At 55.3% G+C, this 71,147-nt stretch overlaps 1 protein-coding gene and 1 pseudogene across 4 annotated transcripts; one reads left to right on the top strand and one right to left on the bottom strand.

Moving 5' to 3' along the window:
- Window positions 1-33,618: 33,618 nt before the first annotated feature.
- Tmem114 (transmembrane protein 114) lies at window positions 33,619-48,096 on the bottom strand. 4 transcript variants are annotated; one of them, XR_007106113.1, is made up of 5 exons: window positions 47,667-48,096; window positions 47,261-47,341; window positions 36,924-37,012; window positions 36,026-36,163; window positions 33,946-34,080 (listed from the first exon to the last, which is right to left on the bottom strand). XR_007106113.1 is itself a non-coding variant. In XM_047533719.1 (4 exons), the coding sequence occupies exons 1-4, from the start codon at window positions 47,884-47,886 to the stop codon at window positions 33,848-33,850; spliced, it is 672 nt and encodes a 223-aa protein (XP_047389675.1). In that variant the 5' UTR covers window positions 47,887-48,096; the 3' UTR covers window positions 33,619-33,847. The 4 variants fall into 4 exon arrangements, 3 of the variants coding, with proteins under 3 accessions (XP_047389675.1, XP_047389676.1, XP_047389677.1); XM_047533719.1 differs by lacking the exon at window positions 36,924-37,012 and having other exon boundaries at window positions 33,619-34,080; XM_047533720.1 differs by lacking the exons at window positions 36,026-36,163; window positions 36,924-37,012 and having other exon boundaries at window positions 33,619-34,080.
- Window positions 48,097-68,997: 20,901 nt separating this feature from the next.
- LOC124969954 (peroxisomal targeting signal 1 receptor-like) lies at window positions 68,998-70,859 on the top strand (annotated as a pseudogene).
- The last annotated feature ends 288 nt before the right edge of the window (window positions 70,860-71,147 follow it).

Raw genomic sequence — 71,147 nt, 5'->3', positions numbered from 1 at the left:
AAGGAAGCGACCCCGTGGAGTGAAGAGCCCCAGAAAAGCCCAACCCTCCTCCTGTTCTTTGTGTGACCTTGAGATCACACAGGCGAAACAAAGACCACCCAAAGCCAAAAGAACAAAAGCTATTCTTTCAAGAGCCTGGGCTCACGATGGAGTCAACCGCCATGCCGACTTGATTCCACAGAGACCCAGAGGTAAGCAGACGGGAGACCTCAGAGCAGAAGCAGGACAGGATCCAGGGGCCCTGATGGCGACGGCGGGCGTGGGCTGCGAGGGGCGCCAGTGGAGCATGCTCTGTGACTGGCCAGGCGTACCTGTTGGCCAGTTCTCTAGCTGGTCCTAACTCGGGGAAGTTGCCTGGTTGTTGGTCGAGGCCTGACTCCCACAGTGGTGGCTACGGAGTGGTGGGTCAGCCTAGGGTGGCGCTATGTGACCTGGCCATGTGTTTGGAGTCTCAGTTTCCTCCCCAACAAAATGGGGAGGCAAACAGTCCCCAGCTCATGGATTATAGGGAAGATAATAACACACGATATAAAAATCCCTCAAGCCACCATCTGGCATCCATTCTTACGTTAACAGGTGATTTTCAATCATCTGTTCTTAGCGACAGGGGCGCCATGACGGGCAGACAAGAAAGAGCCCAGTCTCACAGACTCCTGTCTTCGTGGGAGCCATCCCAACAGCAGCAGGCAAACAAGGTGATTCCACGGCAGAGTAAGTGCTAGGTCAACGATGGAGGAATCATGGGGCACGGTTTACTGGGAGTGGGGCAGGTTGTTACTTCAGAAAGTTCAGGAAAGATCTCTATAAAGATGATATCCAGGCATGCAGGAGCCAGCCTCAGCCACACAGCTGGGGGAAGAGCTGTCCAGACAGAGGGACCCAGAATGTGTGGGCCCAAGGCAGGGCATTTTCAAGGAACAGGTCAAAGGCCGGGGTGGCTGGAACAGGGTGAGCGGTGGGGAGAGGTGAGGCCGGGACCTCGGTGGGGCCGTGACCTGGAGAGACGGGCACTCCCAGGCAGCCTGTGGGAACAGAGTGGCTTTCCTGGAACAGGAAACAGAAGTCATTGGGGGTCGAGGTGGGGCAGTGACAGGGGCCTGATTTGCATTTCTAATGGATCCTCCAGAATTAAGAAGCTGTCCCCATGGTCTGCACAGGGGTGGCCTGGAGGCAGGCAGCAGCCAAGAGGGAGGAAACCATCCAATCCAGACAGAGCGCGAGCTGGAGGCAGGGCCAACAGGACTTGCCAGGGGCTGGGACTTGGGGTGAAGGAGAGGGAGTGGGTGGGGAAGGCACCCACTTACTATCTCAAGGACTAGGTTCACTGGTTTGGGGAGGAGATGGAGAGGAGGGGCAGAACTGAAGGAGGGAGGAAGGAAGACATTCCGACCTTGTGGCTCAGAGTTCTGCCCACACGCGGACCCGGAGGCTGGCTCCTGCTGCTGTGCTCTGACCCCCGGCTGTTCAGGGCAAGCAGCTGCCTGGCAGGCGCACCCCGGCCCTCACAGAGGAGGAGGGGGGCTCCTTCCCGGCCAAGCTTTCCTAATTACCTTCACAGCGGCTCTCGGGTCCCTGGCTGACGCTCCTGGAAAAGAGAAATCGCCTCCAGAGGTGGGGCCCAAGCAGGGAGCCGGCCTGCGATTGGCTGGAGATAATTGGGCCTTTGCCGGGGTCTCCGGGAATGGGCTGTTCAGGAACATTAGCGGAGCCGCCCGTGTCTTGCTGGGCTGGGCATGCAGAGAGGTGGAATGAGCGGGGCGGGAGTGTGGCGGTCATCAGAAACTCCGCTGGGGCCCTGGCTCCCTCCCGTCCCTGAGGGGGCAGAGAGGATGGATACCTGCCCTTCTAGGAGCTGTTCGGGTGTTCTTTCTGGTTCCTTCTCCCAGGATCCCCTTTTGGAATGAAGTAGACAGAACACCACCTTCTAAGGCACACTGAGAAAGGTAGGTTCAACGTCCCGCTCTGATGCGTGAGCCAATTCATGTTCATCAGTCTCCATTTTTTCCCCTGCAAAATGATGCTCCCTTGGTTCTGCTCAGGGATTAAGAGAAGTCTTCATTTAGAAAGTCCTGAAGACTCCCAAAATGTCACATCTGCCCCATAAATAGGGTGCCTCCCATCCTTCACTTTCATTGGTGTCTTTCCTAAAACACCTCCCTTCCTTAGCACCGAGGACAGCCACATGAGCCCCAAACTCTTTCTGGATTCCCACGGCAGGGAATGATCTCCCTTTTCCTGTGTGCCAGCCCTGCCCTTCATCTCTGCCTTCTGATGGCTTCCTGGGTCCTACAAAGCACCCTGGTAGATTATTAACAAGGTCCCTGCTTCAACAACATGGTGGACGGTGACCACACACAAGGTGCCATGCTGAACATTTTCTGTGACTCTATCATACCATCCGCACAATGCAAGCATTGATGGCCACATTTTAAATGCAAGGAAACAGGCTCAGGAAGGCCCGAACACGTCCCCAAGGTTATCTGGCGAGTGGACAGCAAAGCTGGGCTGCAAATGGCTGGCCTGAGTGACGCCAGCACTTCCACCCTCACCTGTACCTGCATGTGACAGCGTCCGTCTGCCTGAGCTCCGCCGTCCTCCTGGTGCTCGCTCTCTTGCTCCATCTCCTCTCGTCTCTCCGCCGTCCCCTGGTGCTCACTCTCTTGCTCCATGCCTTTCACACTTGAAAAAGATCAAGGCCAAACAAGACCAGGGAACTTACCAATACCAACAGCTGCAAAATGGCAGGCCAAACTCAGCTTGGCTCAACTGGCGGATGCTGGCCGTGCGTCCTGGAGTGGGGGACAGGACCCAGTGTGAGGTAGCCCTTGCCATCACCCTGGCCTCTTCCTTCGAGGACTAGAATCCAGTCTTCCTGGGACCTCATTGCTGAATGAAGTGGGAGCTGCTGGTTAAAGCCTGGGCTGGAATCCTTCGCCCTTCCTTTTGGGATGGAAGAGTTATCCACTTACCGTCCAGATTCTTGTCACATTGTTTCTGAAGGTTGAAAGTGAAGACACCTCCTCTAGATTAGCAGTGAAAACCAAGGAGGGAGAGCTTTCTGGGCTGTCAGTCAAACGCCCTCCCCAGCCCTCCTGTGAATCGTTTCCTAGCCAGGTCCTGCGATGGCTGGTCCCCAGCGCAGGGGAAGAGCCCGAGGCGAGGTGACGTGACTTCTCAGAGCACAGCTGGCTGCCAGTCAGAGCTGGGCTGGAGCTGGGGCTGGAACCTGGGCGTGACCGCAGACAAGTGCCTTTACCCATCTGGGGATGAGCATTCTTGCTTGGAGAAACGGCGCCAAGAATAACGCTTCCCTGGCTGCTCCGCTCTGAGCATTTGAGGAAATGCTGGGTCGAAGCCTCCAGCCAGGCACCAAGGCTTAGCGAGAGCCTGAGAAATGGTGGCTTACACAGCCGGCCGCCCCGTAGAGAGGGCGTGCACGGACTCGGGCCCTCTGTGTGCTGAGTTGGCGGGGGCAGAAAGGCGTGTGGGATCTGAACGTCCTGGCTGACTCCTGACCACAGCAGATTAGGCCAGGAGCCCACCCACAGCTGTCCTTACTGTCACTGTCTTGAAAGGCCCCGTGGCATAGGGAAAGGCCCCGTGGCACAGGGAAAGGCCCCACGGCACAGGGAAAGGCCCAGCCGAGAGCCAGCTGTTCCATAAGCCGGGGCACCTCTCTCCCCACCCGCTGCATGGTGGCCTGGGGCTCCTCAGCGGGCACAGGAGAGATGCCTCCACGCCACAGCTGGAGCAGGCCTTCCTGGTGGTCTCTCTCCCTACGGTGCCCCTCCCTCAGCCCCAGGCCCGGCCTCCCTCCACCTCCCACACTCCTGCCCCCCTGGAGGCTCAATGCTCCATCCTCCCAATGGCTCCTTTCCTCCTTTTAATTTCCGCCCTGCCACCCTCTCCCGGGGGCCGTCTCAGAGGCCCCTCCGAGGCAAAGATTAGACAGTTTTCAGCGTGGCCTAACTTACTCCAGGGCTCTTTGCCCAGGCCGGGCCCTCCCGTGCTCCTCACTGAGGAACAGGAGCCCCTGGATGCTTCTGCAGCCCCGTTCCCTGAGCCTGGAGAGACTTCTCCATCAGTCATCAGCTCCTCCCCGTCCCTCCCCACTCAGAGCTCCCCTCCCCTCCTGCCAGTTCTGAGTGGGAGCGAACGTGGGCCACCTCACCTCGCAGCTCACCAGGCGACTGAAGCCACCACACCATCCGGAGCAGACACCTCCTGCTCCAGCACGGCAGCTGACAGGAACGTTGGTGGAAATCGACCCAATTTCCAGCGTGAAGTTAGTTTCCTCAGGGGGACCAGAAAGAGGTGAGCAAGGTGATTACCTGGAAGTGGTCCCAGACCAAAGCGTGGCCACAAAGAAATGCCATCTGAGCCGGAACCTCCGCAACGAATTGGAAAATGGAGTTCAGGATGAGTTAGGCGATTGGTTCATAGAGAAGTTTAGGGGGTGACTTTGCAACAGCATCAAAGCCGGCCACACAGCTGTGGGCTTGACTCAGGAAGTCAGCCACGGTGGGAGTTTTGACACCACGGTCATGGAAAGACACCACACCGCAGAGTTGCGTTCAGTGTGTTGCCAGCTTGAAAGCTGGTTGGTAAACCTTTGCCAGGAAGCCACTGACAGAATGGCAGAGAGGTCGAGTGGTTACAGGCACAGGCTTCATACCAGGCAGACCAGGGAACCTGGGCAGTTCATTTAACTTGACTGAGCCTCGATCCTTTGACCTGTAAAATGGGTTGAGTGACCTTCAAGGGAGTCATTCAGATTAAACACTCTCATGGTGCAAAATGCTTGGCCCAGGTTCGGACACAGAGAGAAACCCCTCTGATAGAATAGCATGCTTCTATAGCACGGCAAAGGTTCCCTGCCCCGCAAGCCTTTTCCCGCTTAGGCTTGATCAGCTTACAGGAGACAGGGCAGGACCTCAGAAGCAAAGCCAAGTCGAATAATTTTTTCTGGAAGTGCCAAAGTCAAGGAGATAATCCCTACAACTTTTCATCTTTGCCAACTTCCTTTTGGGGTGTTTGTTTAAAAAGTAGAATTCCCAAAAGCCAAGTTACTCTCGGAGGATTTTTCCATGTTCGGAGATGATTTCTGCCACCTCTGAAATACAGACAGAAAGAAAGTCGGGTGCTCAGGTGCCGAGCCCAGCCCACCTCACGATCAGGGAGGCTGTAACAGGAAGGTGGCTGTCTCTGAACAAAGCTCATCTGTCATCTCTGTGTCCAGCCTTTACAAATCGTGCCCGTGTGGCAGAGTCTGAATCACTCTCTCAACGGCCTTTGAAAACAAATGCAAAGCCTTTCAAGTTCATTCAAAGTCATTACAACACTTCCCAGTGCTGAATCAATTACCGTAACCTCTGTGGATGTGTAAAATATGAAATTACCAGCACCCTCGCGGAGCCACGGAATTGGTAAATTAGCAGAAATTGATTATGGGAGCTTTGGGAGCAGCCCCTGGTGTATTAGGTGTCTTGATGACAAACAGCAATATATTATTTGTGAGATTCCGTTGGATAAAAGTGTCTGTCCGCTCTTGGTGCTTTGCCTTGGGTACTGCTGATTTTGCCATCTAACGAATTGACGCGGGGGTCGAGCTGGCCAGGTTACCGCTGACAGAAGCAAGGCAATCCGACTGTTCGGATAGATCCAGTGTCCATTTAGTATCACAATCAAGATGAGAGTTTGGTCTTTCCAAATGAGCTCCCCGCGGCTTCTGCTCCGGACACCACGGGTCATCCGTTCAGAACACACTACAATTCAGACTCTTTGGGTGGGGGGCGATCTCTCCGCCTCACCACCTCTTCTCCCTATTCCTTGCTCCCTGCCTTCCTCTCATCCTAAGGACCCTCCTTCCAGGCCAAGTTCACTAGGGGCAGGTTCACAGTGCAGGGAAAGGTCTGCTTTCCCAGCGGGGCCCTCTCCAGCCCCTTTCTTAGAGCCTGCCTTCTCGGTTTTCACGTGATCATTTTTCTCAGAGCAAGAAGATATGTTCAAGGTTGTCCTTGATGGAAATGGAGACGGAAAACCCAAGGAGTGGGGACAAACACCTCCCAGCATCAGCGCACGGAGACCTCTTGGGAGGTCCGCAGGCCCCACCCAGGCCCCGCCGTGGGACCGCCCCCTCCACCCATGCCCCGCCCACCCGGCCACAGCTGGGGATGCTGCCCGCACACCTGGCTGCAGCTGGGAATAGCGGATGCCCTCCTAGGCGTCCAACATTGGAGGATGAGATTTAGCAGCTGTCTGTCACTGTCACTGCTGAGTCACCACGCTCTACTGACGAGCATCGTGGAATCCTGAGTTCAGGTCCCCACGGCAGAGCTGGTTCTTGCTGTTTTTGATTCCTGATTATCCAATACCCTCTGGGGCTCCTTATGCTACCCCAGTCTCTTTCCAATAAAGTCTCACTTTTTTTAACCTATTTTTTTTTAACCCACCACCCATTTCTGGTGATTGCAAACCAATGCACTAAAATCAGAGAAGGTAAATGCTACCCTATAGGTCTGAGAACTGCGATCTACCCCTCCGCCTTGCTTCTGCTTTGCACGTGTGAAAGAGTCGGTGCTCGACTGCGAGTTGGCTGTATAGTTTGGCATTAGCTACCTCGCGTCTCCGTGCCTCGATTTCCTCACCTATAAAATGGGGATAAACTGGCGAAATCCTCGGGGACGTTTCAAGAAGTACACGAGGTAGCAAACACAAAGCAGGGCTCCGGTGTATGGTAGGTGCTCAAGTGTCCCCTCCAATGGGAAGTGCTTCTGGAATCCGGCTGAAGCCAGGGACGGCCCTGGTGGCTGTAGGAAGAGGTTGGTGCGGGCTGGACCCACCTAACTTAGTCCAGAGGGAAAACTGTGGGAAAACAGGACCGAGGAGGAGCTGACACTCAGCCACCCACATGTCCCCTGTCAAAGGAGCTTGGGTGCCTTGAGCCAGAACCAAACCCAGAAGCCTCGGGTCCTGCTTCAGGGCATGCACTCCCCCCACCTGAGGGCCTGAAACCTCCGTCCCTCCAGCCTCCACACCCGCTCCAGTCCTGCCACCCTAAACACTGTTAGGCTGGGGCGGATCTGAGTTGGGGTCTCCTACCACCAAGACTTCGGACTTCAGACCCAGAAGCACGCTAAGTAAGGAAGGCAGATTCCAAAGGTAGCGTGCTGTGTGATTCTAATTTCCGGCTACGCAAAGCTGCGGACACGGAGGAGCTTGCGGGCCGCCAGGAGCTGGGCTTTGGGAGGAACCGAGTCGTGTCTGCTGAAGGGTGCTGAATTTATCTTAGGGCCATGAAAATATGCTAAAATTAGCTCCTAGTGATAGCTACACGACTTTGTGAGCCCACTAAAAACCACCGAGCTGTGTGCCTCGAAACTGCAGGTGTTATGACGGGAATCATATGTCAATCAAAAAGAAAAAGGAAGGAAGGAAAGCAGCTTGAAGTGGGCAATCAGAAGAGAAAACAGGGCAGGCAGAGTCGGAGGGAGACTCTTAAGCGTTAAAGTGAACCCCTAGAAAGAGCCAGAGATGGCAGGGTGGACTCTGAATCAGACTGCCTGGGCGCACGTCCCAGCACCAGAAAAGCCCAGATGACAAGGAAGAGTATTCCGGAGGGGAGACCAGCAAAGGCAAAGGCCCGGGGCAGAAATAGCTCCGTTTGCAGGACACGACTATCCAAAGGTTAAACAGACCAGCCTACCCGGGTGAAAAGCTGCTTCGCAAATTGCCAGGCCCAGCCCCTCACCCATCAGCTGGGAATCAAGGCCTGGGGTCACTTGCCTTCTGAGAAATCGCACTCAGACCCAGGGTGTGGTCCATCTGCTGAACCAGGTTGCCAGTTGCAGCTGGGGAAGGGTCCAGCCTCGGCCAGCCCAGCGTAACTCCCCGCGTGGGCCCCCAGGCAGGGGCCTGGCTGGCCATCTTAGCACACACCCGCTCCCTGCTCATTCCAAGCCGCAAAGCAGGGAGCCCAACATCTTCTCTCTGTCCTGGACCCCACAGCATAGAGTCAAGGCCACTAAGTGTCCACTAGGTCACGTAGCAAGAAAGCCTGGTCATTGGCCGCCCAGTGCTCGCCTACGGAGGTGGCATGAGAACGCAGAACCACCCACCTTTGTATCAGAGACACCCAAGTTCAAATCCCGGCTCTGCCCGTTGGTGCCTGTGGATTTGAGGTTCATTACTTACTGGAGCCTCAGTCCCCTCCGCTGTGCTAGGGGCATGAAACGGACACTTCCCCGAGGTCCTTAAACAACATACGGAAGCTCAAACAGAATGTCTGGTTTCAGTAGGATTTTTTAAGCATGGAATTTGGGGTGTCTTCAGCCGCCCTGCACTGAAATCTCCACTCTGCACCTGCATTCGGCCCCTCTCTGGCGCGTGTCTTTTCATTCTCACTCGAGTCGAAGGGGAGATACCATTTTGCCTCCACTTTACCAGAGAGGTTAAGCAAACTGCCCAAAGTCACACAGCTGAAAATAGCCCATAAACAGGATCAGACTCCAAATCTACATTATCCTGTGTCCTCCCAATAAGGGGTGGGAGTACTTGGAGAATTGTCTGTCCTTGAAGAAAGCACCATGGCTGCATCTATTTTCCAAAAATCATTTCCCTCTCCCCATCACCTAGGCCGGGACTATAGTTCCCTGAGAGTTTCTGACATGAATTTGTGTGCCCAAAATGCACGCTTGTGCGCATGCATGAAAACACACACACGCCCCCACACACACACGCACACACTTCCTCTTTTGAAGGAATTCATAAATTCCGGTGAAGGAAGACGACGCACCTCCCTTCATCCTGCCGGTCCCTGCACAGAGCTCGAACCCCGGGCTGTTCATTACTAGGCATCAGCTCCGGCCCCCTTCTGACCAGCTCCCCACACACAGCGAGCCCTCCCTGACCCGGCACCTCCCGCACCCCGGGGAGCGGCTCCTGGGAGCAGGCCTGGGTAGGGGCGCCTTCACCAGGAGGCACACAGGGGGCCTCTGACGGATCAGAGCCAGGACTTAAGCCGCTGAGATGGCGAGGGGGCAACCTGGCACTTAAATCACGGCTGACCGCAGAGGTAAATCTGCATTGTCAGCGTGATTTACAAAGTAATTTAAAAATGCATGAACCCTCTTCTTTGCAAAGCACGGGGGTGCTAAGTCGACGCCTAAATACTTCAGCACCCCAGGTGAGCGCTCAGCCTACACCACCTCGCGCTGAGCTCGCTCACTCTGCACAGGGAGACCCTTCCGCCAGCCTGGACGCCCTGAGGAGGGGAGGCGTGGCTTCTTGCACCTCTGGTCCTTTACCCTCGTGGTGGAGAGCAGCCGCCGCAGCATCCAAGCCCTTGCCAGGTCTCCCCTGGCTCCTTAGAGCTGAGCAGGAGCCCACTGACGTTGCTACCTGGCAGCAATGGCCGCTGGCCAGGGTGAGAAGCCCGGCTGACCAGATATCCTCCATCGATCTGGGCGGAGAAGAAATGCTGGACTTGGAAGAAGGCTGTTCTCTCTCCCCTTTCTGCTCCCCTGCTGCTCAAGGCTGGCATCTCATGGGCATCCCTGAGTGCTGCTGTAGCAAAGTGACTCTGATCACGACCCCCACGTGTCACCCAGGGCTGTCGGCCTTGAGCCAGAGTACGGCCACTTGAAGCTAGCTCATCAGTGGGACTGGCTTCTATCACTGGAAGGGGGTGCGTTTGCTGAAGAGAATCAGATAGCACACTGAGCTGGACCAGAGAGAGTTTTTAAACTGTGCACCTCGGACAGCGGCATCTGCCTGGGTGGTTTGAATGCTGGTTCCAAGTCCTCTCCAAAGGACCTGAATCGGAACACGTAGGGCAAGGGACCCAGGACCTGCGTCGAGGGTTAACTTCCTCGGTCCTCATGCACGCTAACCTTCAGGCAATATTGGTAGTTCTGATTGGAATTTCTTTTATCTCTTTTGGTCCTGGGGATGGAACCCAGGGGTGGGGCGCTTAACCACTGAGCCACATCCCCAGCCCTTTTTAATATTTTATTTAGAGACAGGGTCTCCCTAAGTTGCTTAGAGCCTTGCTAAGTTGCTGAGGCTGGTGTGGAACTTGCAGTCCTCCTACCTCAGCCTCCGGAGCCACTGGGATGACAGGCATGAGCCACCTCAACGGGGGAATTCTTAAAGAGGAACTCTAAGAGGTATTGGTGTCCCGGGTCCTACCCCCAGGAATTTTGACTTCCTTGGGGGACCAGAAGAACTGTAACCTCTCCCGCAGGTGATTCTTAAATGCGGCCACTGTTGACCACCACCGAGGTACAGGAACCACAGGCTGTTGGTTTTCATTTTTGTTGTTGTTGTTGTTGTTGTTCTTGGTACCTGGGATTGAATTCAGGGTCACTCGCCTACTGAGCCACGTCCCCAGCCCTGTTTTGTATTTTATTCAGAGACAGGGTCTCAATGAGTTGCTTAGTGCCTCACTTTTGCTGAGGCTGGCTTTGAACTCGCGATCCTCCCGCCTCAGCCTCCCGAGCCGCTGGGATGGCAGGCGTGCGGCAGGCTGGTCTTCTAGGAATTGGCGTCTGCACCCAGCTTGCACCTCTCCAAGCCACAAGAGCTCGCGCTCCTCCAGCAGCTCATTCCAACTGCAAAACCTGCGCGGAAGCCACCCGCACAGAAACGTCACTCCTTGCCAGTTCAACCCACTGGTTCCCGCTGCCCTGAGATCAGTCAAGGCACCGGATCAACGAGCTGTACCTCTGCTTGACCCTGCTCCATCCTTCTCTGTCCCTCGGTTTCTCACCTCTCTCCCACCTGGAGCCAGGGCCCTAATCTCTCTCCCTCCGTCTGCATTAGTGGGGTCCAACTCGACTGATCCTCAGGACTCTTGCTGAGAAGCAGCAAGGACTGGGAAAGATAGAATAATAACTAATGTAATCCTCCAGTGGAAGGGGACCGGGGAGAGAGGGAGGGGATGGAGGACAAGAGGGAGGGTAGGAGGGAGGGAGGGAGGGAGGGAAAGAAAGAAAAGAGGAAGGAGGGAGGGAAAAGGAAGGGGAGGGGAGGAAGGGCCGCCCATCAGAATTTTTTGAAAACTTTCTAATGCAGTAAGCAAAATATTTTGGAAATGTAGACAACAACACTACTCTTTCTATAGTTACTTATTACCCGGTGCTGGTGTGCTGTGTGAATCACAAATTGCATGCTAATGGCCTAATTCATAAACCATTGACATTCTTTATGAGTCCTTAGCATTCAGAAATGAAGAATTTGTGTTCAAAATATAATTTGCATTGCAAAATTCAATAATTTAGTTTCTCATATTCATTAATGCCTAAAACCACAACACATAACTTACCCCATTCCAACTCCCTCCTTAGGACACTGGAAAAAGAAGAGTTTCAGCTGGGAAATCAAGGACTGCTTTTTATGGCCGTATTCGGAACCACACGGAGAGCCATCACACGGGAGGCCGTGCCGTGTTTTCCTCAAGGAGCGGGTATTCAAAGATCCTGCCACAACGAGATAACAGAGCTAGGAAGGCCTCTCAACCCATATGAAAGTTTATTTAACCTTCTCAATCTCAGGAACTCCATCTGAGAAGAAAGAAGAAAGAAGAAGAAGAAAGGAGAAGAAAAGAAGAAGAAGAAGAAGAAGAAGGAGAAATTCCTGCTGAAAAGATGTGCAATTTGCAGAGAAATAGTGGGAAACTCGGTGAAACCACCAAAGGAATGTTCAGCGTAGCAACTGAATATGGAACACACAGTTGATTAGTCCATGGAGCACTCAGTGAAATCTCCGGAATACCAATGCAGTAGTCCATGGGATGCTCAACTGAGGACTCTGTAGAAGACTCGGGAATATTATGGAGCAGGTATGTTATGGACAGGGCTCTGAAAGACTCTGAACTAGAAATGGGGGCATTTTCTTGGCAGACACCTCTGCGATGAGATTGGAAACCTGCCTACACGTGACATCTAAGGGACCAAGTTGGGTTCTAGCAACTCTGTCTGCTTTTGTTTCCTAGGCCCCAGAGTGTGTTGAAAGAAGGAACAGAGAGGTGGACTGCTTATGGACGGTGCAGTGCGGATGGCCACGGACCTGGCCCTTAAGAGCAGGCCCCCGGCACTGCCCGCGGCTGGGCTCCAACACCCGCGCTTGGCGGGGTAGCTTGCTCAGCATGTGCTAGGACAGAACTTTTCTTCTTCTGGAACAGGATGCTGGCCACTGGTCAGTCCACAGCCCAGTTCTGAGATCTGGACACTGAAATTGAACAGACGGGGCTCCTGGAGTCAAAGTCCTGGTTTTAACTCCCGCCCGTCTTCTGGTCCCAGGTGTGGAACTGACCGAGTCCCGTCCTCTCTCCCGGGAGGTCAGGGTGTCATGATCTCTAAGATCACTGAAGCCTCCGGAATTCAGGACATGACCCCACCGTCACCACCAGAATGGGCACTGGCCACTCCGGTCTGGGTGACTCAGCCTCCAGGGCTGGTCGGTCTCCAGGTCCGAGGACCTGGTCACAGGGCAGACACCTTCCTAGGATGTGCCTCGGCCAGGGCCGTGTCCCCAGCCCCGTGCCTGCTCACCTTCAGCCCTCGAGCAGCCATCGCTGAGTGTCACCCACGTGTGGAGCCACATCCCAGGCAGCAGGGACGCAGCAAAGAAAGCACAGGTGCCCAGACCAGAGAGAGGTGGCAAACAAGAAAGCACACACGGACAACTCAAACAAATAGGTTCAAACACTGTTTAGAATTCATAAAATAAGGGGTGGAGAGAGCTTGGGGTAAGGCACACCATAGGTGTTCAGAATATCATCTCTGACATCTGATGAAACGTTTCTATGGAGACCTAAATGGCCAAGACAAGCCAGGCACGGATAGACCCCCACAGGAAGAGGAAGTGCAAAGGTCCTGGGGCAGAACGTGTTATGTGCTTATGGAAGATGAGCAAAGGCCCACACAGATGGCTTAATGGGAGTGACAGGCAGCAGGTGGGTCAGGGGGTCAGAAGAAGAGTGGGGTGGATCACCAGGGGCCTCATAAGCACATGGGCAGGAGTTAGGGTTTTAGTCTAAGAGTGATAGGAACCAATGGGCTGCTTTGAGCAGATCAGTGGCATGATCTAGTCCAGGGTTCTAAAGGCCCCGCTGGGTGCTTTGAGGGAAATCGGATTGTTGGATAAAGTGCAAATTACCTACTATGCACACCTTGGAAGGGAGTTAACCTAGAAGGCAACACCCATCACCAGAAAGCACGCAGTCAGGCATTTCAGAAAGCAACCCCTTGTGGGGCGACTGGAAAAGCCCCCCACCTGCCTGGCACCCGGCGCCTCTTTGTGAAGTTGGAGAGCGACTTGGTTTTGAGATTCACTCAACTTCCTCCTCCGTCTGCCCCTGCACACTCGGCAGCCCCGTCCCAAGAGCGAGTCATTCATCAGCAAATCTAAAGTAGTTATTGTGCATATTTTAAAGGCCAAAGTGCCACATCATCCACCTCTGCCCGGACGGGGACAGAGCTGCGCAGGGCCGATGACCGAGATGAGGACACGCCACACAAAATCGCAGACAGTTCATCTGTGCAATGGGAACTCTCCACAGGGGCCCGGAGGACTCGCTGGAGCACCAGAGACAAAGCGGCCCGTAATGAGCACCGTTAAAATGCAACACGATTTGCTCACTTTAAAAAGATGGGCTCTTCCTGCCACTCGCTCCCCTCCCCTGGGGAACAGGGAGCGGCGGAAGGGTGGAGGGTATGGAGGGCGAACTGTTGGCCAACGTTCCCAAAGAGGGTCTTTCCACCCGCCATGTCCTCAGACGTGCCTCGTCTGCTTCCCTCTGGCCCCCGGTGGTCCCACAATGGAACAGGGCTGTCGGTGGCAGGGGCGTGGTGGGCCAGGTGCAGCCATCCTGACGTGGAGCAGTCCTGTGGTCCTCAGGATCCCGTCTCCAAAATCTGCCAGCGAGCTTGGCCCGCCGTCCCCCCTGGACCCACCTAAGGGCCGTCGCCACCTTGCCACTGGCGCTGGTGTCCGACGGTGCCCCTGGGGACTGGTCGTGGGACTTGGGCAAACCTAAAGGTTTCCAAAAGTAGAATCATGGTTGTGTCGTCCCCCTCGGGCTCTTGGAGACGGCAGGCAAGGTGACAGGTACCCCGCAGGGGTCAGCTCAACTGCAGTAGACGGCTACACCTGCCCTTGGCAGCATCTCCACCGTCCCCGCGACTGACTTTATCCACAGGTCAGGGTGCGCCTAGGAGCTGGGGCCGGAGGGGTGTGTGGGCAGCGGGAGTCTCCCCGCCTAATCCCCAGGCCCTCTGTGCCTCTGTCCCATCAAGAAAACGGGGAGTGTGGCAAAGCGGCACACGTCATTAACACTGGTCTATGACAGCGCGTCATCCTAGGCACTGGGGCAAAAAGCACCGTATCAATATAATGTGTGGTGATTATTGTTTATTGAGCAGAGAGGAAAATTTCTACTATTACTTTGATTCCTCCAGTACTGAGATAGCAGATAAATCAGAAAAACGTCCCGTCCGAGTGAAACATGGATCTCCAGGAACCAGCCTACAGAGCCTCATGGAGATTTTTTCTCTCTTTTTGCAATCTCTGCCCAAAGACATTTGAAGCTAAGTTAATAATTGAAACGTAATGAATAATTGCAGTTTGGGGTCTGTCGCGCAATCATAATTGCCAGTTTATTACTTTTTTAATATATTTGCCAAGTATTCATAATATTGAAATAATACAAGAAGATCCTGGGAATGGAACGAAGTACGTGGTTTGTCAAGGAGCGGGGATTTGCAGGGGGCCGGCGCTGGTCTGACGGGTTCCGTGAGGGAGGCAGCTCTGCACCAGATCCTTCACCCCGGACGTCACCTGCCTGCGTCTCAGCCAGTCAGACCAAGGAGAAGGGGTGGAAGGCACTCTGCCCAGAGAGCCCTGCCAGCGTTCACGCACCCGCTTCCGGTAGGAGACATGTGGGAGGAAGTTCCAGAGCTGGGGATGCCCTCACCCTTCAGGAGAGCCCCTTCTCCTCTTGGTTCTGACTACAACACAGGAGGAGGGACAGAGGCGGGTCCTAACCCTCCCGTCATCTCTAAGAGCCCTGCCGAGACGCCACTCCACCAGGCACCGAGTGCTTTGGAAGCTCATCATGCCACAGTGCATAGGTGGCTAGCTAACCACCCCCAGCCCCGTCGTCTGCTCCCGGGCCTTGGAGGGACTGACCATCATGGTCCATCAGAAGAGAAGGTCCTCCTGGTCAAGCCCTTGGAACCAGGCCAGCGGTGGGAGCCACAGCTCTGGGCCCATCGAGACCAGCAAAAGTGTCGGGTCTGCAGCGAGCTCTGGCGGGCACTGGGGTGGATTCCTGGGGCCCCCAGCGCCCGTCCTGCTCCTGTGTGTTCAGACACTTTCTCTCACCGCCTACCATGTGCGCCAGCCCCTGGGCTAAGGAAATGGGGCCGGGCCAGGAGCAGACCCGGAGCTGGTCTTATAGGTGGCCCTCCTTCCTGGCCTGGCTGACCACCTTCAGCCAGGAGTCCAAGGCCCAGCAGGGGCCAGGAGCTCGGGTGTTTGTTTCAAAACAAAAGCAACATTTCCTTTATCCTCATGATGAGAATTGTCCGTTTTTGTTTTTTGTTTTTTTGTTTTTTTGTTTTTAACTAAAAATTTAAGATCCACAGCATGATAACCCTGATGTAACGGACGCCGATGTTTCAGGAACAATTTCCCCAATTCATACAGGGCCCGAGAGGCGGTTCCACTGCCCAGGACCGTGGGAGCGTCCTCCAGCGCACAGCTGCCCTCGGGTCTTCTTCCTCCTCTTGTTCCACAGCGGGAAGCGCTTCCCAGGATGGGGATGAGGAAGCGTCTGGCAGAAGTTCCGTCGTGTCGATAGAGTGTTAATAATCCACCATGGACCTCAGACGCGATCAGAGTCCAGCTGGAGAAAACGAGAGAAAGCTTTTCCTGTGCTGACTCAGAGCCGCCCCCAAGAGAGGCTGTGGGGTGTGCAGAGCAAAGGTGGGGTGGGTTCACTCGGTTCCCGTTGGTGAGGGGAGGCAGAGAGGGCAGGAGGCCAAAAGAGAGACTGGGCAGAGAGCTTCGTTCAAGAGGGGACCCCGGGAGTCCATGGTGCCAGGTGCCTCTGGGGGGAAAGCCAGTGGGCGGGGATCAGGGGCAGGGGGAGCTGCTGTGCACCCCGCCACACCTAGGGACGCTTGGGCCACACCACCCAGAACCCCGAGCCTGTGCGTGCGCGCTGACCGTTCGCAGACTTCATTGTGTGCAGGCGCGCAGCTTGAATACCATAGGTCAGTCCGGGCTCAGTGTGAATCACATCATCTGTAAGAGCACGTGCATCTCTCTAGAAATAGCCCCTCGCTGCCTGCCAGGTCCCAGCCGGGAATCTAAGGAGGAGACCAACGAGTCCCCCGCGCAGAGCTGGACGTCACTACACCATCGCGCTTGGGAGTCCTGTTCTTCCGCAGTTGCTCGCCTGCTTCTCCATCGGGGTTTCCTGTCGCCATCGAGGTATCCCAGGGGAGCGAGTCACACACACCAAGGAGGCTGCCCCTGTCGGGTGGCAGATGTTTGAGGACGCCTGTGCCCGTTGCATTCAAAATCCACCCCGCTGATGGAATTCAGAACTCCAGGATCCGGAAGACAGGAGACCCAGGAGCCATGTCCCTCAGAGAGGGAACGGGCCGGGGAGCGTGGGGAGAGGGAGGAAGCTCCCAGGCGTGGCCACTGCACCCAGTTCATGCTGGTCACCTGCGATATGCTGGGCCATTTTGTCATCTCATCAAAAGGCAGGCAAGGTCATGACCTTGGCGCTGGTGCTACACCAATTTTACAAAATGGCTTCAAAAAGGGGACGGTGTTCATCCTGACTGGAACCAGTTATGTCTAACTGGAAAGTCCTTAGAGCCCTGCTCAGAACACCATAGGACTTACAGCATCAGCAGCAACAGCGTAGCCAGGCGTGGTGGCGGCACACCTGCAGTCCCAGGGTCTCAGGAGGCTGAGGCAGGAGGATCGCAAGTTCGAGGCCAGCCTCAGCAATTTAGTGAGGTCCTGTGGCAAAATGAAAAAATTTTAAAAGGCTAAGGATGTGACTCGGTGGTAAAGCACCCCTGGCTTCAATCTGTGGTGCTAAAAAAAGAAAAGAAAGAACCCCACAACAGCAGTGAAGAGGACATTATCATAAGACCACAGACTTAAGACAGGACCCCCAGCGATACCCAGTAATATCTCAAGATGAAGCAAAGGAAAAAGCCCCGATAAACAGCGACGTCCACCAGGAAGCCAGAGACAGCCAGGAAATGCGTCTCCTGAGCCAGTTCCTCTGCTACAACAGGAGGCCACATTCTGCCAGTCCCACAGTTCACATGGATTGGACATTTCAGAAAATAATTAATTGTGTCGGTTTTATTAATGTTTTAAAATATAAATTAAAAACGTGACAAATGAATGAGAAACAGCAGTCTGTTTTAATGAAAATTTCATTCCCGCCATCAATAAATTAATAGACCCAGGAGAACCTGGTGTGGGCCACGGTAATCCTGGCCATCTGGGGGTTACCTGGCAGAGCAGTTCTTCTTGGGAGTGGGGAAGATTCCGGAATTCTGCCAGACCCCAGAGCCCAGGCTGGGGAGGCCAAGGGAGCAGCCAAGATGGAGACGGCTGGATGAGACCCAGGTGGCCCAGCATGGACTCGGCCCCGAGGGACCCACCCCAGAGTGGGCAGCCCCAGCAGGGCAGCGTGGCGGTCAGGAAGAAGCAAGTGGACGGCGTGGTCACCTGCAGAGTGCTGCACGGGGCAGGCAGGAGGCCGTCGGGTGCTGGGGCCCACCCAGGCTGGCGGCCGTTGGCCAGGGAGGAGGTGAAGCGCCCTCTTCCTCCACCCAGGGCTCCAGCTGCAGATTCTGTCCCCTCTTCGGGGGCTGCCCCCACACTGTGTCCAGCCCTCTCCTGGGACTTGGTTTCCTTTTTTGGCCATCTTGCCTTATCCTTCCCCTGCATAGAAATAAACAGTCCAGATTTATTTCATATTTGTAAAGAAATCCAAGATGGAGATACTGTGGTCTCCTCTGGTCATTCAAGGTCGTTGTTTAAATTTACTTTTTAACGCACTCATGATAATCACACCTATTTCCGGGGTATAGTGTGAGAATCCAGCATAGGTACCATCTGATCATTGTCTAATTGGATCGTTGTATGAGGATCAAATCAGGGTGATGCAAGTTTTCCTCTCCTTACCCATCCATCCCTTCTCCATGCTGGGAAGCTTCAAACTCCTCCTGAAGCTCTTTACAAAACATACAATAGGGGGCGAACAATGGTCACCCAACTGTGCTGTTGGTGTTGGATCACCTCTCCCTCCAACACCATCTTAGAAAGTGTTCATATTTGATTTGGGGCTTGCAAAGTATCCAGCGGGTTCACTACTCGTTAGAGCAAATGGCCAGACCGTTAAATACATAAGAATGTGTCAGCAACTTCCTTAGCTGGAGTCTGTAAAACCGATTCCATGTGTTGGGGATCCAGGAGGCAAAGAAGAGCGGTAGGCTGTGCTTTGCACCCCAGACGCACCTTCAAACCCAGTAGATGGAGGAGCCTTGGAGAGATCGTGGGGTTGCTGGGCTCTTTGGGGGCCTGGGATATCCCCAACCAGAATCACCTCTGTCTCAGCTCCTCAGTCCTCCCAGCTATTCCCTGAACCCTCCCTCTGCACCAGAGTGTAGCAAACCCAGCCTTCCGAGGCCAGATTGAAATGCCAGAATGTACGGAGATTAATCACAGAGTAATACCAACTGCCGCTTATCATCTCTCATATATTTGACATAATTACCCTAAGAGCAACATGAAAATGTTATACTGTAATAACTCCCGGCCAGGGTAAAAGGCAGCGCTGTGATAACATGAAAACAGAGAAGAATACAGAACAGAGCCCTTCGAAAACTTTTAATTAATTTTTCCCCCTTTCAGCATAATTGATGTCAGTTCAGGCTTCAGTGTTTCCAAAGTGCTCGGCCTTGTCGCAGAGAAATTTAGGGCCGGTGCGGATTCCCTGCAGAGCAGAGCTGGCCTGGTGGAGCGCAAACAAGATGACGGAGGCAGCATTCCTGCGTTTTGAGACAGATAACCAGGATGACGTCACTTACCCATTTGGAAGTCTTCCCTATCTCCCCACTGCCTGTCCCACGGAACCCAAGGACCAAGCCCTCCTGTTTGCTGATGGTGGCGACTTCACCTGCTCCACACCCTCACCCCCACCTGTCTTACTGAATTACCTGCAACTTCTCCAGGCACATGCTTCTGCTTCTCCAAACCCGCTCACTCAGCGGGCCAACTGCCAGTCACCCCTCCCACCTCCCAGCCCGGAAACTCCATCCCGCCAGCCAAACGCAGTCTGTAAAACTCAGCTCAGGTGTCACCACCTCCCAAAAAGCCTTCCCTCCTCCAACACAGCAAGGTTCCTGCCTGGGGTTCCAAAGTCTTCCATCTTGCCTCTAACCCAGAATGCGTCAGGCTGCACTGTCTGAGTCTCTGTGTCTCTCCCCCTTGAGAATGTGAACATATCTCCATTTCTGCAGCCAGAACCTCCATCTTGTCTAGGATAAAGCACATGCTCAGAGAATATGAAATGAAAGTTCTCTATAAATACTAGAGTAATCTGACATTTGTCGACACCCATTAGTGTCGGAATTTCTTATGAACTGCATTACCTTTATTGATGAACAACTGTGAGTCAAACAGACATACTGAAGTAGTGTTTCCCTTTTTACCTAGATGGCCAGGAAGCTCAAGGTTCAATGCCATACTGAATCATAACAATGATATTAGCCTAGGTGTTTTGTGGATAAACTTTCTCCCCCCCATATTAATTTTGTGGTTGTTGTTGTCTATTTCCAATTTCCTGGCCCTATTCTCTCATTTTATTCCTCATCCCTGTTGCAAACAACTTCAAAGATGAATAGGAAAAGATAAGGAGAATAAATACCCTCTAATGCTGGCTTTGCATCAGATAAGCACAACTTTTGTCTTGGCAAATGTTCAGTGAGCTATGACCGTGAACCAGGCATTAAGGAGAGGTCCTGTATGTAACAAAAACAAAAAACAAAAAAATGGGTCCCCTCCCTCCGGGAACACCTTATCCACCAGGAAGCAGATGAGCTGACACGGCCAGCGTGGGTAGCCATCCTGACAAAGGTGTGTCCGAGTGCCTCCAAAGTAGAAGAAACAACCCTTAGGCTTCCCGAGGGAGCTGGGGCGAGTTTCCCAAGGAGGGTGGAATCGGCGCAGGGTCTTTTTTTTTTTTTTTTTTTTTGCGGTGCTGGGGATTGAACTCAGGGCCTTGTGCCTGCAAGGCAAGCACTCTACCAACTGAGCTAAATCCCCAGCCCTCGGTGCAGGGTCTCAACGGATGGGCAGGAGTTCCCCAGCAGAGGAGCCCGTGCTGAACTTCATCAGATGATTTGACATCGCCAGAGGATCCGTGTGAAGAGCGGGTCTGTGGGTGAAGAAACCCGTGGAGACAGGAAGAGCAGATCCTGCAGCACAGGGGCAGGGCGTCCCCTCCAGGCCCTGGGCTAGACCCCTGGGCCCTGGGGGACCTCTTTCCAGTGCTCAGAAATGTCGTCCAGTCACTCCGGGGGACTCACAGAGACCCCGTCACACGGCCGCGCTGGTGCTAATGTGCACTCTGTTCAACTCAGTTGTTCAGTGGACAGCAGCTGCCTCAGCAGAACATCCACTGTTCTCGGAAATATAAATAAAATAGGAGCGTGTCTATTCCACGCAGCTGTTCTCCCCGACATCTCTCTTTCCTCCCCGACGTCCTATCTGGGGTGCTGGGTGCTGGAACGTGGTTCTGCATCGCTGGCTGCCACGGTCCTAGCAGAGCCTTCTTGTCCCTTAACGAGGGCTGGCCCACTTTCCTCTCCTCCCCCTACCTCTTCTCCTCCTCCGTCCTCTACCGGTAACCCCCTCTCGGCAACTTACATTCGGGCATGTCTGTCTCGTTTGAGGTTCCTGACACTCCACGTGTGTCAGAGAGTTTGGTAAAGGTCAGACTGGCAGACGTCACGCCCAGCGCTCTGACCTAGTGGCCCTTCCTAATTCGCAGCCTGAGAATCTGCATTTCCCGCAAATAAGAAGGGATGTGAGGCGTGGTCTCAGGAAACCACGGTCTACCTTATCTCCCTTCTCCTGTCTTACTAGTGCTTTGTTGGTGGTTTTCGTGAGTTTCTCAGGCTACTTGGAATTTTCAAGTAAGGTAGAATTTTAGAACTTTACGAAATTTTGATTTACTAAAGAAAGTCTCAATACTGGCAAAATAGCCCAGGTGTGGTGGCTCACACCTGTGATCTCAGCAACTTGGGAGGCTGAGGCAGGAGGATCAAGAGTTCAAAGCTAGCCTCAACGACGGTAAGGCACTAAGCAACTCAGTGAGACCCTGTCTCTAAATGAAGTACAAAATAGGGCTGGGGACGCAGGTCGAGTGCCCCCGAGTTCAATCCCTGGTACAAAAGAAGAAATTGGTAAAATAGCTGCGTTAAGAGCACGCAGGCCCGGAAGCGCACACGATCCCCTTAAGCACCTGTGCGAGCTGCGTGGTGTTCGAGATGGTGGCTATAGGTTGGTGTCCTCATTTCACACCGCTGAGTAAAGAAGTGCATATAAATCACAGTACCTCCGATCGTCACCTGTCAGTCCAGATAAGCGTTCGCAAATGAAGAGTCAAAACCTCAGGGTGGTCACTCCATGTGACCTGCTTACACGAGAAACCCAATGTACGGACACCGGTCAGAGTTCCTCCTAAAGACAGAGCTCTGGTCCACAATCACCCAGCCCCGAAACCAACCTTAACTACCACGAGCAGCCCGGGGAGCCAGCCTGCCGTGTGGAAGGCCCTGCCCAGGACTCCATTAGTGACTGAGGCTGCCCTGATTTTTGTCCCTGCTAAGAACCTGGCACCGGCCTTCTGGAGAAAGCCAAGTTTGCCCCCGTAGCCCGTCACATGGATAGCTTATTCTCTTATCCCACCGACCGCTGCCCACGCTAGCGACCTCCATCAGGGACACAGATGCCTTCCCCTTCGTCCGCCACCAAGCTTCCCCAGCCTCTGCCGCTGGCTGACGCTTGCTGCAGCAGGCTCTGAGTGGCCCCGGCGTGTTGGTGTTAAGTCTAGAGCCGGCTGGAAGGCAGGGGAAAGCCACCACCTCTGAACCCTGGGGAAAGGTGTCTCCACTTCCCGTGTAAGTGGCACCCACAAGGCCCGGGAGGACATCTGCCAGCCTCCGGTGGTGACTGCTGCGTGTCTGTGTCCGCCTTCTCAGGCTCCTTCCTGGAACTCCGTCCATGGACGCAGGTTCAGGGCCAGGAGAGCTGTGGGCCGGGGGAGCCATCGGGGATTGTGGAGCTGAGCCGCGTCCTGATCTGTGACCTGGAGACATCATCCTGGCAGCCGCGGGGAGGAGAGGATGGAATTCCTGAACCAGGATTCCTTTAGGGAGGGAAACGCCAACCACACCCAGAGCCGCCCGCTGGAGGCCGTCCTTGCCAGAAGCCCCGGAGAGCCCGGCTTCCCTTCCTGAGTGCAAAGGAACCTGTGGTCTGTCTGCAGGGAGCAGTCCTGGAGAAAAGCCTGACCTCAGGCACAGACGCCCTGAGTCTGAGGCTAAGCCGGCACTTAGCCACGGGGCCCGACTGAGCCAGGGCCTGAGTCCCCCACCCCGGCTGCTGGGGACCATGGATTCAAAGGGCTTGGCAGCGTGCCCAACCCACCGCCAACCTGCCAGAGACAACACCTGTGTGTGGAGCAGATCTTCTACGATGTCCTAAGTCAAGGTCAGATTCCTAGATGCCAGCCCCGTGGCCCGGGCGGATCTACAAGCGGGTCACGGCCTCTCCTTCTTCATCACTGCTCCTAATCCACGCCTCACCTGTGAACTTTTAATAGCACAGGTGCTGTGTGCCTGTTTATGTGCTGTGACCCTTTGGGGGCCACAAACACCAAGATGCCAAACTCTTCTCCACCCCTTTCTGAGCAGAGATGAAATCTTACACGTGTCTTTCTTTTCGCTGGCCATAAAAACAACACAAAAATTCATTCGCTGACTGTAGGTAGGTGTGTGATGTGTGTGTTACATACACGTAACTACATACTTCATGCATGTGTATATATATGAAGCATATACAAGCATGTATGAATGTGGTTAGTTTAATTGATGGTTACGATGGTGTAAAATATATCAATTTACATAGTCAGTGGAGGAAGTAGTGTTAAAATAAAGTATCTCCTAATTTAAAAATTTTAAAAGGTCCATGGTAGACCCTATATTATCAGTGTGAAATCTGAGTGAAGAGAGAAAAATAATCAAGTCCGCACATGCTCAATTTTAAGTTCACGCTTTTATTCTGAGATGTTCTGTTTCCCTGCAGTATGTGACTCGGTCGTCAGAGGACATGGTGGTAGAGAGCACGTGTGTGCCTGTGTGTGTGCGCACAGTGTCGTCACAACAGAAAACAACGGTGACGACCTTTCTCGTGCAGACTGTGTGTGCCTGTGTGTTCTGGTGGTTGCTTCATGGATGCACTTACTTGGTACAATAAAACGTGGGTTCCAGACTGTTCTAGTCAGCAATTTCAGCTGCTGAGACTACATGATCCGACCAGCACAAGTATAGAGAGGAGGAGAGGTTCACCTGAGGGCTCACGGTTGCAGAGGTCTGAGTCCACAGAAGGCGGCTCCAGTCCTCAGGGCTCGAGGTGAGGTGGAACATCATGGCGGGAGAGGGTGGTGGAGGGAAGCAGCTCGCATCACGGTGATCAGGAAGCAGCGAGAGAGACTCCCATCTCCAGACACAAAACATATACCCCATGGCCACACCCCAAATCCCACCTCCTCCGGCCACACACCTGCCTCCAGTCACCGCCCAGTTAATCCCATCAGTGATTAATCCACTGATTGGGTTTAGACTCTCACAACCCAATCATTTCTCCTCTGACCCTTCTTGCACTGTCTCACAGGTGAGCTCTGGGGACACCTCACCTCCACACCATGACACAGACCTCGTTCCCAGAACCTTTTGCTGTTCTGAGGAATCTGCAGTCTGGTCCCTCTGCAGGCTCCGCTCCACCGCCTCATCCACACACTCTTGGCTGCTGGAGAGACCTGACATCGCCCGGGGACCCCAGCTGAGTCCACAGAGAGAAGGTCCCGGGCCCTCCCCACCTGGATACGTTGGACATCACGGGGCACGGCCGTCCGCACCTGGCCTTCCCCTTGGCTCACCCAGGTGTGGAGCTGGGCCTTCCCAGCTGCGATGCTCACGGAGCTCAGCGGACCTCTCCGCCACCTCCACGCACTGCTCGGTACTTTTCTGAGGGGCTGGGGATGGAACTGGGACCTCGCGCATGCGCACGCCCCACCCCAGGGCACCCCGCCCACGCATGCTTCTTTCCTATTGGGCACCAACTACGTGGAGTGACAGCAGATTGTTCTCTCCAAAGAAAGAATTCCTTGGAATTCCGATAAAATTCTTCACATTGTTATACCTAAGATAATATTCAAGGCAAAAAAAAAAAAAAAAAAAAGATGGAAACATCAGGGCTTAAACAACATTACGTGAAACAAAAGCAGAGATTTTCAAAAATCGACCGTAGGCCCCAAACTCAACTTTCTAGTGGTCAAAGCAAAACGAAGGACAGGACTCCCCGTATCCTTCAATGCAAACGTGCTAAAGCTTCACAGGACACACTGCTTGTTATTCATTTCCATCCCCCAATCATGACACAAATTCCTCTTCTCAAGGACTTTTAAAGAATAATAACACGCTGATACTGTAAGAGCCAGGATAGCCAAAGGGCCAGGGTGTAGCTCAGTGATCAAGTGCATGCTTAGCACACACGAGGCCCTGAGTTCCGTCTCCAGAACCACAAACAAACAACAAATAAATACCCTGAAATCAAATTGAAAGCCTGTTTGTCGGGGGTGTGCTGCTGAGCCTCTCTACTCAAGTTCACACACCGTTCCGTGAAAGCAAGGTCATCATTGTGCAAAACCTGGGAACCACTCATAAGGCCTTTGTCAGATGACTGGATAAGCCAAATGTAGTCCCCGAAGCACCCAGTCGTGGAAGAATCCTTGACAGTGAGGAAGAACAAGCTTTGTAGGCAGGCGGTGATTCAGATGGGTCTCAACAGCATCCTGCTGAGTAAGACGAGCTGGCCTCAGTAACTTCCTCAACATCCTCCAAAGGAGGAAACTGCAGAGATGGAGGACCCACGAGCAGTTGCCAGGGGTCGAGCAAGTTTGCAAATGGCACCTCGAGGGAGCTCCTTTGGGTGGTAGAAAATTCTGTGCCTTGATTGTGGTGGTCGCCCAATGCATACCCAGGCAGACCATCGGGTAGGACTGCACACACACACACCCACACGAGGACAAGACCTGCAGTCTAGTTCGTGATAGTGCAATCCTGGCTTCGAGGTTGTGCTGCGGTTACACGGACGTCACCATTGGGGAAAGGGGGGTGAAGGCTTTGCAGGACCTTATGGACTATTTTTTGCCGTTTCCTGTGAGCCCGTAATTTTTTCATAATAAAGGGGAGGGGAGACCATGGCTGTTCCGCAGGGTCCTGCCTGCTCCTGGGCGCTCTCACTGGGGGCTCCCAACTCCTCTGCAGGTGGAGCCGGGCGAGGCCAACACCACCCCTCCCTACCCTCTTGCCACTCTTGGTTCCCAAGGCCAGCAGCTCCCAGGCCACTGAGCTGTCATTCCAGGGCACCCACTGGTCTCCCATCAGCTCTCCTGCCACCTAATCTGTCTGTATTGAAACTCCCCAAGTGGTCTCCACCCTTTATCCAGATCCTTTGATGGCTGGGTCCTGGTCACCTGCTAATCTGGAGAGGTCCTTGCCTCCTGCCAGGTTCCTCCCCTGACTTCTCATCTCTCCTTTGCTACTCAGGCTGTGCTCGGCTGAGAGACCAGGTGGAAATGTCGTGAGGGCCCAGGAGCCCTGACCACTGCAGGTTCATCCCTCAGCCTCAGAAACCCTCAGCTGACCCAGGACATCAGCTCAGCAACCCTGCTTTCCAAACCAAGCACCAGGACCTGCAGCTCAATCGGCATCTCGCCGGGACCCTTCAGAATTCTGGAGAATGTGATGACTGAGTTTCCCTGGGGGCACCTCCAGCCCCGGCAATCCTATCGGGAGAATGGAAACGTCCCTGGAGCTCCAAGAGGCAGGAGATGGATGTTCAGAGAGCAGAATCATCATTTCACCAATAAGACTCTTTTTTTCCTGCTTAAGATGAAAACGGTCTTCCTCTTGAGCTCACAGGTGCACTGCCAGCCTCGGACGGGAAGACAGCGACAAAGGCGTTTGCAAATAGGACAGCCCTCTGCGAGGAAAACCCAAGCGTTAGTCCCCCCGTTTCTCCGGTTTCCTCCTCCAAGAGCCTTCTGGGTGCCTCGGCTGCCGTCCTACCCACGTGACCCGTCACCTGACAGTCCTCCTCCGCCACGGCCCGTGCATCCTGTCACCGTTTTCTTGATAGTAGGTGTGCCATTTGGGTGTGCCCTGTGTAGGAAAGCAGGAAGTGGGGTAATTTCTGGATGCCAGCCTGGAGACCCCCAGAGGAGACCTAAGGAGCCAGCACCAACTGTCCGGAGAGTCCCGAGGGTCCTGGACCATGAGCGTTCTCATGATTCAAGTATAAGAAGTGTGTTTGGGAGGTGACCCCAGAAGCTCCGGGTGGGACGGGGAAGTGAGAGGCAGGGCACTGGAGGGGTTCCTGAGGCCCAGCTCCTTAGGGGAGCCAGCAAGGCACACCCAGAGTTGTCCTGTCGGAGGGCAAGGGCCGATGCCCCCGAGTCCACCCACAGAGGTGAGGAGCTGCTCCTGTGCACCAGCTCCCGCCCACGCCAGGTTGGCCACGTGCCTTCTGAGGCCACAGAACCTGCTCACGCAGGCGACCCTGGAAAACCACCCTGGAACCGAGCATCTTAGCACAGTGACAAAACCACCTTTGCTCACCAATGGACAAGCATCAGGGTCCCCTGGATGGTCTGCTCGGTATCACCGGCTGGGGCCGTGGAAGGCGGGGTCTGGAACCATCCGGGGTGGAGGTATCCCGAGCCCGCTCGCTCACATCTGCCAAGACCTTTCTGCAAAGGCACCAGAGTCGCAGTTTCAGCACATCTTCTGGGGGGACATGCTTGACCCACGAGAGACCCCTTTATAGGTAGGCACTGCGTGGCCTCCCTGGGAAGCTCCCCACCCCCAGGGCCTCGCGAGTGGAACAGGACAGTCAGAGGTAACCCCCACCTCGTTCCAGCCACCTCCGTGATGCGGAGTCGGGACCAAAGTCCTGAGAGCAGAAGAAACCCCAGCCGATGCTCGGGAGTCACAAGGGAGCCGTCAGCTGTCCCTGGGCTCTTGCCAGGCAAGGGCCCAATGACCCAGCGGGTACAGGGGGAGCAAACCCCAGAAAGAGACCAGGTGGCGGCGCCAGGAGTCGGCGGGCACGGGCACGGGTATCATGTCAGTCATCGCACGGCTGCCCCGCTCCCGGCCTGAGCAGCCCCTAAAGCAAGCTCTTCTAACTGAGGAAACGGGAACCTGACGAGTGCCCAGCCTCCGAGGGAACCCGAGGCCTCAGGACCCCGGCCCCGGGGACGGTGCGGGCAGCCCCTGGGGGCAGGGAGGCAGCCCCAGCATGGCAGCTGCCCCACCAGGACCGCGGCCGAGTGCCCTGCGGGCTCTGTAGGTCCCGGGGGTGTGGGGGCTTCACCGGGCAGCCAGACGACCAGGCTGGAGATGGTCCTGCCACGCGTGGCCGACGGACTTGGAAGCACTGTGACCCCGCGGAGCTCCTGAGGGCTCGTCCAGCAGGACAGTGGCCGTGGGCACCCGCTGCTGGCAGGACAGTGGGGGGTCAGAGGAGGACGTGGACCGTGCTTGAGGTGCCCTGCCTGTTGGGAAAGGCACGCATGTCACTGTGGCCCACCCTAAACCCTGTCCCCTGAGACCAGAGCAGAGAGCAGAGCTTGTGGCAGAGTACCGAGGAGACACCTCCAACAGATGCCAGAGGCAGGCCACGGGGACAACCCAGGCCCTCCGGTGTCACCTGGAGTCACCTGCACACGGCCCCTGCACATGTCACACATGTCCCTCTGGATGGGTGAGACACTGAGGCCAGACAGCAGAAGCGACGTTCCGGTCTCAGCTCGGAAGCAGGTAGAGTCGCGGGGGCCCTTCCTGACCCCAGCCTGCCTCTCCCTGCGCCTGGCTTCCTCTGCCTCCACCCAGCCCCTCTCCTCTCCTGTCAACCACAGCAGGACTGCCCTCCTAGGAGGACCTGCTAGACCCCGAGACTATGTCCACACTGCTCGTTCCCTGGGACCAGGTGACACCTGCCCATCTTGTCACTCCCATGTCCCAGAGGACCCAGGGCAGAGGAAGCGCCCAGGAGACAGTGGAGATGGACCTGACGGTGCCGACTGCAAGTCCGTGGGCATCACATTGACAGAAGAGGAGCCTGCAGTCCAGAGGGAGGTAGGGGCTCCCCAGAGTCACCCGGTGGAGCTGGACTCACAGAAGCGAGAGGCTCGGGAGCACCAGGCTGCCCGCCTTCCCCAGGCCCCTGCCCTGGTTGTCCACGAGCCCTGGGGGCCGAGGTTTGGTGAGTCCTTAGGTGGAGCACCTTCCACCCCACATGCTGGGGAAGTGCCTCCCCCAGAGCCTGCACCCCGCTGCATCTCCCTGGGGTGCAGTGAGCAGCTCCCCAGCTCCGCGGGCCGGCTGCTTCCCCAGCTCCTCAGGGCTGCCGCCGCCCTGCCTTTACCGTTCCTGCAGCAGACGCTCCTTCCACTCCCCAAAAGGCCGACTCCGTCCCCGGGCTCCAGCCTCAGGCCTCTCGGGCGGCTGGTCTCCGACCTGCACTGTTTTCTCCCAGGCTGGACACGGTCGGGGGCTGCTTGGTTCATCCCGGCCCGAGGGAGGAGCAACCGGCTCCCCTGTGCACACCACACCCACAGCCGGCTGTGCGGGCAGTGCCACCCGGGTCTGTGCAGTGCTCGCGGCTGCTGGCACGGTGAGCTGTCACCGCGACGGTCCTCGGAGCAGGCCCACTGCCTGACTGTGCTGCCCTGGGTCTCTGTCCCCCTCGCGTGCCTGCGTGTGTGTCCATCTCTCTCTCTTCCCACCCGCCTGCCCATCCTCCCCGGGCTCCGGAGGGAACCCCACTTGGACATTTGAAAGGGCTCAGGCTGCTGTTGGAGCCACGCGGGACTGCCAGTCTGCCCCCGTCTCCACGGAGGCCGGACGTTGTGGCCCAGCCAATGGGACTTCACCACGGGGAAAGCGAAGGCCATGGATGGCTCCCTTCCCACCAAAATCAAACCCAGGCCACTTTCCCTCCAGTGGGAGGAGCAGCCCGGATGACGTGGAGGGGAGTCGAGGCTGGAACCCGGGCTCGGTCCTGTTGCAGCGTCTCGCTGAGCACGGCCTGCTGTGGCCCCCAGCTCCGGCCAGCCCCGCAGGCAGCAGGGCCTGCTCTGCACCCCCTGGGCAGCCCTCTCTGCGCAGAGACCCTGCAGGCTTCCCTCTGGAGAAGGCACCCGAGGCAGCCTTGGCATGGAGGCCGGGTCTTCGCTCCACCCCAGTCAGCCCCAAGGGACATCCCTGCCCTGGCCCTGCAGCAGGGGCCTGGAAAGCCCTGGAATAACTGGTCAGGTGAAATTAGGAAGAAGAGTCAGAGGCCTCTCGAGCCCGTCAAGCAAAAGCCTGGACGGGACCTCACAGCCCTGCCCTCGCCTCTGCTCCACGGAACTTCTTACCAGGACCCAGCCCAGCAAGGCTCACTGTCCGTGAGTCTCACGCGCGCCGCGCGCACCTGATGTCAGCCTCACCAGACGGGCGTACTGTCATTCACCTTCACCGCTAACTCCCTGGGCCTTCGGACAGCACCTGGCAGCCCAAGCCCCAACCAAATTGCTGTGGAAGTACATGAACGAGCCCAGGGTGAGCAAATGGACCAATGGAGGGATGGGTGGGTAGATGAACGAATGCACGGATGGATGGACAGATGGATGGATGGATGATGGATGGATGGATGGACAGATGGATGGATGGATGGATGGATGCATGGATGGACTGATGCATGGATGGATGGACGCATGGATGGATGGATGGAAGCATGCATGGTTGGACGAATGCATGGATGGATGGACAGATGGATGGATGGATGATGGATGGATGGATAATGGATGCATGGATGGACTGATGCATGGATGGATGGATGCATGGATGGATGGATGGATGGATGGACAGGTGGATGGATGGATGGACAGGTGGATGGATGAATGCATGGATGGATAATGGATGCATGGATGGACAAATACATAGATGAATGGACAGATGGATGGATGGATGGGTGGATGGGTAAATGGATAAATATATGTTTGGATGGATGGATGGATGGATGGATGGATGGATGGATGGATGAACATATGGTTGGGTGGACAGATGGATGAATGGCTTGATGGGTGGGTGGGTGGATGGATGGATGGGTGGATGGATGGATGGATGGATGGATGAACATATGGTTGGGTGGACAGATGGATGAATGGTTTGATGGGTGGGTGGGTGGATGGATGGACACATGGATGGATGGATGGGTGAATGGGTGGATGGATAAATATATGTTTGTGTGGATGGATGGATGGATGGATGGATGAATATATGGTTGGGTGGACAGATGGATGAATGGCTTGATGGGTGGGTAGGTGGATGGATGGATGGACAGATGAATGGATGGAAGAATGGATGGATGGATGGAAGGATGGATGGATGGAAGGATGATGGATGCATGGATGGATGGACAGATGAATGCATGGCTGAATGAATGGATGGAAAAACCATACGAGTGAGGGAGTGGAAGGTGGAGGGAACAGGCAGATGAGTGAGGGCAGGAATGAACGGGGTGAATGTGCAGATAGGTTAACAGATGGAAGAACGCTCGAGTGAATGTGTGCTTCCACATGTAAATTAGTGAACAGATGAGAGGATGGTGGGTGATGGATGGATAGGCAGGTGGATGACCAGTGAGTGAGTGAATGAGCCAGTGAACAAAGGAGCCAAGGGAGGAGCCAGAGAGTGACAGAATCTTCACTGTGGCGGAGCGCCCCTCTCCGAGGGGAGGAAGCGTCCAGCTCTGTGGCACACGTGTGTGCATTTGAGGGTGCGGATCCGGGCTGTGCTCCCCGGCAGCCTGGAAGATGCCCTCCTTCCTTCCCTTATTGCCCTTTAGCAGTAGAAACCTCTCTGCTGAGTCACCGCATGCCCTGAACCCAGCACGGCTGCCAGCCGAGCTCCTCCGACTCTCCTGGGCCGGCAGGCTCCCCTCCTGGATGCCTCACCCACTCTGACCCCGCCATTCATTTCCACACAACAGGTCTTAAAGCGGTGGCTGTCCCTCCTGCTCAGCAGGAAGCAGCTCGAGAAACACCAGTGCCAGGCCCACCCGAGTCTCTGATTCCATGGGGCCTGCAGGGGCGCAGGTGCTACTCCGATCACACGGATCGGAACAGTTACTACCTTAAAACCTGCACCCCCCAGACCCACTGCTAAATGCCCCTTGACACTGCCATGACTCTCAAAATGATTCCATTGGAACCGAGTGGAGCAGAACAGAACAGAATCCCAACCCCACTTTGGAACAGCACTCTTGCTGTGTGTCCTGGGTGGCACCCTCCTGCCCCTTCCCACTCCGCTCCTCTCCATCATCTCTCCTTCATTTGCCTCAAACATGTAAACCTGTTCCCACCACAGGGCCTTTGCACCTGCCTCTTCTGCTCTTTCCCAGTGTGCAGGGAAAGCATCCTTCTCCCTTCCCGACCGCCTCTCTGGGGCAGCAGCTCTCCCAGTGGCTCTGGGTTGTTTCCTGCCAGGTGCTAGCCACCTCTGCTGCTCCCAAACTTGTCCTCTGTCTCTGTGTAAGCTGGTAAGGGCGGGACCCCTGCTAAGGAGTCTCCAGGCCTGAGGACGGTTCTCCACGCCGGTGTGCGGTTCACTCTTGATTCGTGAGTGAATGAACGAGGCTCCCTCTCGCGCCCCGGCAGCTCCCTGGGTGCAGTAGCCTTGTTTGTTGCTACTGGGTTTTCTCAGCCTCAGTCCTGCTGATGCGTGGGGGGGTAACGTGGTGCTGGGGAGCGTTGGAATGCTCAGAGCATCCTCCAGCTCTGTCTACTAGGCGCCAAGGGAGCACCCTCTGCCCCTTTTAACAGCTAAAACTGTCGCTAGGCATGGCCAGATGTCCTGGCGGGGAGAGAGCAGCCCCCCACATTCCTGCTGGAGAAGCTGGGGCTCCGAGGCCTCAACAAGCCTTTTGACTGATTTGACTGGCCTCTGACGCAGTTCCAGAATTTGACAGCAGATGGCAGCAAAGACCGCCCTTTCAGCAGCAAGGCCGCCTGCTGACCGACTGTACCCTGCAGGCCAATCTCCAGTCACATGGGCCACGTGCTTCCCAGGCCTCCCTCGTCCCACTGTGGCCCAGAGAGCGAGGCTGGCTTCCTGGCGGGCAATGTCCTCCCATCGAGGGTTGGATGACTGGCACATAGAATAGCACAGTGTACAGTGAGTGCCCCAGGGTGTCATGAAATCAGGTAAGGATGGCGATGACACAGGATGATGCTAGTGTCATGGTGAGGACGGTGATGTCACGGTGAGAAGGATGATGTCATAGGATGAGGTAATAGCAAGAATGGTGCTGTCATATCGAGGTGATGGTGTCATAGTGAGGAGGAAGTAAGTCATAGGATGGTGTCATAGCAAGGGTTTGATGTCAGTGATGATGTCATAGTGAGTATGGTGATGTGTCATAGGGTGGTGACATCATATTGATGGTGTCACAGGGTGGTGACGTCATAGTGAGGATGTCACAGGGTGGTGACGTCATAGTGAAGATTGATGTGTCATAATGAGGATGTTGAGGTCACAATGAGGATGATGGTGTCATGAGGAGGACAATGTCAGGTCACAGGAGGCCCCTCGGCTCTCCTGACTGCTGCGCCCACCAGCACGCAGGCTGCAGAGCGAGGCCCAGGGCTGTAGGTGGCTCTTCCCACTCATGCTGAGGGCGGCTGCTCTCCTAGGGTGCTTCCTGTCACTCCCGAGTGACACGGGGGCCCTGTTCACCGACCAAGGGGTCTTTCCTCTGGGATGACTATGACATGTCAAAGACCAGCCTGGGCCCTGAAGACCGTCTCCCTAGATGGCCTCTTCCAGTCGAGGGTCAGGCCTCGGCCAGAGGAGCAAGGACCATGTTAGCGCGGAGAACCCGGGGCTCTGCATGCTCCCTCCGGGCGCCCACTGCCTCTTCCAGAGCCAGCATGTGAGCTAGGGGAACTCCCCGCCCAGGGAGCACACAGCCCGGGCAGCCCGAAAGCTGTGCTGGGGGGCAGGGTGCTGGTCTCAGACAGAGGAGTAGGCTGCTAGCTCACTGTGCACCTTTGCACAAGCTACTTAACCTCTCTGGTCTTTCCAAACATTTCATAACAAAGAAGGGGCGCTCGTGAAGCTGGAAGAGGCACACAGACGCAGACGTCGCGGTTGCAGAGCCGAGAGGTTCCATTGTGGAGGACTGTGGTTTATTTCAGGTGACGGGGTCCAGCACTCGCTCAGCCTCTTGCAGCAAGCACAGGCAGACACCGGCCCCTGGCACAGAGCACTGGGCCGCACCGACGGCAGCCCAGCCCAGCTGCCCCTCTCAGGCCACCCCCCGACCTCCACGGGCAGCAGCCCGGACATGCGTCTGTGAGGCCCCCGGGCCCAGCCCTCCCGCCGCAGTGGCCAGGATGGGGTGTCCCAGCTCAGACGGCCTGGTCCTGCCTCCGCCGCAGGCTGAGCACACGCGCTGCCACCAGGAAGGCCGCCCCGGTGAACAGCTCGGAGATGAAGCTGATCCAGCCCAGGGCCAGCGACCAGCCGAAGCGGATGTCCACCTGGTCCAGGAGCGCCCGCTCCCCCAGCAGACACAGCGCCTCTCGGAAGGCGGCCGCCGAGTAGGCGATGTAGACGCTGATGCCACTGAGGGTCACCATGGCTGCAGGGGCAGGGAGAGAGGTCAGAAGCGCCCGGGCACCTCCCTCGGCTCCTGCTCCTCCTGCTCCTGCTCCTCCTCCTCCCTCATCCTGATGCTCCTACTCCTCCTGCTCCTCCTGCTTCTCCATCCTCCTCCCCCCTCCCCCGTCCTCCCTGCCCCCTTCTCCTCTCCATCCTCCCCCTTCGCCTCCTCCTGCTCCCTCCTCTTCCTCCTCCTGCTCCCTCCTCTTCCTCCTCCCTCCTACTGCTCCTTTTCCTTCTGTTCCTCCTCCCTCCTCTCGCTCCTCCCTCCTCCTCCTCCCTCCTCACTCTTCCTCCTCCTGCTGCTCCTACTCTTCCTGCTCCTCCTGCTTCTCCCTCCTCCTCCTCCTCCCCCTCCCCCTGCCCTCCCTGCCCCCTTCTCCTCTCCCTCCTCCCCCTTCTCCTCCCCCCTCCCTGCCCCCTTCTCCTCTCCCTCCTCCCCCTTCTCCTCCTCCCCCTTCTCCTCCCCCTCCCTCTCCCCCATCCTCCCTGCCCCCTCCTCCTCCTCCCCTTTCCTCCTCCTCCTCCCCTCCTCCCGCCCCGCCCAGCCACGGGGCCTCCCCGGCTCTCTCCCTCCCTCCACCCCTCCTCCTCTGCCTGCTCCTACCCTTCCTCCCCATCCCAGCTCACAAGTCCATTCCTGGACCTGCCCCAGCAGGTCAAGCCCTGTGACTTCACAGCAGCAAGCAGCTGCCCGCGTCCAGGTCACAGTTGCACCTTGCCCTGGTGTGTGTGGTCACCGCCCGTGCCTGTCCCAGAGGGGAGCCGCCACAGGCACTTTGCCCACCCGCTTCCCAGCACCTATAAGGGTGCCGGGCGGCACACGGGTCTCCGCAGAGACGGGACTGGGACTGCCTGGTCCAGCAGGGCGGCCTGGCCACAGTGGCCTCTCACAGCTAAGTTCAATTCAATCAGCTGCACAGTCCCCCCCCGCACTGGCCACTCGAGCCTGCCTCCTGGCTCCCCGGCTGCACCGCATTTACCATCACAGAAAGTTCTACGGGGCGGTGATGGTTGTGCGAATCAGCCGTTGGTGAACCATGAATATTAAAGTCAACTTCAGGGAGGTTGTGGGCAGCTGCAGGGCAGCACCTGGCACTGTTGTCAGACCCACAGGCTCTTCCCTCTGACCCCTCCGTGGATCCCGGTGTGCGCGACCTCGCAGATCTCTTCCTCTTTTAATGAGGAACCATTCCAAGCACGGGGCACAGGGAGCCATCGGGCGGCCCGCTGGGGCCTGATCCAGTCATAAAACCTCCTTTCTGCCAAAAAACCAGAATCGAGCCAGCCATGCCTGGTTTTCACTTTGTTTCACTTTTCTGCGTCTTTTTAGACAAATAAAAATTGTAGACATCTACCGTGCACACACCGTGGTTCCAAGCACCCTGCCGCAGGCCATTTGCTACCCACCACACCTCCCGCACTTGACCCCTCCTTGTGGTGAGAACTTCCAAAATCAACCCTCCTGGCAAGTTTCAAGTACGTGATAGGCTGTTATTAATGGCACTCACGGTGACACACACAGGTCTCTGGAACTCATTCCTCCTGACTTTGACTGACAGCTCCCTGCCCCACCCACAGCCTCGTTTCTGTGACCTTGGCTTGTTGAGACCACCTCTGAGTGAGGTCATATGGCATTTGTCCTTCTGAACCTGGAGGTACCTGCTGTCTAATCCATCCATGTGGCTCTCCCAGGGTGGCTGGAGCCAGGACCCCTTCCAGGACACAGCCTGAAAGCCCCAAGCTGTCGGGGTTCAGACAGGGCTCTGCTGGACTCACAGAGCAGTCCCCAGAAGCTGTGCCCACTCCAGCCTCTTTCCTGGAGTTGGGACCTGGGATCCTGGCTGGAAACCACTCATCCCTTCAACTGACTCGCTGCTGAGAGTCCCTGCCCAACACCCACCACCCAGAGGGCAGACACCTACCTCCAAAGAGGAAGAGGGTCCCCGTGAGCAGAAGGAGGAGGTAGGCTCGGAGGAGGAAGCTCAGAAACCCAGTCATCCCCCCAAAAACCATCAGGATCAGGCTGAGCGGCAGCAGAATCACAAACGTCCCGTGCATGGCTTTAGGAGAGAGAGAGGGCACATGGGCAGCAGAGGTTACTAGCATCCGCTGTCCATCCACAGCTACTGAGCACCCACCACAGCCTGCACCGGACGCCAGGGAAGGACCACCATTGCTTCCGATGACAATGACAAAGTGGCAGAACCTGGTCCTGCGCGGTCTGTGTCCTGAGTCTCTGCCACCGCGCCTGGGAACCCTGGACTCCTCACTTATGCACCCGGCGCCGACTCAGGAGGGAAGAAACCAAGATCCTACCCCGGCCACACTCCAGCCAGGGGAGTCAAGCTGTGAGCAAATGTGTAAATGCCAATGTTGAGAGATGGTGACAATACCAGGACCTGCCCTGAAGCAGGAGGAGGCAGGGCCAAGAGCGCCCCGGGGACTGCTGACCATGACCCACCATGGAGCAGGTACAGAGCGGCCCAGACGATGCGAGAGCTGGAGGGTGAAGGACGGAGCATGCAGGAGGGGGGGCTGTGGGCGGAGCATCAGGAGGCGGGGCTGTGGGCGGAGCATCAGGAGGCGGGGCTGTGGGCGGAGCATAGGAGGCGGGGCTGTGGGCGGAGCTAACCTTCCAGAGGCCTCCGTGCTTCTCTCCCAGTAAGCCCGAAGGGCCACAGTTTGGGGCAGAGGATCAGGGGACTCCATCTAAGGGGACAGGCTTTGGTGGGACTGCTCTGGGTGCTGCTTGGAGAGCGGACAGCAAAGGGGTGACTTCCAAAACTGACATTCACCCAGATCCTGGGAAGGTGACCTTACCCTAAGAGGTCTTTGCAGATGCTCTAAAGTTAAGGAGCACAAGATGAGCCGTCCTGGATTGGAGGGTCCCCGCGTCCCATGAGTATCTCCTTAAAAGAGAAGAGGAGAGGACTCGGAGGAGGAGGGACCTGAGGGTGGAGGCGGAGACTGGAGGGAGGAGTCTGCAAGCCAAGGAGCCCCAGGCTGCAGGCAGTCAGTCAAGGAGGACGCGGAGCTGATTCTCCCTGGCCATTGACTTTGTACTGGTCCAAGAAGACTACGACAAGGTAGGAGGCAGGAAGTGGAGTGACCCTTGGCAGGTGGGGGCGTCGAACATCTCTCTTCACAACTAGAGACCTGGCGGCTGAGGCAGGAGACAGCAGCCGCAGGTGCTCAGCAGCAGCGAACGTCAATCAATCAATGACTCATGAGACCTTCGACCAGGTGGAACCCACTGGTTCCGTGTTCACAGGGACAGGAGGAGACCTGCCTGGGGAGCTGGCATCCCGTGGAAGAAGTCACAGGCAGACAGTCACACAGGTGGTTTGGGATCCATTACCACTGGGGCATTGGGACTGGAGGGGTGGCCACGGCTGACCTTGGCTCTGCCTCCACGGCCCTGGGACTGTATGACATCAGAGGACCACGGCATTTGGGGACAGCGCTTGCTGGTGGTTTGGAAGTGGTCCTGGCAGGAGGCTGCAGGCTGGACCACAGCTCACTTCTGTCACCAGAACGTCCATCACCATAGAGGTGTCCCATGCTCCGGGGGAGCAGGGTTCCTGGAGGAAGGACATTAGTGTGGAGAGAACCGAAGGGGGGAGCAGGGGTCCTCAGGGCCGTGTCCTTGGCCGAGTCCTGGGATAAACCGGAGGAGAGTGGAGAGATGCTGTGTCCTGGTCACTGAGCCAGAAGGACCAGCCTGGGGAACAGGGTCCTATTGAAATGATTACTCGTCTTGCCTCATCTCCAGGAAGATCTGAGGCAGATTCCAGAGAACTCCCACAAAGAGAAACACAACCAGGGAAATCGGAAAGTGGAAAAGAACACATTACAGAAAAGTCAAGACCAGTGGAGGCGGGTGGACAGGGAAGGAAGAGGATGGAAAGTGGAAGTCTAAGGTCTTGGGGGCTAAACATTTACCACCACTTTGGCTCTGAGCTTCCTGGCAGCCAAGGCAGAAAGGGAAACAAGCACAAAGCTCTGTGTGGTCAGTCCTTCACCAAATGCTTTTTGGTGTTTACTGTGAGCTGGGTACTGGGTCTTTTTAAGTCCTCTGGCAACAGGATAGGTACGAGGAGGAACATTTCCCGCAGACTAAGCATTGTTTCCTCTGAGAAATATTTCCTAATACCAGGTCCACCACCATACACATGGCCACGTGCCTCCTCCGTGTCCCCTTGGCTCCCCAGAACCACCCAACACTGGCATTCATTACAGGGCTGAAAGCGTCTCTCTTCTGTGTCCCCTGTCAGGCCGTGAGTGCCCTAATGAGGGGGCTCTTGCCTCACGGGCACCCGTGCCTCCTGAGTTCCTAGCAGAGGCCCTGGGGCATGAGGAGTGTTGTGCTGACCATCTGGTTGAGTGATGAGTGACTTTCGGGTTGGAGAGTGTGGCCGCGAGGCAGTTTTCAGGAAGAAAACAGCGGCTGGGGAGCCAGCGTGACCGTCGTCAAAGCGTGAGCTCTGGGGCCGGTGGCCTAGACCCGCGGGCTTTGGCAAGATGCTCAGGTCCTCAGAGCCTGCATTTCCACATCTGGGAAATGGGGCAGCAGCCAGTGGCTCCAGAGCCATCACACGCACTGCAGGGACAAAGACAAGGGGCTTCGTAAGAGGATGGCAGGATCAGAAGGCCAGACACACACTGCCCGGCGCCGCCTCTGGACTCCGCCAGCAAGACTCGCCACCACCAGCGGCGGCCGCAACCTCGACCTCAGACCAGGACCGTGAGCCACAAGGAGCCCCTTCATTAAAACCCGCCCCACAGTGGCGTTGTCACGGGCAACAGAAAACGCGCTGACCCAGCTACGCTAATAAAAATGGTGGAGACAGCCAGCCGTTCAGCCCCCGACCTCCACCGCAGCCACGAGGCGCTATCTTCAAGTCCCCAGAGAGCCACCAGCCTTGGCAGGCCCAGGACAGCAGGCTAAACTCCCTCCCGGGGCCACCAGAGATGGCGGTACCACGGCGGTGGCCTGGATAGGCTGGCCTCCGTCCTCCCTCCTGTCTAAGGACAGCCATGGTGGCCAAATGCAGCAGCCGGGAGCTCAGAGCCGGCACAGCATCGCCGCCGTCTGCAGCCGAGAAATGGCATCATTTCTCACGTAGAAATTAATGAGGTTCCGAGCCCGCCTGTGCTCCCCCGACGCCCCGCCAGCCGACTTGACCTACACATTCAATTAAATGTCTGGGTATGAACGGCTCCCTGGGGAGGGCTGTGCGAGCGCCTGCGGAGATTCGGTCTGGCTTTGCGCGCGTACACACAAGTCCTGTTCTTCTGCTCTGTGTGTGTGTTTTTCTTTTTGAGAATCGCAGTCTTGGAACATGAATATTGATTCCAAGTTTTGTTCTACTGGGAACTGCACTCTTTCCAACCCCCAGATCTCAGAATGTGCTTAGAGAGTGGCTGTGACAGAGTGACGGATTTCTGGGAACTGGGGTATTTGGAAGGTGCTGGGATATCATTATGAGGGTGATCAGTCAAAAGACCACTTAATATGGCATTCGAGCTGTGTGACTGTGGACCATCTACTAGACCACTCTGAGCCTCATGGATAAAAGAAGAGAAAGCGCTCCCGTCTGCTGTGCCGAGGACTTACTAAAATCAGCAGAGTGTGTCTGATGTGAGCCCAGCAGATAAAAACGGCCGAGGCACATACAGCTCCTCCCTTCTGGGTATGTGGACGGCACCCACGGGGTTTATCATCCAAACCAAACACTTGTGAGAGTCGAACGATCGTTGGCAGTCACTAAACCATCTCCCATGACCGCAGGCCTACGCCAGGACAGGTCAGGGCTGGCCGGGACGACTGGTCACGCCGGGCGCCCCTCCCTGTGTTTAGCAAACACCCAGCACCTGCTGCCTACAGGCAGCCCCAGCGTCAGCCCAGCACGGCCAGCCAAGGCCCCAGGCAAGGCCAGTTACCAGACTTGCCAACCCGTCTCCTGGACAGGGAAATGGCGCAGCCAGTCCCTGCGATGGAATGTGTTCAGAGCCGCCTCCCACAACAGTCCTGCGCACCCCGCAGGAAGCAATGTGCAGAAAGACCTCTAAACTCTAGAAAGACCGAGATTCTGTGACTCCATCTGAGCCCCAGGCCTGCGTCTCCCCCACAGCACCCCCCGCAACACACCTCCAATGACCCCTGTGAGGGGAAAGAGGAAGAGCCCGAGGCCTGGAAGGCCCTGGACCCCCGGCCAGCGGTGGGCGCTCCTGGACGTGACCTCGGAGAGCTGCACCCTCAGGCAAGGTGGTGAGAGCCAGGACCGGGAAGGCCAGGCAAGGCCACAACGGAGGCCTCCGAGCCTCTCAGAAGGCCAAACGCCGTCCCCCGGTGCGGGGCTTGCTGCCTGGCCTTCCCCTGCAGAGAGGATCTGTTGAGACCCTCAGGGAGCTGTCCCCGCTTCCTGACACTGCCCAGTCCACAGCAAACCCTGCTTCCCTGGACCCTCTCCAAAATCACCCCATGGAGTCCCGAGTCCTGCACGTCCCTCCGACAGCCTCTGTCCACTGCACCCACAGCCCTCCGTGGTGAGTGTCCACCCGGGCTGCGGCGAGAGTGAGTCCCGCTGTCCAGCCGCGGGGGTGTCCCTGCTGGTCTGAGGCTGGAGGGCCCTGACAGTGGCCGAAGGGCCGTCCCAGCCCCGGGGCGGGGGAGGTGCCATGGAGTCGGCCAGGGCGGAGGGACGGAGGGCCAGAGAGGCCCAGCAGTGCGTTCAGCCGTCCTGGGAGGCCACGCGGCCGGCACGGCCTGCGAACTGGAGACCAGGGATGAGCCCCGGACTCGGAAGGAGGGATCCCGAGTCCTGCACGCCTCTCAGCGGACGTTCCCTGTTGGTGGTCTTGGGAGGAAAAGGGTCCTGGACTTGAGACCCACACCTCCTCAGCACAGGACCTTGGGGACAGGTGGCCCTGGTGGGGCTTATTCTTTGACAGTGCGGCTGGACTCGTGTCCTGGGGCTGCCACTGTGAACTGCGTGGCTTGTGACCAGCAGACACTTGTTCTGAAACCAGGGTGTCACAGGACCGAGCCCCACTAATGGCTCCGGGGAGACTTCCCTTGCCTCTTCCACGTTGGTGGCTTCAGGGACCCTGGTCCCAGCTCTCCGCTTTGCTTCTCTTCTTAGGACACTCGTGGTTGGATGTCGGGCCCGTCCAGTGAACCCAAGATGATCTCAGTTCCAGATCCCCGAGGGCATCTACCAAACTGCTTCTTCCCAATAAGGTTCTGGGGCACCTGTGGCTGCCGGGGAGACCATGTCCCTCGTTACTGTCTTGGATGGTATACAGCAGGAGCATCATACTTGGCACGAGGAGCCCAATAGATGACAGCAGTGGTTACTATATAGGATTCCTAATATGAACCGTTGACAGGGGTCCCTCAAGGTCAACGCCGAGGCCCAGGGATCTCTCGGATTCCAAAACACTTTGTTACGAGCAAAGGCAAAAACAAACCCCGAAGCAAGAAGAAACAAGATGTGCCGGCCAAGGAGCATCTGTGCTTCCTCGTGATCAACGTGTTGTACTGACCAGCTTTTCATCATTGTGACCAAAATACAAAGGAACCTAGAGGAGGAAGGTTTATGCTGGCTCAGTTTCGAAGATGTCGCTCCCTGATCAGTTGGCTCCGTTGCTCTGGGTCTCGGGGGAGAAGAACATCATGGCGGAAGGTCATGGTGGAGGAGAGCTGCTCAGCTCCTGGCATGCCCCTGGTGGTCGCCTTCCACCAGCCACGCCCCTCCTGCCCATGGCTCTCACCACCTTCTGGCAAAGCCACTCCAACTATTAACCCATCAGATGGATTGATCCACTGAAGAGGTCAGAGTCCTCAGGACTCAGGCAGTTACCACTGAGTGTTGCTGAATCACCTCACACGTGAGCTCTGGGGGACACTCCAGATCTGACCACACAACCTCGGGCGTGTGGCTTTATCTCACTGCTCAAAGAACGGCCCCCTGGGAAACCCAGGTCCCATGATGCTTCAGCGCCAGGTCAGGACACCTGGGGTGGTGAAAGAAGCAACGGTTCTGCTCCTGTGCAGAGCAGAGAGGTCTCTGTCCCCCGGAACGGTCAGAAGCCCTGGCAAAAGGAAGTCTCCAGCGCCATCTACCACAGGGCACCCCAGCGCCAGGGACCTCACTTCCAAACGGGTCACCCGTTTTGACTTTGGGTCTCCAGGGAGGTTCAGAAACCAGCATCCTAGGGTGCCCGGTAGGAGCGCGGCTTTTTAAAATGCTGGTAAATATTTGCCCCTGAGTCTGTCTTTGAGGACAGGGGCTGCCCTTAGTCACCTTCATGGTCTCCATGATGCACGGTGACATGGAAAGAGCAGGAGTCTGCAAAGTCCCGCCTTCAAATCCCGACTCCGCCTCCCACTGAGCACCATCTCTCCAGCCTCGGTTTCCTCACCTGTCGACTGGACCCTGGACTCTGGCCCGGTGCGCTTTCCTTCCCTCTCCTCCTGCAGACTCTTCCAGGGACAAGTCTTTAATTCCCATTTCACAGATGAGAAAAGCCGAGACCTCAGGTACTCAGGCCGCTTGCCCAAGGTCACATAGCTGCAAAGCACCCCCTGAAATGGATGGCCAAGCAGGGTTTGCAGAGGGGTCACGGGGCGGCAGAAAGGGGGGCTTAGCCAAGCTGGGGGGCAAGGAGAGGGCTCCTGGGGGGAAGAGGTCCCAGCGGACACCCGGATGTAAGGTGAGGAGGCGAGAACTGGACCGAGGCAGGGCAGTGTGCACCAACAAGGACGTGGACGGTGCCACGGTGCAGAGGCAGGAGGTCCTGGGAGCAGCATGGCCTCGGCTCCTGCAGCTAGGCAGGCGGCAGGAGGCAGACGGTCCCGAGCCCCACTGGAAAGGAGCCCAGCCCAGGCAGCCCTCTCGGGGTGGTTTCACCCCAGCAGATAATCTTCCTAGAAAATGTTAAAAGGAGACCCATGTGACCAGCACCCGGCCCCTGCCCCTTCCTATCCTTGCAGAGTGGCCCTCTGAGAATGCCTTGGTGCATACTTGATAGTATTTTTTTCTGTCTTAATGGCACACAAAATAAAGGTGCATCTTAAAGTATTCTTAAATACCATGGAAGAGGTATATGATATTGGCTTCCTCGGGGAGGGATAATAAATACCCACAACACTCTGCAACTTGCTTGCTTTATTCCACATCTTGGTGTTCTACCCACATTAGCATCTTCTTACTGGCTGTGTAATATTCCTTAAAATGGATGGATAGATAGATAGATAGATAGATAGATAGATAGATAGATAGATTTCTTAAAATGTACACACACACACACACACACACACACACACACACATATACAAATGTCTAGCCAATTTTCCATACATGGGCACCAAGGCTGTACCTTATTATTTCCTATTTCAAAATGGCACAGTGAACTTCTTCTCAGAAGTCTCATGTGGAAGACACTAGAAGTAGAATTACTTTAAATAATTCTTGGTCTTGATTTTCAGTAGGTACTCCAGAAAGCCAGCCTGAAGCCCAGGCCTCTGTGCCCCAGGAGCCGAGCCCCACAGGACCCGCCTCCCTCGCCCGTCCTTCCCTGCCTGCAGCACAGCGGTGCAGGAATCACACGGAGAATTCCCTCCGGGTGCAGACGGCCTCTTGACTCTGCACGCGACGTCCCCGATCCCTTCTCTGTTTCTGCCCTCACCACTTCCACTCTTGATCTGCACCAGGCATCGTGGGAGGGCTGATTTCAATTTTCCACACTACTGCCTCAGCCCAGTACCTAGAAAGACTAGAAACCCAATCTGGTGATTTTCCAACTTCTCCTGCTCAGAGGCCAGCTGGGTCAGCCTGCTGGCCCTTGGTCCAGCTTCAGCCCCTGGCGTGCTGTGCTGGGCAAAGCACTTGACCCCTCTGGGGGCCGCTGTCCCTAGCTGACCAGCCTGATCATCCTCCTGGGCTCTTAGGGGATGCAGATGAGGACGGACCTGGAAAGAACCATGCACCCCTGAGAAGCACTTCCGGCCACACTCTCCGGGAATGGCCGCCTCCCTGGTGTTTCTGGAACACACTCAGCTCAGTTCAGCTGCTCGGCTTTGCACCTGCCAGGCATCCTCATAATGCAGAACTCTGCTCCCTGTCTGAAGGAGGCAGTGTGAGGTAGCAGGACTCTGAACCCAGAATACAGCAAGCAGGAAGCTCCTATGGGGTTGCCGAGGTCTCTGATCTTAATATACACGGAATATATGGAGATGAAACTCAGCATAGCATTGTGCCAACAGGGTAAAAGCAAACAGGGTTTGAATTCCAGATCTGTTGGCTGCTGTGCAAACTTGGGTAATTGAACTAACTGATCTGTGCCTCAGTTTCCTCACCAGCAAAGTCGAGGATGATCAGGATAGTGCCTGTTACAAAGATTGAATGAGCTGATGAACACGTGCAGAGAGTTCAGAGCATGCCTGGGACACTGTCACATCCCGCGTGTTCTATTCAGAAAGCCAGCCCAGTGCGGAGGGAACTAAATAACTAGGGAAGGAAGTGAGTCCGGTGGGTCTGTGATTGCTAGCTCCATTTTACATTGAAAACCTTGAGATTCAGAGAGATGATATGATTCCAAGCAGGAGGAGGCATTAACTGAGCTCCTACTGTGTGCACCCCACTCCCCATCCCCTCATCAGCAACAGGCTGGTCCCATCCTGCCTCTTGTTACAGGTGACAACTGCCTCGTCCTGGCCCACCAGTGTTGGCTCAGCACCAGGCATGTGACCCAACCTGGTACCTGACTGGAAGTTTTGTGAGGTTGTTGCTCAGGCCCACCCGGAAGGCAGCCACGCCCACGGAGGCAGAGGGTTGGGGAGAGGCTCCAGCTTGGCCTTGCCTAGGTCGCAGTTCCTCTTTCTTTTAACCAGTGCAATCTGATTCTCTGTCACCTGCCACCAAAGCTCCCTGGCTGGTTCCCCACCACACGCTGTGCTGAGTTTGGTGACCTCCTTGCCACCCAAAATCGTTCCAGTTCCTGGCCAAGCAGCCAAACCCATGGCTCCCCAGAGCTCTCTGGAAGACCCAGCAAGGGGGATTCCGGGCTCTGTCACCTGGCTGAGCCAGCTGAGCACATGGGGCACGCCTGCTCACGAACCTGATGCTTCCCCTCAACTTCACTGACCGCAGGTCAAACAGAATCACGGAGTCCAGGCGGTTGGCCAGCAGCTCTGGGTCTGCCTGCTCTGGTTGTCTTGGAGGAAGGAAACCCAGGTTTATTCCCAGACACCCACCAGGACCTGCCTGGGAGGCTGACTCAGAGCTGGGCTGCTCATCAACGGCCTGGTCTCTCTGGCCTCCGCAGCAGCTCCTTGAAGGAAAGAAAAGCCTTTGCATAAGAAAAGAATTTGGACCAAACTCAAAATGCATTTGGAGGAAAAAGAGATTCTGGGGGTGATTTTCAACAGACACACAGTCTGAGGGCAGCCTGCCCAGCTTCTCGGTTGAGACAATGACCATAACTGTAGCTGCTGCTCAGGGCCAGGTGTGGCGGCCAAGCAGCACCCTGGGTCTTAAAGATGCTCTCCTGTCCCAACCTCACGGAAACTTTAGGAGGGTATCGACCGTCACCTTCATTTGGCCCGTGAGGCAGCTGAGGCTCAGAAAGGTAGAGGAAGGTCCAAGGCCAGACACCTAGTTGGTGGTGAAGCTGGCGTTCAGACCCACATCCGGGGGTGAGTGGCGAGTGACTTCTCCCTGTTTCTCAGAATCCTGAAGGAGCTGGCTGGTTGCTTTACCCATTTCAAAAGGAAGCCAAGTGCAGCTAGCCATCCAGTTCACCCCACCTGGGACACGGTGGCTGCTGGAGGGTCGGCACTCCATAGGTGTGACTACAGCTCAGGAGAGTCCAGAAGGGAGAGCGTCCCAAGGGAACGTCCGCTCGTTCCTCCATGTGACCCGGAGCTGCCAGCACGACCCCAGAGCCCTGTGAGTTCCTGGGAAAGTTCTTTTTCCTGCACTTTCGTTCTTCTTAATGGAATCCTGACCTCAGCCCCCAGGGTTTTGATATCTTCTTTTGATCGATGTGGAAAATGAGACTCGGAAAGATTATTAAGACTCCTATTTCAGGACCAAGGGGGCTCCGGTAAGGGTCTGAGCTGGGATGAGCCCTCATCTCCCTTACTTCAAATACAGGAATTCCCGATGATTCTTGAAACAGTGCTCCAAGAACACCCACAGTTCCACGGCCCACAGCCCCCCACAGCCCAGGCACCCAGTGTCATCCCCTCCAGGGGGGTCTGACACAGAGGTGTGCTGGGGTGACACAGATCTGCTCACAAAAGCCAATTCTAGGAACTTTGTCAGCCAGGTGCCATTGCATTACAGCTTGAAATTCACCCCAGGGGAAGGATTTACACAACAGAAATTGGCAAATGCTACCATCCGGGGTCTTTTAGAAAATTATTATTTCCCAGAGAGTCAATTGTTAAATATTGCTTATGCTTATTCAGCAAGCTCATGACCACAACATATCAGGTCCTAGGCTAAGTATCAAGAATGCACAAAGAGACTTGATCCCTGACCTTGGGGGTCCACAATCTAACGAGGGAGGCAGATTTTAACTGAAAAGTACCCTGCGACCTGTGCTACGGGTAGGAGTAGCCAACCCAAGCTGGCACTGGAGAGACAGCCAATCAAAAGACAGATGAAATGACCCCTGGAAGAGGACTTTCCTCTGACTCCTAATTGTCTGCCCTGCATCCTGGTTTCTGCATTGCTACCACTACCCAGCCAGCCTCGGGTTCTGGGATGAGAACTCTCTTGACATTCACCTCAGAGGCTGGTTTAGGTGCCTGCTTGGCCTTCCTATGTCCGTTCATGCTGCCAGACACTCCAAAATGAACTGCATGGCCACCTCTCTATCCCCAGCTAGTCCCTGGGCCCTTGGAGGACATGGCCTGAATCTTAACCCTCAATCAGTAAGGAGCTGGGCACACAGGAAGCCATCAGTCAGTGTTGGTTGAGTGAATCCTAAACCACAGAGTACAGATACAAGAGAGTCCGGCTGCCTGATCTTAACCCACTCCCTCCTAAGCCACCCCAGCTGCCCCCTCTACAGTGTCCCCACTCTGGAACTGAGGGTGGGGCAGGGGCTGCTCTCCCCAGCCAACCTCACCTCCCCAGACTCACTGAGAAGTTGCTTGCTGGAGTCGCTGACTGTCACATTCTCCAACCAGAAGGGGTTCATCAGCGGGGTGCACGAACTCTGCACTGGATGGGACAGAGGCATCAATTACGGGGGCTTAGGGGCTCTGACCTGCCCACGGTCCCGCCATCGCCCTGGATGCTCCACCGGAGGGCAGGAGGAGCGCTGGAGCAGTTGGGAGCTGAGCTGGACACCTCCAGCAGGAATTCCGAGCCCCAGCCCCCTGCCCACCTTCCCCGGCTCCCCGGCGTTGCATCTGGGGCTTGGGGCTTGGGGCTTGGGGCTTGGGGCTTGCGGGAAGGGTTCGCGCTCAGCAACAGGTCCCAGCGGAGCAGGGGCCGGTGCAAGGGGCGTTTGCGACCTCCGCCCGGGTCCCTGGGTGCGCCTTACCCCGGCAAGTTCGCCAGAGTCCGGAGTGCGAGCTCAGGGACTCGGGCTGGCTGCGGTTGGCCGTCCCCAGCCGGTCCTGCGTCCCGGGGCCGCTCCTCTCCAGCCGCTCGGTGTCAATGATGTACCAGAAGTCGGTGCCGATGGCGGCCGCCAGCAGCACGAAGCTGAGGGCCCCGGTGAGCGCCGCCGCGCCGGCCAGGGCGCCCAGGTGCACCCGCATCGCCAGCCCCGACCCGCCGCGCTCCTGCGGCCCCTCTGCGCTGCCCGCGCCCGCCGCCCGCCCCCCACCGCGAGCTCCCGGCTCCAGCCCACGCTCCGCGCCCGACCCGAGCCGGGCGGACCGCCGTGACCGACCCGGCTCCGCCCTCACACCCTCACCTGCCACCAGGCTCACGCGCTCCTTCCTCGGACGCCACCCCGCCGGTGTCCCGCCCCGCGCTCGGATCCCTTCTCCCACCCCTGCGCCCTTGCGGGCGCCGCGCCTCACTTTTCCCCCAGACCCAACTCCTCCGCTCCGCGCTCGCCTCCAGCGCCCCAGCCGCCCCGCTCCGCCCGCCTCGCCCGCTCCACCCCGGCCCTCCCGGCCTGCCGCCTCGCTCCCCGCGTCCAGTCCTGTATTCTGGGAGCTTCCCTCGCCCGCCCTTCCCGGAGCCCTGCCTCCTGGCCGAGGACAGAGCTCCGAGGCTACGGCCTGGACCGTGGGCGGTGCCCAGCCTGAGCCGGAGGCCCGAGTCTGTGGAGGGAGGCAGAAGGAGCAGCGCTGGCCTGATGTCCCCAGGGTGTGCAGGTTCTCTGCAAAGGCCCCCGCCCTCCAGCTCCAATGACCCTGCTTCCAAACCCTCTCTGAGCGATTTTTCTGGGCTGCTACAGAGGGAAAAGGTAGATCAAGTTTATATAAAAGTTCTGTAAAACAACGGGTAGCCCAGGTTCTCTGAATCTATTATCTCTGCCACCAAAGCCTCTTCCTTCTTACAGTCACCACCAACACCACACCATCACCACCACCATCACCACTACTGTCTCCACCACCACCACTACCACACGCCATCACCATCTCCACCACCATCACCACTACTGTCTCCACCACCACCACTACCACACACCATCACCATCTCCACCACCATCACCACCACCATCACCACTACCACACACCATCGCCATCTCCACCACCATCACCACCACCATCACCACTACCACACACCATCGCCATCTCCACCACCATCACCACCACCATCACCACTACCACACACCATCGCCATCTCCACCACCATCACCACCACCATCACCACTACCACACACCATCGCCATCTCCACCACCATCTCCACCACCATCACCACTACCACACACCATCGCCATCTCCACCACCATCACCACTACTGTCTCCACCACCACCACCACCACACACCATCACCATCTCTACCACCACCACCACCACCACCACCATCACCATCACCACCACGATCTCCACCACCATCACCATCTCCACCACCATCACCATCTCCACCATCACCACCATCACCATCACCACCACCACCACCACTACCATCACCATCTCCACCACCATCATCACTACCACACACCATCACCATCAGTATCACTATATCATCACCATTAACACCATCACCACCATTTCTACCACCATCACCATCACCATCACTACACCATCACCATCTCCACCATCACCATCACCACCACCATCACTACACCATCACCATCTCCACCACTACCATCACCACCACCATTACTACACCATCACCATCTCCACCACCATCATCACTACCATCACCACCACCATCACCACCACCATCACTACACCATCACCATCTCCATCACCATCACCATCACGGCTACCATCACGACCATCACCATTAACAGTACCATCATCATCTCTATCACCACCATTTTCAGTACCATTACCACCATTACCACTTCTACTACTATCACGATCATCACCACCAGCAGCACCAGCACCACCAGCACCATCATCACCGTCACCCCATCACCATTAGCACCCCATCATCATAAGCACCATTAATACCACCAGCACAAGCACCATCGCCATCCTCTTGTTATCATCACCAGTGTCGTTTCAGCTCTACCATCTTCCCCCACATAAAGCCTTTCATTCCTTTAAGAAGTACTTCTTGAGCCTTCTGTGTGCCTGACACCGGGGTTTAGGTTGAGAACATAGGCATGAGCACCCCAGCATGGCACCTGCCCTTACGGCATATTTGGTGCAGGCTTCGCGGTACTTTTCAAGGCAAGGCTCCCAGAGAAAATGCTCATATTTGTGTGGCACAGGCGGGCGAAGGAGGATTCCAGATGCAAGCAGTTGGCCAGCCCCAGGGGCTGCAGCTAAAGCCCCCAAGGCTGCCCTTTTGACGGGATGTTAGGATTTTGCCCCCATGACTCTTTCTTTCTTTGTTTTTCTGGTACTAGGGCTTGAACCCAGGGGCACTCTGCCACTGAGCTCCTCCCCAGCCCTGTTGTTGTATATATATATATTTGTGAATGGACACGATACTTTTATTTGTACGTGGTGCTGAGGATCGAACCCGGTGCCTCACACATGCAAGGCAAGCGCTCTACCCCTGAGCCACAACCCCAGCACCCCACCCCCGCCCTTTTCATTTTCTATTCTGAAACACAGTCTTGCTAAGTTGCTGAGGTTGGCTTTGGACTTGGGGTCCTCCTGCCTCAGCCTCTGGAGTCTATTCTGAAACAGGGTCTTGCTAAGCTGCTGAGGTTGGCTTTGAACTTGGGTCCTCCTGCCTCAGCCTCTGGAGTCACTGGGTTTACAAGTGTGCACCACTGGGCCAGATACCCGGTGACACATTCTTAAGGAACCATCATTCAAAGAACCAAAAGTCGCTCAGCTCTACTTGGATTGGGGCGAGAATCACTGAGCAGACCGGACGGTGCCTGGAGCCGTCTAAGCACCCAGGGGAAGAGCAGAGGGAGCCTCAGTCGGCCACTCTGAGGAAGTCACAGTGGTGCTGAGGCCTGAAGGACATACCAGCGTCCGTGCCTGGCGAGTGGCTTATTGGAAGGGCTTGGTCCACTCTGAAAGGACCAAGAGCTGATGTCAGTGCACAGCACCCCATGAGTTCGAGCAGGGAAGGGAAGTGCTCACCCCCATTTCTAAACCTCCCTCTCCATGGTGGCTTACGGTGCAGCAGTAGGAAACAAGGGAAGCAAGGTAGCCCATGGGAGTAGACATCAACCCAGGGTCTCGGGCTGGGTGGTGGCACCCTGAGCCGGGAGGGAGGCAAGAGGTCTCCTTTAACCGAGGGAGCGGAGTTGCGGGATGTGGCGGTGGACGGTGTGGGCATCCTCCTCCCTGTGGCTGGATTCTTCCAACACGACGGCATCTTCATCTTTCTCACTCATCCTCAGTACGAGTGGCGTCAGCATTCGACAGAGCTGTCGCCAGCAGGATCACAGCCCCCTCGATGCTGCACACCCTGTGCTCCGTCACCCCTCGACCACCATCTTGCTGGAGATGGGTGCTGCCCATGGCTTGGCTTTCACCCTCTCGCTGTTAACACGACTTCCATTCGCAGCACCACCAAGGCCACCCACGCCATCGGCTTTGCGGATGGAGTGAAATTCCCCGGGGGCGGGTCTGGGGGACCTGCTGCTGCCTTGAACAGCCGACGTTTTTCTCTCTCTGCTCCCAGTTGCTTCCTCTTGCTGGACCGTATTCTTCAAGCGCACTCTCAGTGGTGCCTGCCAGATTTCCAGAAATAAAGCTCCTTGACCTGACGTTGGCCGTATGCTCATCTCTGAACCAGTCTCCGTGGTTCAGAAGAATAGAAGGTGCAGACTGACCCAACCTGGGTCATGGGTCAGTCCTAGAACTGGAGCAGGACGGGGCTCTCTTACCCCAACCATCTGAGCTATGTGGTGTCATGGCTGCCAGGGTAGCAAATAAAAACACTGGATGCCCAGGTGCATGAGCATTTCAATAAATAATGAATAATTTTTAGTGTAAGTATGTCCCATGTGATACTTGAGATATACTTATCCTAAAATTTTTTTGCATTGTTTCTCTGAAGTTCCAGTTTAACTGCGTATTCTGTATTTGATCTGGCAAACATAACTGGGTCCCTCGAGGAAAGCCAAGTGCCTTTACCAAAACCAAGAGAATTGGCAGGTAATGCCAGGAGATGCCCCTACACCCAGCACAGGCGTGTCCAGTCACGGAGTCCCTCATTGCTCACCCACCTAAGGGTATCTTGCTCCAGGCCCTGGTGCAAAGATAACCTTGTTGGTTTTGAGAATTCTGTTTCTCCTGCAGATTTTAGTATGATCTATTGCAATTGTTTTAGTCACTCTAAAAACAACAGGAAGCAGTGCTTTTTAAGGATTCTGGGGAGGAGAGGATCACATCCAGCATTGGTGAAATCATTACTCAGCAGTCAACTAAACAGGCCCCACAGAACCCGAAGGCTCGGAGGCAGGACCCCAGCCGGCCTGGCGGAAGCTCGCCGTGCACCGTGGGGGTGGAGAACAACATCCAAGAGCTGCTTCTCTCCCAGCTCAGCCTCTGACAGGTGTGTGAGCCCAGAGGAGGTCTTGCGTCTCTGAGCCTCGGTTTCCTCAGCTGTAAACGGGGTCACTTGTTCCCACCAGCCCCAAAGCAGCAGCATGAAGATAGGGTGGAACGAGGAGTGTAAAGTCCCCTGCGACCCATGAGGAGTCCCGCCAAAGTCTTGATTAAGGTAACAGGTCTTGCCACGATCCCGCACCTCCCGGAGCCTCCGCCTTCCTGGTGTCAAGCGGTGACTGGCAGATCACTCCAATCACATGGTCCTCTCTCTAGACTGTGGCACGGTCACGCAGCCACGGCTCAGGCCCCGCCCAGTCCAGTGTGACCTCGTCTGAACTAATTACAGCTGTGCAGACCCTACTTCCCAGGGAGGTCTCATCCTGAGGTTCTGGGCGCATGTGAACCTGAGAGAACCTGGCTCAACCCAGCACAGCGGTCAAACCCAATCTGCAGGAACCAGAAACCCAGTGTCTGCCACCACCCCGTGATGGGGCCCGCGGATGGCTTCACCCCCAGGCCCAGGAGTCGGAGAGGCAGATGTGACCGTTACTTGTGCTTTGACCCCGCCCTGAATCTATGATCTGTTCATAGACACACCCAGCTAAAAAAGAAGGTGCTTCCACCTCACCCCAACAGAAAGTCCGTCTGTTACTAACCACGGGGACACAGGTTTGCACCTGAAATCCAAAATGAAACTCCCACGGTGGTCCACAAGACTCCTGGGCCCCACTCTGCCCCCCAGCACAACCCCAGGGGTTCCCCGCAACTGGGCAGCTCTGCAGCTGGCTTCTGTTGTGCAAGCTAAGAACAGACCAATGGCCACTGAGAAGCCAGATTGACCGATGGCCACTGAGAAGCCAGATTTGAGAGTCTTCGTTAGCCGGCTGCGGACTGTCCCACACGAGGCCCAAAATGGCTATTGGGAGACAGCCCCGAGCGTGTCGTTGCAGGGTTTCTAGACCATAAGTAAAGCCTGAGGGTCGATGAGTCATACGTGCCTGCTGCTGTGACTCAAAACTACAGGCTGACCTCATGAGATCTAAACCCATAAGCAGAGGGGAAGCGGGTCAAAACGACCTTCGTCGGTACGTGTTGAAGCATGGTTACTAACGTCTAGACAACCGTTCTCTGATGGGGTACCTTGTCCAAGAAAAATAAGGACAAAACAGAGAACGATTTACATGATATAGGAATTGCCATTTGGTGTTGCCAAACCCAAAACACCTCCCTCAGCAGCCTCAGCTGCCCCGGCCTCTGGGCGCCAGGACAAGGGAGGTTCCTTCCCACCTCTGGGCCTTCTGCCGCTGCTCCCTCCGAAGGGACACTTTTCTCTCTTTTTTCATCCCCTGAAATTAAAAGTGGCTTCTTCAGAAAGGGCCCGGCTGCCACCCCAACCCGGTTACGGCCTCTCCATGGCCGCGCCCGGCCACCCACAGAGGCCGGGCACACACGCCCATGGCCCTCCTCCTGGCCCTCCTCCCACTGAGAAGCCTGGCACTCCTGGAGAGCAGAGGCCCAGCAGCCCAGCCCGGGGTGGGTGAAGAGGAGCTGGAGGGTCCACAGCACTGCTGGCTGGCCTGCCGGGGCTCAGTGCGAAGGTGTGTCCAGCTCCAGCTCCAGCTCCACCTCCAAAGGAGCCCAGAGGGACAGAGCCCTGGGTGCTCAGTAGCAGGTGGTGAAAATGCCGTGTGGGCTGTGTAGATTAAACCACCACACGCGCACACACGCAGACACACACACAGACACGCACACATGTATACTGACACACACATATACACACAGACACACACACACACATATATACAGACACACATATACACACACAGACACACACACACATATACACACACATATATACAGACACACATGTATACACAGAGACACATATATACACACAGAGACACACAGAGACACACACATATATACACACACACATATACACACACATATATAACAGACACACACACACATACACACACATATGTACAGGCACACACATATATACACACACATGTATACACACAGACACATATACACACACATATACACACACACATATATACAGACACACATATACACACACAGACACACACACATATATATACACACATATATACACACACATGTATACACAGAGACACATATATACACACATATACACACAGAGACACACACACACATATATATACACACACATATACACACACATATATAACAGACACACACACATACACACACACATATGTACAGGCACACACATATATACACACACATGTATACACACAGACACATATACACACACATATATACAGACACACATATACACACACAGACACACACACACATATACACACATATATAACAGACACACACACACACATATATACAGGCACACACATATATACACACACATGTATACATATATACACACATAGACACACACACATGTATACAGACACACACATATACACACAGACACACACACAGACACCCATATATACAGACACATATACACACACATGTATACACACAGACACATATATACACACATATACACACACAGACACGCACACATGTATACAGACACACACATATACACACAGACACACACACAGACACCCATATATACAGACACATATACACACACATGTATACACACAGACACATATACACACATATACACACACAGACACGCACACATGTATACAGACACACACATATACACACACACATATATACACACACATATACACACAGAGACACATATATACACACACATACACACACACATATTATACAGACACACACACATGTATACACACAGACACATATACACACACAAATGTATACACAGACACATATATACACAGACACATATATACACACACATATATACAGACATAGACACACACATATATACACACACATATATACAGATACAGACACACACATATATATACACACACAGACACACACATATATACACACACATGTATACACAGACACATATATACACACACATATACACACAGAGACACATATATACACACACATATACACACACAGACACGCACACATGTATACAGACACACACATATACACACAGACACGCACACACATATATACACACACATATACACACAGACACACACATATACACACACATGTATACACACAGACACATATATACACACAGACACGCACACATGTATACAGACACACACATATACACACACAGACACACACATATATACACACACATATATACAGACACACACACATATACACACATGTATACACACAGACACATATATACACACACATATACACACACACAGACACGTACACATATATACAGACACACACATATACACACACAGACACACACACACATATATACAGACACACACATATATACACACACATGTATACACACAGACACATATACACACACAAATGTATACAAACACAGACACATATATACACAGACACATATATACACACACATATATACAGACATAGACACACATATATACACACACATATATACAGATACAGACACACACATATATATACACACACAGACACACACAGACATGCACACATGTATACAGACACAGACACATGTACACACACACAGACATACACATATATACACACACAGACACACACACATATGTACAGACACACACACATATATATACACACACATTTATGTGGACACAGACACACACACATATACACACACACACATATACATACACACACATTTATACAGGCACAGCCACACACACACACACATATATACACACACCCACATATATACAGACACAGACACACACACATGCACACACACACATATACAGAGACACAGACACATACACACAGATATATACACACACATATGCACACATATATACATATATTCAGACACACACATATACACTTACATATACAAGCACACACACGTATGTACAAACACATATATACACACATGTATATACACACATACATACAGACACACGTATATACAAATACACACACATATACAGACACATACACACATACACACGTGTATACATACCCATGTATACACACACATACACACAGATATATAAACACACATGCACATAAGATTAGGAAGTCTGTGAACCGTTGTGTATGTAGTGGCTTGGTTTATGTGAAATAGTGGTCATGTGATTGTAACAGGAAGCGGTGTGTGTGACATTATAGAGATTATTCACAGGTCTACATTTCAAAAGAGTAACTCTTGGATGATAAGAAAAATCCCTAAGCCAAGGAGTAGGAGGGACTGAGTGTCAGGACATCAAAAGCAAGTGGGAAAGTAGCAACTGAAATATTTCCTATAAGAAAATCCCCAGTCCCAAAGTAGAGGGCCGAGCTAACGTCCCACTTCTCTGGGAAAGAATCGTTTATTCATCTCATGGTTCTAAAAGCACAAATTCTGCCCAGTAACAAAAACCAAAAATTATAAAAACAAGAATCCTAAAATGCTTCACAACCCAGGACGTCTGTGTTTTGCCTGCTCTCCCAGCGTCTCTGGGTGCTTTTATCTGGGTTGGTGAGGGGGTGAGAGGGTGGGGACCAGGGATCTGGGCGTGGCAGGTTGATTCTAGCACAAGCTCCAGGGTGTGAGTGGCTTGTAAAGATGAGGGATGAAGCCCCGGTGTGGACGCAGGTGGCTCCCGGCCCAACACGCCGTCGTTGTGAGATGCGGAGCCTCGCATGAAGTGGTTCTAGCAGGACCTGCGTGGTCTGAAACAGCAGGCGTCTACAGAGGAGGTCCGCGTGTGCATACGGAAGTGCCATTAAGGACAGAAAACAGCCCGCCTTAGTCCGTTTCCTCCCTTCTCCCTTCTCTACCTCAATTCCCCACCTCATCCCAGCGCATCCTGGAATCACCCTCAAAATAAAATGATCGCCCTCAAATTCTTATCTCAGGGTCTACATCAAAAGATACTCAGCCCAAGGGACGTGCTGTGTTTACATCCTTAATCCTTCCTAGAGACCTTCCTAATAGCAATCAATGCATATTTGCTCCCCGCATGTCCCTTTGAACTGTAAACCTCACTCGGACATTATAATAGACACTACCAAATTTTTCAGTCAACACCATTCTGATGTTGTCCCCTTCCACGTTTTTAGACACCTTCCAGTCCTTGGTGGCCACATGTCATAATTTTAATCAATGATGTCCAAACAAAACCTAGGTTAGTAAATAACTAGGTTATTACTAGGTTAGTAAATAACTCAGCAAAACCTGTAGGAAGAACTTTCACAAGAAAAAAGATAGGCCTTGGGAGAAGGTTTTGGGTCCACCTGGAATGTAGGTGTGAATTCTGGAAGTATAGTGGCCATTTTGTAACCATGAGGATAAAACTCCTTGTAAGTGGCAAAAACAGAAAGCCAGAGAGAGAGCCTGAGTCCCTTAGAGCACCATTGAACAGCTGCCCTCCTTGACATGCCGACCTCCAGAATTCTTCTTAGAAGATATAATTAAAGCTCTCTGCGTTTAAGCCCCCGTCTCAGGGTTGTCTGTTATTTGCAACTGAGCGTGTTGTGAATTGAGTCGGACAGGGATCGCTTTAGCTCTATCCAGCATGGACCGTCGGCGTCTAGGTTAGTAAACAACAGGCTGTAGGTGTGAGATAAAGATATACAGATTCAGGAAATGAATAAATGAATTCTGCTCCAAAGAGAACCTCTTCTGGAAAGCACGGAGCTTATTTTGTGTGGCAAACTGTATGGAACATTGTTGAAGTAAACCAAACAACTTCCATTTTGCTTTCTGACTCCATTTTGTGAAACTTATGAAAAACATGTTGTTTGCTGTGATAGATCAAAACAAAATGTGTGTGTAGTGTTAAGATAAGTAGAATGACGTGCGGTGAGGTACATAGTGACTATGCAGTCACTGAGAAAAACACTTGGCAGTTTGTTTACACCAAATTTGCATTAGTTTTAATGGTAAAACTGGTAAAAATATTTACTAGATGAATTTGCAGAATTCAGGACTTGAAAAACAAATTATGTAATGTGTGGACTTGTTTTGGTGTGACTATATAAACTGCAGACTGATCCGGAGCGAGCGGGCACTACTCCATCGACAGAGTCTGTCACTATGTCCCGCTGACTAGTGACAAGATAGTGCTCCCCAGCTCGAGGCCCCTGGTCGCTGCATGCTGTTACCTTGATGACTGACTGCTGTTTGCTGTGAACCGAGCATCAATAAAATCTCATCTGAGGACCAACAACTGACTCCGTGAGTGTTACCTTATTCCTACCCGGTTCCCGATCCAGCACAGGCCGCAAGTGTCACGACGTGCTCGTGACACAAACCCATCAGTAACCAACTGAGGACTTCAAGAGCTACAGCCGGGAACCTGCACAGCTCCTGAGGTTGCTGCACTAGAGAGAAAGGCCTCTGTTTGTTAGATTTCACGAGGTCGCGATGTTCTGCTGGCCATTTGGACTCCAAAGACCCGACCCCTGTAGAACCACTGAAGTGCAAGAGCGTCCCGTCCATTAGAGACACCGGAGGAGCTGGCCGCCACGCTCCTCCTCCCACACCGCGTGACCACCCCCGAGTAGAAAGGGACCAATCCCACCTTCCGGTTAGCACCTGGCGCGGCTCCAAGAGACCAAGGCTGGGGCGCTTTCTGCCCATTTCAGGTCCTTTCCAAATTGGAATAAAATTCCCTGGGCTGGAGAGAAGCCGTTCTCAGGGGCCACGAGGCAAATGGGAAGAGCTGAGACCAGAGCCAACACACCCGGGTTCCGGCACCAGCTCCGCCACTGGCCTGCTGAAAGAGCCAATCCGGACACTGCTGCTCTGTCAGCCTCAGTTTCCTCATCTGCAAGAGGGGCTGGCGAGGGTCCTCCCGTGCTGTGCCAGCACCCGGGCGCCTCAGCACAGGCCTGTCTGGATCTTTACATCAACCCTGAGAGAAGCTGCTTACTACGACCAGCGCAGAGGGCAACACTGAGGCTCAGGGAGGTTAAGCAAGTGGATCAGGATCACACAGCGCTTAGGTGGAGGAGCCAGGATGGAAGCACAGGTTTGGCTCCCTCCAGAGGCACACCTTCAATGTGGGGTTGGTTTCAGGCCTTTGGGTAACAAGAACCTAAAGCAAGACTAACACCTGAGAGACGATCAATATCTGATTAGTATCTGTTAACTTGTAATGCCCCCCATCAGCCTGATCTAGGAGATGTAGTAGGAAGAACGAAAGAATCAGAGACCTCCCTCAAATGTCTCCTCACCACTTAGTAGCTGAAGCAACACTCAGCAAGTATTTTAGTTCTCTGAACTTTGTTTTCTTCTTCAGTAAAACAGATGTTTTACAGCATCTGTACGTACAACCCAAAAGCCCATCCACATAATAACAGATAAACAAAATGTGATCCATCCGTATGATGGAATACTACACAGCTATGAAAAAAGAATGATGTACTGACTCGTGTCAACACGATGCCCTTCAAGACCTTTGTTCTAAGTGAGGAAAGACCACATATTGCACGATCCCATCTACGTGGAAGATCCAGAAAGGACAGGAGGAACAGAGTAGGTTAGTGGTTGCATGGGGAGGGGATGACGGTGAATGGCAGGAGGTTGCTTCAGGCTGGGCGGGGGGTGACAGGCTCTGAGATCACGATCACAGCCTCAGTTCTGCAGATACACTAAAAAGCGTCGAGTCCTGACATGCACGTGCACGTTTTTAAAAGCTGGCTTCCGGCTGACCCAGGCCTCAAAGAGGGAAACAGGAGTCCAGAGCTCAGGAGCGAGCATGAGAGGAAGATGATGAGATGGAGGTGGAGGTGACGATGACAGTCCTCACTGCAGCCCTGGCCAAGCCTGCTCTGTACCAGGAGCTGCCGTGTTGGATCAACCCAACGGCCCTGGACACAGCCGCAGTCCCCGTCAGTCAGCACGCAGGCCCAGGAGGCGGGCTGCTGGTTCACACCACACCTGCACCCCGTCTAGCTGGCCCCTCGGCCAGGTCAGAGGCCACCCGGAGCCTCAAGTCCTCTGTCTGTAAGGAGGTTTGTCGACGATCCCGACCCTGGTGTTCTGAGGACATGACCTGGAAGGACCCACGTGAAGCGCTGAGCTGTGGTCCACGTGGCCATCGAGACGCAGCTGGTGGGCATGGGCTCCAGGGACGGGCTCCAGGGTCCATGGGCTCCATGGGCTCCAGGGTCCCCGTGTGAGAGGCGACCCAGCCGCTCGGTCTGAGCAGCAAGGTGGCTCAGCTGGTGAGACGTGCACTTGGCATTCCCGCCCAGGCCTGGCCCTGCCCGTGTTAATCTCCACAATTAGGTCTGACGTCGTCACCTGGCCCAGCACCGCGGCCCATGGCCTCCCGGCTGGAGGCATTGGCGATTCTCCATGGGCAGCTTCTCCGGCGACGGCTAACGCCAGCCCTGCCACTGCGGTGCCAGCTTGGGCTACCAGCTCCCACGGCCCTCTAGGCAGGGCAGCAAGGCCGCCCGAGATTCTGAACATGGCGGGGGACGGCCTGGGGACCGCAGCCCGCAGCTCTCAGGGATCCTGTTGCCTTGAAACCGCCCGCCTCCGGGGCCTGGCTTCCCCTCCCCAGCCAGGGCCCACAAGCACAGGCCGCCAGGGGCCCCGCAGGCCGAGGACTGGACCCCGGAGCTGGGAGAAGCCACAGCTCAGCCGTCGTCCTACAGAGGAGGTGAGACCCAGAGAAGAAGGAGCACAGCCACTGCAGCCCGGCGGGGTGGCCGAGGGCAGCCGCTCTGCACGCCCAGCGCGTAGGGTGCAGCAAGAACAAGGAAGGGCCCAGCCTCCTCCAAGGAGCTCCCGGCTGCCTGAGGAAGAACGCGAATGTGACGCTGCACCGTGACGTCCAGTCAGGCCACAGAGCCATCCGGATCCAGGAAACGGCCCCCACCTGGAGACCCGTGGTCCAGACACACCGGCAAAGCCCCTGGGCCTTCTGGGGCGAGGGGGCAGAGGTGCTGGGGATGGAGAGGTGAACGTCTCTCTCGGCCACGATTTCACCCTCCGTGACCCGACCAGCTGGGACTCGGGGTCGGGCGCAGCTAGGGGTGCGGAGCCTGGGCTGCGAGGTGCTGGCTTGGACGAGGCTGGTCCTCCACGAGCTCAGTCCCCAGGGTGGTCATGTTGAGGTGGTGGCCCAGAGGGAGGCCCAGGGTTGATGGGGATGCCCTCAGAAGGGATTAAGGTTCTCAGGAGACCCTGAGTTAGTTCCCCAGGAGGGTCGGTATAAAAGGGGGCAGCCCAACCCCACCCAGCTCTCTGGCTTCCTGTGTGGAGAGACGCAAGAGCTTTTTGCCACATCTGCTCTCGCCATGGCCACCTGCCATGTGGTGACACAGCCTGGAGGGTCCTCGCCAGAGCTGAACGAAGGCAGCCTCCATCCCTGGAAACCCCAGACCCTGAGCATAATAAACCTCTTTGCTTTATAAAATTAGTCTGCCTCAGGAATTTTATCACAGTAATGGAGAATAAAGGAGCCAGGGAAGGTATGTGTGCAGAGTCACAAAAGGAGCCTGGCTTATCTGATCCCTAAGAGTAGGGTCTGGTTTCCACTCTGCTATAAAATACAAGAAAGAAACCAAGAACAGGCCAGCAAATAAAAAGATCTGGGCGTCGGGGAGATAAATGCGAAAGACAAACAGGGTGTTCCGGGGAGAAGCTGCAGGAGACCTGCTTATTTGTCCACCAGAGCAACGGATACGCACACGATGTTGGGAAGGAAATTGGACACCAATGTCCCCAAAGCCACCAAGACAGTTCCCAGCCACCCCGGTGAAAGCAGCCTCAGGGAGGCTTTGACCTCTCAGCCAGTTCTCTCCAGCCCAGCTCCTGTGAGAGGCTGGCTGGTCGTCGCAGCCCTGGGGAGGAACCCGGGGCCCTGAGCAGCCACGCTAGCTCTCCCACCGGCTGCACCCAGCCCGCATGCTCGAGTCCCCTCTGAGCCTCCGGCTCCCACCTGATAATGATCGCACAGGACGCCTGGCAACGTCCTCCTCCAGCCAGCCTCCACCCGCTTCCGTTCTGCTGTGGCCCCGGAGTGCCGCTGGGCTTTGTTCTGCTTTTTTAGAGACTTTTTAATTTTTTAGAGCAGGTGCGGGTTGGCCGCAGAACCGAGGAGACTCCCCTTCCCCTATGCACACTGGGCAGCTCTGGACACCCACGGCCCCCGCCAGGCACCTGGGGGACACGGCATGGGGTCTTGCTCAGAATCCTTCCCCCGGGGCCGGGGTAGCACAGCTCCGCAGCAGACGTGGGCACTAAGGCGTCGAGACAGAGGCTGGCCGGCCTGGCCTCGGTCATTTCCTCCAGCCCCAGCAGAAGCCCTGGAGTCTCTGCCTCCAGGTCGCCAGCTGGGAAGGAGCACAAACGTCTATTATAAATCAGCCGCACGCACAGTACGTTACTTTTTCTAATATTTGGGGGAAGAAAGAAAAAAACGTCAACTGTTATCCCACAACCAGAGGAACCTGTGTTATGTGATCTGTCTGGTCTGTTCCCTTATAATGTTTTTTCCACGAATAAAAGAACGATAAGAGCAATGGTGGAGCTTCTCTGGGCTCAGGACCCCGATGGAGCGTCTCCTGCGGAGACCTCAGGCCCCGGCACAGTCCCAGGAGGCAGGGTTCTTCCCGCCGCCAGGTAACAGGGGACAGCGGCCCGGCAAGGAGAGGGGGACCGGGAAAGCGGGCAGAGAGGGGAACAGAAACGAACGCACACGGAACCACGGGGGAGACAAGAATCTAGACTTTGGAGGCAGACGGCGAGGGTTCTTTTCTTTTTCTCTAACTTTATCTAGTCCTTACCTAGGTAATACCGACACAAATTGTAAGTACGAGTTCTAAAATTCAAAAGGTACAGGATGCCATCCCATCTGAAGTCCCCTTCCTCTCCTGAGCCCACCACCCAGAAGCAAGCCCGCTTGGTGTCTTTCCAGAGTAATCAGGTGATGAGGGGCGTGGCCTCATCCGAGGGTTAATGGATTAATCCGGTGGTACGTGCAGGCAGGCAGGTGTGGCTGGAGGAGGGGGTCGCTGGGGGTGTCCTGGGGGTGTGTGTTCTGTTCCTGGTGAGCAGAGCTCTCCCTGCTCCCTGGCCGCCTGTCCTGAGCGGCCCTGCTCCACCGTGCCCTCTGCCTCGATCAGCTGCCTCCCCTCCGCCCACAGCCGGGAGTCAGCCGACCACAGACTGACACCATCCGCCCAGGTCAACTGGACCTCCTCACGTTGGACTCGTCAGGTCTGGTGGTCGCGCCAGTGAAAAGTCCACCGAAACTACTGACGGCGTCGCCCGCCAGTGATGATTAAGACACCTGTAAAAATATCTCAGGGTCGTCACGTCTCAGCCAAGGGTCGTTCCGATTTATCGACTGCCTCATGGGGAGATGACGTTTGTCTAGTTCCACCGCCACCGAGTCCTTGTGAGAAGCAAATGAAGGAATGCAGGCCAACAGCCAGAACTGCACGGGTGGTAGGCGTCCACCGAGCCTGGTCATCCGAGTTGCGGCCACCCTGCATGTAGCTGTCCACCCTGCGCTCTGACTAAAATTGCATCACTCCATTGAATACCATGGGCAAAACTAAAAATAAACCTCAATGCTTACTTTATACATATGCAGACAGTACCTCCAAGTGGACCTCAGACCTCAATGTCAGACAAGAAAATGTGTGTTCTTTTACGCCACTAATTTGTGGCTATTTGTTACACAGCGACCGGTAGCTCACACGGTCAGCTTTTTCCAGAGAGCCCTCTGGCCCTGCATGTCGAGGACTTTAAGACGTGAACAGCCTTTGATTCTGCAATTCCACTTCAGGAATCTGTGCCAAGGAAAAACAGAGGTGATTTCACTGAAACGTACGCATGAAGACATCCACCCCAGCGTTCCCTCATTAGGGAGAAGAGCTAACATTGAATGGGAACGTGCTGCCTTCAGAAGCTCTGTGTGTCCTGTTTCCCACCAGCCTCGCCACAGTCCTATTCTTATAAGAGTGGCCCCCATCTTACCCTCCAGCAAATGCAGCTTCCAAGAGAAGTGACTGGCCCAAGACCCATCAGACAGTGCTCGTTCAATTCTTAGTCCGGTGTCTCATACAAGGTTGGTGCATGACAAATCTTTCAGTGAGGAATCATTCAGCTTCAAGACACAGAAACCTAACCCAAAGTATTTTAAGCCAAAAAGGGCTCACACAACTGGGGAGTTCAGTGGTGCAGCTGCCTCCAGGCATGGCTGTATCCAGGAGCAGGAAGGCTATTCTCAGGGTTCAGTCTTTACCAGTCTCAGCTCAGCTTGCTTCCGTTTCTCAGACAACAGTCCCAGATGTGCTTCCTCTTGGCCTACAAAGTCTGGGAGAAAAAACAGCTTCCCTCTTCCCAAATCCATAAACCCATCCCAGAGAAGAATCTGATTGGTCATTTGGCCACATCTCATACCCCTTTCTGAAATTCCATCACCAAGGAGTTGGGGCTCTCCAACGGGCCATCTGGGATCACATGGTGCCCTTCCAAGGGCATTACTGTCATGATTGACAGTCCCTCCCTAATCTATGAGGGTTCCTGGCGCGTCGCAGACAGAGCCCACGGGCTGCCCCACTTAGCAGTTACTACTAACCTTGTCAACCTCCAGGGCAGCTCAGGCAAGGAGGACAGAGGGCTGCTGTCACGGGCCTGGAAAACAGCTCTTCCACCAGACGGCACGCAGCGAAAGCACTTAGAGAAGGGTCTCAATGCACACGGCCAGCTGGATGCAAAGGTCAGGGCCCTGCGAGCTGACAGCCCCCGAGCCTCACGTGCATGGCTCTTGTGCCCCCGACACCTCCGGTGGCACAGCAAGCCCAGGAGAGGCGGGAGGGTGCAGCCTCTCCCCACCCTGCATCATGAAGGATCTCCACAGCGGAGGCTGGCTGGGAGCTCCCTGTGAGACGGGCCCTGTCCACGCCATCAACCCTCTGAAGAAAGTGCTGGCTCCCTTCCCAGCTTGTAGGCAGGCAGCTGGTGCGGGCCGAGAAGCCAGGTTACCTCCCCAAAGCACAGAGTTGCACCCCAATACTGTCTTAACCTCTGGGCCACATGGCACGTGGCCTCACCTGGACCCACGACCAAGGCGTGGCCACCATCAGACCCCACGGGACAACCAATTCCTCTCCATTCTCTCTGGACTGTCTGATGGCCCCAAGGAAGAAGGCTCAGCTGGAGGTTAGAATAAACGCCTTTCCCACAACCCTTGGCAACTTCCCTTTGTAACTGTTTTAGTCAGTTTTGTCACTGTGACCAAATAGCTGACAACAACACAAAGAAGGAGACGTCACTGTGGCTCACGATTTCGGTTTCAGTCCACGGTCAGCCAGCTCCGTAGCCCTGGGCCTGAGGTGGGGCAGAACATCATGGCAGAAGGGTGTGGAGGAGGAAGGCAGCTCAGGACACGGCTGCCAGGAAGCAGAGGGCTCTGCTCACCAGGGACAAAATATAAACCCCAAAGGCACACCCCCAATTGAAGGGTCATGGAAAATAATATCCCTACAAGACAACTCCCCAAGAAAGACAGAGGGACAGTGTGGCTTGGGAGGAGGGAGGGCGATTAGCCAAACATGAAACCTCTCCCAGTGCGTCCTGTCCCACTAACAATGGGCCCTGAGGGGAAAAGGCAAACTTCCATCCTCCCCAGGTCCATCCCCAGCATCTCCACCAAAAGTAAACATTTACCCCTCCCCAACCCCAGAGCATCCTGAAGGAAAGAGGCCAATACTGAAACGCCGGGCCCTGGGCTCTTGCCCTTCCCCACTGCAGACGAGTCCTGGAAGGAGAAAAGCAAATAGCGAAGCTCTCGGTAACAGTGGGTCCCGAGGAAGGAGACAAGCGGGGAACACCGAGTTCTGAGCTCTTCCCAGTGACTGTGAGTTTCGGCCTTTTGACGACTGCCTTCCACAGTTGAAGTTCTAAGCTGTGCAGATAGCCCCAGACTGTCCAAACTGCACGCCCGCAGTCTCCAATGAAACTGTAAAACCCAGACTCCTTCTGTAACCCGCGGGCCACCTCCATACCCAGAAAATGGGCCCTCCCGTGCCTGATCCACGGACCTCGCTGCAGATTAAGGGAAAGCTTGCTGATCTGAGGTTTGCTTCCCATCTCTGCCTCAGTCACTTGAGGGCCATGAGCTCACACCAATGACCCACGTCCTCCAGCCACACCCCACCTGCCCACAGTTCCCCCCCAGTTAATCTACATCACTAGTAGATTCTCACAACTCAATCATTTCACCTCTGAACATTCTCGCCTCGTCTCACACATGAGCTCTTGGGACACCTCACATTTAAACCGTAACAGGAACCAAGCGGGAGCAGGCCCAGCCTCGGACTTGAACGCAAAACAGCTCCAGGCTGGAATCTAGTGTCCCCGTCTTGTTTCTAAAATACTCATTTTCACAGCTGTTTATAGTAAGAAAGAGCAATGTTTCATTTCAATAGCTGTACACACGGGGTTTTTTTTGTTTGTTTTTTAACAAAGCAAGTCGATTTAAAGAAAAATGTGAAGTAAGCAACTAGACATCATCCAGATTTTGGCAAAAATCATGAAGGAGGGACTGAGGGGCTTTTTTACAAAGCATATGTGATAGAGCTGTGCTGTCCGAAATGACAGCCGCCAGTCACGGGGGACTATTTAACTATATATTAGTTGGAATCCTAAGAATTTAAAGTGTGGTTCAGAGTACACACAAAGTACACAGCACACCTTCAACAGGCACTTTAAATGAATACATAAATTTCTGGCGCTCAAACTCTCTCAAACATGGGAAACGGACACACAAGCTAGATGTCAAGAACCCCATGTTTCAAGAGAGGTGGGCATGAGGGTCTCGTCTGCAGAAGTGTTTGCAAAGCAAGCTGTGTGCTGGCGGCACCAGCCAAGTCCCCTGAGCACTGGAGTTGGGGTCCCCTTCTCTGCAGGTGTCAATGCAAAGCAGGGAGACGTGAGATAGTATGTATCTTCCACACAGGAGGGGGCAGCCGACTTCTATTTAAAGGGACAGGTAGTGAATATTTGGTCCAGGCCACGGCACCCCTGTGCCCACTACTCGCCTCTGCCCCACAGCTTAGCAGTGCCGTAGCAATTGTAACTAAGCGCCTGGCTGCACCCCAATAAGGCCTGATACATTTATCAATGGACTTAGTCTGGTTGAGGGTCGTGGCTTGCCAAACCCCACTCTATAGGAACTTTTCCATACCTCTGGTCTAGGATAGTAGGAGAAGAAAGGAAAAGGTGTTTATGGAACAACCGGTCTATGCAGGTACCCAGCTGGACTGTTTCACTTAGTCCCTAAACAACCCCAGCAGGGGGGCACTGCTGTCCCCATTTTGGAGATGAGGGAAACAGAGGCTCTGAGACATTGGTAACTTACCCACGTCACATAGCTAGTAACTCTGGGAAAGAGTCGAGACTCAACTCCAAGCCTCCAAGCCCAGGTCTGTGAGACCCCCCACGCAGCACCCTGGGGATCTCGCTCCAGCGAGCCCCTGCATCCCAGCCTCCCTCACCCAGCTCCCCCGTGACACCATGTGGATGAGTCAGGGCCTCAGGGCCCGTGATCCTCTGGGGCCCACCGTCTCTTCCTGCTGGCCCCTGCTCCCCAAGCTCCTCCAGGCCCAGCCTGAGTGATCTGCCCTCTCTTTCTCCACAAAGCTCAGCACTGCTGTCTGGAACATATTTTCCCAGCGGGGGAAAAAGAAATCGAAAAAGTTCTGGCACAAGCTACCCTTTTCACCCGTGGCTAGAACTTCCCCACAGAAGAGCAGTAATCTCCAAAAAATCAACCTGAAGACTTGGCCCTCCTCAGTCAGGTTTCCTGAGCTTGCCCTGTGGACCCGCAGCTGGCCAGGGGCTGGCTCGGGGCTGGCGGACAAGGAGGGAGGGGCTGCAGGCTCCCCCGTGGGAGCACAGAGTTCCCCTACTTCAGCCTGGCCAGGGATTGGGGAAGACTGTCCAAAAGACGGAGAGTGGGGGGATTAACAATGGGCATTCCCAGAGCAAAGACCCCAAAGGAGGACATGGTCTTCGCAGAACACCCAACAGCCTGGTGGCTGGCACAGCAGGAGGGAAAAGGGACTGTGAGGTGGACATCTGGGATCAAGGCTGCCCGGTGTCCCTCCCCCTCCCCAGGAAAGTGACTCTCTGGGTCTCGGTTTCATGATCTGAAAACGGAGCCACCTTGCCACCTCCCCCGCAGGCTGCTGGGAGGATCGAGAGGTAAGAGTGCAGCAGGTGACCAGCAGGAGAGCGCTGGGCCCCAGGGGCGTGCAGACGGGTCCCAGAGCTCCCCTCACCCCTGCCGTGGCCTGGGGGTCCCAGTGGAGGGCCGGCAGCAGTGATGGGGTGGCTGCAACGAGGGAGGAGTGGGCTGGGGTCAGCAGAGGCGGGAGGGGCTCAGGTGATTTGGGAGGGAAGGAATGGCCCCCCACAGTGCTCACCGCCTAAACGGGTGCTGGGTCGGGTGTACGGCCAGGCAGCGTTCCCACTCTCCCCTGCCCAGCCAGTGTCCCCGTCTAGTCTGGTTGATGAGGCGCCCCCCGCAAGCCTCTGGTGTCCAGGCCCCTGTGCAGGGCGGCCTTCTGCCTGTCCTGCCCCTGAGACCACAGTGGTGACAGCTGCTGGAGAAGCTGAAGCAGGAGGAGGTGGCTTTGAGGGGGGCACAGGAGGGCACCTGCTCCCTTCGGACTCCTGGCAGAGAGAGCTGGTGGTCACCATGGCGATGCTGGAGCTGGTGGGGGCTGAAGGCAGGGTGCCAACCCACTCATGAAGCTGGCCAGTCACTTCACCCAGGACAAGGCCCTTCTGCAGGAGGGACTGAGGCCTGGCCCCTGGCCTCCTGGAACCCCAGCCTCTGAGAGGGACTCCAAGCCTTTGGGAGTAACCTCTGAAGGTGAGTGGGTGACCGAACTCCCGCAGGACCAGAATGCACCCCTTGTTTCCCGTGGCCCCCGCCTCAGACCCTCAAGATGGAGGACCTCCTGGCAGAGATGCAGGAGATTCACCCGTTAAACTTCGGCCAGGCCCCCCAGAGATTCCCTGGTGTGGCAGACTTGGCCTTATCTGAGAACTGGGCTTAGGATTTTCTTGTCCCAGGAGATGCTGTGGATGTAACTCAGGATTGCAATGAGACTGACTGGTCCCAAGAATTCGTCCCTGAAGTTACAGCCCCCTTGTCTGCGTGCCCTGCCCTTGGAGCAGTCTAAGGAGAAGCTGTGACTGGGACAACCTGAGGGAACAGCCACTCTGAACAGCCACCATTGGTAGGATGAATAGCCTCCTGAGACAGATCTGCAGCCCGTGGCCAGTGACTCTGTGGCCATGCTGGAAGACCCCAAATTGACTAATTCTGAGTTCCTGGAATTTGGGTGGCAGATTGGCGAGGGGCAGGTGTCCCTGGAGTCATTGCAGGGTCCAGCGGAGCTCAGGCAGAACAGTGGGCAGCCGAGTTTATTCAGCAGCAGGGGACATCAGATGCCTGGGTTGACCAGTTCACAGGTCCAGTAAATATGTCTGCACTTGACATGGAGTTTGAACAGCTGCGTTGGCTACAGAGTTGCAGGCAGAGCGCGAGGAGATGGCAACACGGGATGCCGAGATGCCCACCCGGCCTTCCGACTATGAGGACCTCCCATGGCTTGGTGTGATAAGGGTACCTGTATGAGGAGAGCCCCCTGCGGGATCATCCTCAGCCTGTGGAAGAAGGGCTACGGCGACTTCAGGAGGGGGCCTGCCAAACGCTGTGCCGCTTTTGAGGCTGCTGTGCAGCAGGACCCTAAGCGCCTGGCAGCCTGGCAATGTCTGGGTATACCCAGGCAGGGGATGAGCAAGGACTTTCAGCCATCCATGCTCTGCGGAGGAGTCTGGAGCTAAAGCCAGGTAACCGGTCAGCACCGATGTTGCTGGCTGGGCGCTTCAGCAGTGAGTCCCGCGGTGACGGGCCTGTGGAATGTGCGAGACTGGCCGGCTTCCACACCAGCATGCCCATCCAGGGGAGCCTGGCCAAGAAGGGACGGGTGGGGCAGGACCAGGCCCAGCAAGCGCGTCTTGGGGTCTCTGCTGCCTGGCTCCTGTTTCTGGAAGTGAGAGCTCTTCCCGCCGCTGTGCGCCTGGCCCCGACTCCTGTCGACCCTGCTGTGCAGTGTGGCTCAGGGGTGCTCTGCAACCTGAGGGGGAGCATGACCGGGCCGTGGGCCGTTTCACAGCTGTTCGTCCCAGCGACCAGTTACTGTGGAATAAGCTGGGGCACCCTGGCCAATGGAAACCAAAGCGACGAAGCAGCGGTGGGCACCGCGGGGCCCTTGAGCGGCCACTTCCGGTCTCCTTGCAGCGGGGCTGCGTTAACCTCGGGGCTCACCCAGAAGCTGGGGAGGCTGCGGAGCACTCTCTGGAGGCCCTGGGCATGCAGAGGAAGAGCCGGGGACCTCGGGCTGCAGATCAGAAAACACCTGGAGCACACTGTGTTTGGCGCTGTTGGGCCAGAGTCACGCCTACAGGGCGGTGGACAGTGGACACCGGGATCCATCCGCCCTCCTATGTTTGGCCTGCCCCAGGGACAGTGGGATGGGCGGCCTGTGAGTGTCTGCTCCGAGGGGTCCCTGCTCTGGATGTGACTCCCTCCCCCTCGGTGGGCCTGCCACGGGGGTGGGCTGAGGACCACCAGCGGTAGGCCTCCCGGGAGCACCTCGGGTAGGGGCCGACCGTCTGTGTTCTAGGTCCTGCACGACTGTAGGGAACGGAGCTTGTGGTCGGAGCCCCCCGGTGATCCAAGGCTCCACGTCCGGCTGCAGATCTCTCTCTGTTCCTCAGCCCTTTCTTGGTGCTGCTTTCCAAGGAGGACCCAAGGACATAGGGTGACTGTTGTCA

This window comes from Sciurus carolinensis, chromosome 18 (assembly GCF_902686445.1).
Source record: "Sciurus carolinensis chromosome 18, mSciCar1.2, whole genome shotgun sequence".
In the NCBI taxonomy this organism is placed as follows: Eukaryota; Metazoa; Chordata; class Mammalia; order Rodentia; family Sciuridae; genus Sciurus; species Sciurus carolinensis.
This window is presented reverse-complemented; position numbering and strand designations above follow the sequence as displayed.

Coding starts and splice junctions, on each gene's coding strand:
- Tmem114 (XM_047533719.1), bottom strand. CDS start 47,886: ATGCGGGTGCACCTGGGCGCCCTGGCCGGCGCGGCGGCGCTCACCGGG. Junction 36,164..47,260: donor CTCCAGCAAGCAACTTCTCA/GTGAGTCTGGGG, acceptor TCTCTCCTAAAG/CCATGCACGGGACGTTTGTG. Junction 34,081..36,025: donor GACCCTCTTCCTCTTTGGAG/GTAGGTGTCTGC, acceptor CTGCCCCTGCAG/CCATGGTGACCCTCAGTGGC.